At 38.0% G+C, this 65794-nt stretch overlaps 5 protein-coding genes and 1 long non-coding RNA gene across 12 annotated transcripts in view; 4 read left to right on the top strand and 2 right to left on the bottom strand.

Moving 5' to 3' along the window:
• LOC119769712 overlaps window positions 1-3062 on the bottom strand; it is a 7292-nt gene extending 4230 nt beyond the window's left edge. Inside the window, exon 1 of the mRNA XM_038263169.1 lies at window positions 2909-3062. Within this exon, the coding sequence (XP_038119097.1) occupies window positions 2909-2928 (20 nt within the window). The 5' untranslated portion in view covers window positions 2929-3062. The remainder of the gene's footprint in view (window positions 1-2908) is intronic.
• On the top strand, window positions 1572-2884 carry LOC119769715. The gene is made up of 4 exons (XR_005278496.1): window positions 1572-1693; window positions 2214-2298; window positions 2591-2674; window positions 2748-2884. It is a non-coding gene; the product is annotated as an uncharacterized LOC119769715 (long non-coding RNA).
• Window positions 3063-6945: 3883 nt separating the features above from the next.
• LOC6033458 (antifungal protein) lies at window positions 6946-11187 on the top strand. Of its 2 annotated transcripts, none has more exons than XM_001843853.2 (5): window positions 6946-7084; window positions 9110-9218; window positions 9445-9546; window positions 10808-11007; window positions 11068-11187. In XM_001843853.2, exons 1-5 carry the CDS (start codon window positions 7070-7072, stop codon window positions 11116-11118), a joined length of 477 nt encoding a protein of 158 aa, XP_001843905.2. In that variant the 5' UTR covers window positions 6946-7069; the 3' UTR covers window positions 11119-11187. The 2 variants fall into 2 exon arrangements, with proteins under 2 accessions (XP_001843905.2, XP_038119098.1); XM_038263170.1 differs by having other exon boundaries at window positions 9110-9176.
• Window positions 11188-21396: 10209 nt separating this feature from the next.
• LOC6033460 (antifungal protein) lies at window positions 21397-22938 on the top strand. The gene is made up of 2 exons (XM_001843854.2): window positions 21397-21511; window positions 22586-22938. The coding sequence occupies exons 1-2, from the start codon at window positions 21497-21499 to the stop codon at window positions 22865-22867; spliced, it is 297 nt and encodes a 98-aa protein (XP_001843906.1). The 5' UTR covers window positions 21397-21496; the 3' UTR covers window positions 22868-22938.
• A 2615-nt stretch (window positions 22939-25553) lies between these two features.
• Window positions 25554-26219, bottom strand: LOC6033461. 2 transcript variants are annotated; one of them, XM_038263175.1, is made up of 2 exons: window positions 26051-26219; window positions 25554-25989 (listed from the first exon to the last, which is right to left on the bottom strand). In XM_038263175.1, the coding sequence occupies exons 1-2, from the start codon at window positions 26123-26125 to the stop codon at window positions 25696-25698; spliced, it is 369 nt and encodes a 122-aa protein (XP_038119103.1). In that variant the 5' UTR covers window positions 26126-26219; the 3' UTR covers window positions 25554-25695. The 2 variants fall into 2 exon arrangements, with proteins under 2 accessions (XP_038119103.1, XP_001843907.2); XM_001843855.2 differs by having other exon boundaries at window positions 25555-25977.
• Window positions 26220-32838: 6619 nt separating this feature from the next.
• LOC6033463 (coronin-6) lies at window positions 32839-60104 on the top strand. Of its 5 annotated transcripts, none has more exons than XM_038263159.1 (6): window positions 32839-32971; window positions 39685-40094; window positions 49728-49850; window positions 55679-56530; window positions 58960-59220; window positions 59283-60104. In XM_038263159.1, exons 2-6 carry the CDS (start codon window positions 39897-39899, stop codon window positions 59565-59567), a joined length of 1719 nt encoding a protein of 572 aa, XP_038119087.1. In that variant the 5' UTR covers window positions 32839-32971; window positions 39685-39896; the 3' UTR covers window positions 59568-60104. The 5 variants fall into 5 exon arrangements, with proteins under 5 accessions (XP_038119087.1, XP_038119088.1, XP_038119086.1 ...); XM_038263160.1 differs by lacking the exon at window positions 32839-32971 and adding an exon at window positions 34919-35294; XM_038263158.1 differs by lacking the exon at window positions 32839-32971 and adding an exon at window positions 34919-35280.
• The last annotated feature ends 5690 nt before the right edge of the window (window positions 60105-65794 follow it).

Here is a 65794-nt window from a genome sequence, read left to right on the forward strand (position 1 = left end):
TTGAAATGATCTTACAAGTTTTGCACAAAATTGATTAAAGCATATAAAAGCAATATGAAGTATGCTTTTCACACCCATATGTGAGGAATTAAACCTTTTGAAGAAAAAAAAATCTTCAACGGAATGACACATACGTCTGTTCAATGAGTTACTCAAGAATAGTAATCTTAATTAAGGCTCTGCACAGTAGAAGAGATGATACAGAGAGAGCATTTTGAGCAATAAAAGGCATTTAGTTTGAAATTTTTGGAAAACCCAATTTTTTATTTTGAATAAATTGTTGTAATTTTTAATTAGTGTATGCAAAATTTACATTTTTGTGATCATTGCTTCCCTGAGCTCCAGAAAGCACAAAATATCAATGGTTTATATCCAAATTTAACGGAAGCATCTACCCTAAACGCTACCGATATTTTTAATTATTGCCATAATGGTCAATATGCTTCTGAACAGTTTTCCATACAAAAAAATAAATAAAAAATTTAAAAAAGTGCTCAAACGCAACCCACTTCAACGGATCATCTCTCTGCGGTACAACTTTACGCAGTAGGCCTGGCCGCTTTAACGTCTGTGATGTTTCAATGCATTACAATGGAATGGTGCACTAAAATCTGGAGCACCTTTCATTACACGTGTTTAAATGGGACAAAAGGCCGTAAGAGCGATTTCTTAGCGCCCCTTTCAAATATTGCTCCAGAAATGGTAATAAATGACAAGAAGAGCGATATGCGTAATCTAATCTAAGGCACTCTCCAGGATCCCTTCGAAAGATTGGCTGCGCTAGGGTTTGATTAGATTAAATTAGATTTACACTTAACGCTCGGGTAGTCATTTTCACCCTATTGTATCTCGAAAATTTCCTAACTTTTGGTAGAATTGACCAAATTAGACACTTTCGGTTTGAAAGATGTCAATATTTTGAACTGTTAACTGTGGGGTGAAATATAGACAAATGTTCGACGATTCTTCTTAGGACTCCTAAGGAAAGCTTAACTTGTGCCAAAACTTCCTATTAAATCCAAACGTTTCAAGTAGGTTCTCAAGTTCAATTATGGATTATTGGCTCAAAAAAAAAGAAGACAAATGCTACCGAAGAGCACTTTCAAGAACGAAAATCGAGTGACAACATAATATTTGTCCAGTCAAAATGATCGTTGTAGAGGAACGGCAAACAATCCCCCCAAAACGTGTTGTTGATGTCTCTCTTCGGTAAGGTACAGCGCAGTATTGTGGATCGCCATTCATTCGTTGGGGGTTATCAACGATGCCTGCGGCTGTTTGTAAACAAGAGAGAGAGAGCCCCCGGTTCAAATTTCCGCGGAAGTATTTAATGTGGCAAAAATCCCCTGCACCATGGACTAGCCAAAACATACCTCGCACGGTTTATGATAACATTTGACCACGAAAAATAGACTTGGACCGGGGAGGATTGTTTTTTTTTCATTTCTTGCTGCTTATTTATTGAGATGTTCGTTTTTGGCTGATCTTCAACGGTCGGTCGAAAAATTCGAGTTCAGTGGGCCGGCAAACAACAACAAACCGAAATTTTTGGTCGATCGGTATAAAAGCTGGTGGGGCACATAACCGGAGCATCAGTATACGTCTAAATCTCAGCATAAAATCGTAAAGCTTGGAAGTTTAAAAGTTTAAAAAAAATAAGTGAAAATCAACTAGAATGGCCAAATTTACTCTGGTAGGTGTGAGTTGTGATGTTGATTGAAACCAGTATTGTAAATGAATGTTTTTTGTTCAAATTGTAATTGTTTACTAAACAGTTATTTGATATTTTTGTGTGACTATTACAAGAAGAGAGTGTATCATGAAAGTATACCATAATAAGCTGTAAATTCGATATAACTTTTTTTCTCATGTAACATTTTTTTAAGTGGGATTGAAATGTCTATGTATCACAAAAGCATGAAGTATTGGAAGATATAGTAAATTTGTGCGTTCCATTGAAATTATGTGAGTGAAACAACATTTTAATTTCCGGCGTTAAAGGAAAAAAGTTCATAAGTAATAATGTCATAAGTAATAATTAGTTTGAATATATATTTTTTTGTCTGGATTTTATACACTAAAATTTGGCGGTTTAATGTTATTTGAACATTTCTCAATTAATCAATAGAGGATATATTGTTCAATTTAGATGTTATGATCTGTGTTGAATAAACTAAAAAACTTATTTAAAATATTTTGTTTTACATTTTCAGATCTTCACCCTGTTGGTGGCTCTTGTTGCCATTGTTAGTGCCCAGCACGGACATGGCCACGGACAGCAAGGATTCGGAGGACACGGTATGTTCAAATAAATTCACATTAACCCCTTCCCGCCCAGAGCAAAATCGAGATTTTTTACGTTTTTCTACATTACTCGTAACTGGATCAACCAAATCGGATGAAATTTTAATGGTTATACGTTAACATTCTATACAAACTAATGCAGGTTGAACCAGGTTGAAAAATTGCATGGTTGCAGAGAAATTTCATTTTGAAGACAAAAATTAGTGGTGCTCTGGAGTAACCATGGGCGTTAGAGGGTTAAAAAAAAAATAAAATCACTTCAAATTTCATTTTCCCATTTCAACAGGACACGGGCAGCAAGGATTCGGTGGACATGGTGGACAAAAACAAGGACAGGGCTTCGGAGGTCATGGTGCTCAAGCTTACGGAGGTGAAATCCCTTACCGTTTAAATATATAAAATTAACACAAATTAACAAAACCACTTTCATATCTTATCAATAGGCGGTCACGGAGGTCATGGCCAAGGCTTCGGAGCCGGCCACGGACACGGGCACGGACAACAGCATGGACATGGACATGGTCGCGGAGGACATTAATCGAAGTAAAACAAAATAAATGTGATTAAACCAAAAACAACACAACTTTGAATAATTTCTGTTTACCATACAAAAAGAACGGCCATCTGGTTGACACGTCACAGAAAATTCCAAGATTCCCGGTTTAAGGGAACCACCATCTGATCGACAATCTGGTTGCTCGTGCCACATGCATATACTTGCAGGACAACGTAAATAATATTCTTGTTTTATTTCATTGCCACGGTGTTCTGATTATTTACAAGCTACAACGCGCACTGTCGGCTGCAGATGTTTGCAATGTTTTTAATTTTCGATGATAACCAGGGGGTAGCGAAGAAGCCGCCATCTTGGAAGTTCAGATAACAAACACTCAGAATCAGTATTATTCACATTACTTTGGTAACACGAAGTGTGTTATCCTGTTTAAACTCAAAAGTCCCATGCAAATGTGTAAAACCAAACCGAAAAATGTGTAATGCCGATTCACAGTGTACCGGCGCACTGTTTGATCGACCAAATGAAAAAAAGCAAAAAAGGGTAAACAGAAAAATCACTTTTTTCGATATGAATTTTCAGCCAATATTGGGATGAAATCTCCAAGGATATGATACAATTAGCCATCAGCAACACAATTCACGTGTTTTTTCAGGTATTTATCGTCTGAATTGCGGGAAATTTGAAGATCAAAAACCCAAACAATGATTTGTTATGGGCTACCATTTGACAGCTAGTGCTTTTGTTGTGGGCTCTTATTTGACAACCGTGCTAATGTCGACTGTTGTCAGATTGCTTTGGTGGGAATAGGGTTGCCATCCCCCCGATGATAACGCTCAGAACCCAATCCACTATCTAAGAATGACTGTACTCTATATATTTTGTTATTGAAGTGATTAGAATACTGAAGGCTGACTTTATAATTTACCATGCCAGTTAAGGTGCCCAGAAAAATAAATTATTTTATCTCCTGTTTTGATTTTTTGTTGATTTGGAATCTATTATTACCACCCATGTTTATTGGCTCCATCCAAAAGTTTTGCATATCACCACTTGTTCGAAAACCCCTATTTTCAAAACCACCATAACTTCTGAACAAAAAAAAAGATAGAAGTGTAATAGACCACTGATTTTTTAAAAAACCGAAATTTAAATCTTTAACTGAAACGTTCGTCAAGAATAGCAATTTTAATTCGAAATTTAATCCCACTATCGCCTTACCACATGATTTCACATATCAATCACGTACTTTAGTCACTACACGTTTACTGAGGAATGCGTAGTTTAATTGTTAAATTGAATGTAAATAAACAATTGAGGAATATGTACTTTAATTACTTTGAATAAAACTAGCCTACAAAAATTTTCAAAAATGATTGAACATTAGGGTGACAAGAAAATTTCGCAAAAATAAGCATCAGTAACAATTTTGGACAAAATCCGGTTTAGAATTCGCGGTTGAGCGTTTTAGTTTGTATGGAAAAAAATTGCAAAAAAACATCGCAGATCAGGATTTGTTCGGCGCGTGGCGCAAGTCTTACCCAAATTGTCCAAGTGTACGATCCTTGTAGCAAAATCAATTTTAGTTGATTACCAAACCTCACATGCCCATTTTGTATGAACAGCACGAATAATTCTATGGAGCCTTGTTAGTCATTCTCGAGAATTTCTCAAACTTTTTTACAATTTTGATTTTGCATCTTTTATTTGGAAGAAACTTTGTCCATGGCCATTTTGCAGAGTAATATTTTTTCATACAAGGCTCCATACAATTTTGCGAGCTGGTCACAAAAAATGAGCTTGTGAAATTCGAAAATCAGTTTCTAGAGAATAGATTTTCCGATCGATTTGGTATCTTCAACAAAGATATAGGTTATGATTAGGAGTTTCCAGAAAGAAATGGTATACGCAAGAATTTTTTTTTTTAGTTTTTGAAATTCTCAAAACGCAAAAAAAAAGATTTTTAGAGAACTAAAAAAATGGTGCAAAATCTAGTTAAAAAGCTTTTAGTTATTTTATGGTAAAAATTGTCTAACAAAATTTTGAAAATAATTTTAGATGCAAAGGCAAATTTGCAACTACAATTCTTTTATTTACAGAGGGCACCGTTTTCTACTTTTTTAAAGATTCGAAATTCAGTATTCAATAGTTCCGAGATAACGCGAGTTGTATACTCAGGGTGGCAATGAGAAAATCTTTATTCACAAAATTTAGAGTTTAATTTAGAGTCTGGGAAGAATTCTTTTTTTTTAAATCTGTTCGATTTTTTCTAAAAAACACCTCTTTTGAACAAAAAAGTTGTGCCTGGGCGTGTGATTGGGTCAATGTGATTTTTTACGGATTTTGTCGTTTTTTACCTATAGTCACTCCCACTGACGGTGTTTGATTTCGCACCATCCTAAAATCTAGCACAAAAATGTTTTTTCTAGCTACCTTAAACATGTAAAAAAATCGGGAGCGGCCGTGGCTGACTGGTTACGGTGTTCGCTTTGTAAGCGAATGGTCCTGGGTTCAGTGCTCATCTGCTCCCAACGAGGAAGTTTAAAACTTAGAAATACTTGAATATAAACGAAAAATCAAAGTCACTCGAAGTTGGGTTCGATCCCCCTTCCTTTGGATTCGTAAGTAAAAATGCTAACCACTACGCCATCATGGCTTGGGGAGCTATGACTGCAATTAGGAATACTGTTGCTACTATATACGCGCTGGATCTTTGTCCATTTGACAAGGGTCCAGAAGTTCTAAATAACGTTTAAATCCGATTGATGTAAACGTTCTTCAGGACGGGGCTTGTCGATTTAAGCTGAGGTACCTTGCGCTCGGCTAGCCAGCGTAGAAATGAGTCACCGAAGCTCGGCAGAGTTTATATCTTCCAAATGCCAAATGTGAGTTATTTGCATGAATAGAATGTAAAAATCTAAAAATACATGTCAACAACTCAATTTGTAAGAAGCGGCCGCGTGGTCCCGTTTGAATGGTACACCCAAAGTTAAAGAATGAGGGGATAGTCCTCACGAAAAGAAACGTGAGGAAAGTGCTATTTGGCGAGAGTATAGTCCTCTCACGTGTTCATTCCTTCATTGGAACAGTTCACTCTATGAGTGGCTTACATGGACAAATGACCGCCACTTAGTCACCGAACCATGGTGGCCCATACGGCAAAGGCACGGTTCAATATGCGAAGGTCTTGGGTTCGAGTCTCGGTACCGGTACTTTTTTTTTTTTGATAGATGAACTTTTTTTGAAGATGAACCCATGAGTAAAGTACTCTCGGTAGTTTCGGGATTTATCCTCTCCGTCCGCACACAGTACCATTTTACTACCGAATCGTGCTCTTTATCCTCTCGTTTGCCGATGCCCAGTTCTCGGTGTAGCACACATACACACCTTAAACGTGTAAAAAATCGAAAACTAATGGCTTTTTGTTATTTTGGGAATTTAAACTCAATCGATAAAAAAAAATATAAAAAATCTAAAATATTGTTGTAGACACCAAATCGATCAGAAAATTTCTTCTAAAGATTCAGTTTTCGGGTTTCGTGTTATTGCCTTTCCACTGTAAAGTAGGTCTACAATCTTGTTTGTTAATATTGTTAATATTTGTTTTTCAGTGCAGGGTTTTAAAGCCTCGCCTTCATAAGAAAGGAAAATTGGTGACGAAAACAAGTTTAACACAAAAACATTATCAAATTGGGTTAATCTCTATTTTGGAAGGTCTGAGAAGCTTCATTGACGTCATAATCAATTCCTTAACTGTTGTCGTTTGCCTCATATGGTTGATATCACTTCAAAATACATAATACAAAATGCGTTAACCGACCAAATAGGATTCATCATAGATATTTCTTGCACCTAACACCAATGAACCTCCCTCGTATATATTAGTCTTCTCATCCTTACAACCTGTTGATTGGTCGCCAATATAAATGACGAACGCCCAAATGTACTGCAATGTTTTATATACAATCTTACACACGGGACGTGTGTATTTGGTATTCGCCGGCGGTATTGCCCACACACCACCGGCATACATAATTAAATCTCGCCCGGCTGTTCCACCAGTACTTGCACAAAGCTCCTCCAGATGCAAATTCTGGTTTCTGATTGCATCTCCTATAAAAACCATTATCAACCCGTTGTTGCCAGTTCAGTTGCTGAAGGAAACCCAATCCTAGCAGTTCCTACCCGCGACCAGTTGAAAGCTTTAGTGTTCTATTTCAAGCGAAGATTCACAACCAGATTGACGACAGGATGGCCAAATTGATGGTGAGTTCATGAGTGCCTCATAGGTTTAGTAAGATTTCTGAGTGCCAGTGGATTTAAATTAAAGTTCAATAATTTAGATTCCAATTCATTCAGTGACAAACAGCTTCCTACAATAGAGAATTTTCCAGCTGAATATTAAATTAAAACACTTTAAAAAAAATATTACTAAAATAGAAACAAGTTCTCAAGAGCAAAAACCGGTAGTGAGATTCTGTACAGCTCTCAATAATTTTGATCTGCTGTGTTGATTGTGATGTAACTTTAAAATCTTGTTTGTGCTGATTCAGTTTGGGTGCCTTTGTGCTTCGGATATTTTATTCCGGAGTTCGTCTCTTACAGATCATCATGTCTCCGACTTTATCTGAATGATATCAGGTAATTAGCAGATGCCAAGGCAGGTTCCAGATATAATTAGGTTGAAATCAGCGAAAAAGTTTTTTTTTCTTGAGCTATGACGATAATGAATTCACAAATATTTTTTGTTAGAATTTTGCATTCTCTTTCCATTTTTTTTATTGTTGTTTCCATTTTTATTGTTGGATGATTTTTGGCCAAGCATTTACATTGCTTCATTGGTTCTTTCAAACAAGTATTAATTCAAATTTAATGGCTGGTCATGCAAAGATGCAACATTTTTTAATTACCCTTTTTTGCAATTCAAAATACCTCATGCAGGAAAAGTATGCAAAAAATAAGGCTGAGCGAATTTTCTACAATTTGTTTTGGCATTGTTGATCAGACTGCTCCTAAGATATAGCCTGGAATTTTTAGATTAACCTTTTGAAACAGAACACTTGTTTAAGACATTATGAAATGTTGCCAAAAAAATAATTTTTGCAATTCCGTCGTGAAATTACTTACTTTTCCTGTCATACTTGAACGACGAAATAGCCTTCTTTTCTGTACCAAAAATAACAGAATCGAATAGCAACAATTTTCAAAATAAATGCTGAAAAGTTCTACGTTTCAGCACTCAAATGGGTGCTGAAAAGTTGAACTTTTCAGCACTTGTTTCGAAAAGTAACACTTTTCAAGATTTTTTTGATTTAAACGATTTAGGCCGATGCAAATATTTTTAAAAGTTTTTGTCCCTCGGCTCTGGCTGGTGTCGAGGGGGAGCAAAAAAATAAAAAAAAAATATTAAAATAACATGCCATAGTTTCAACATTTGCATGGAAAAAGTGTTTTAAAGTGTATTTTACACTAGTTCAATTGTTTTGCAATAAAAATTTTCAAAACATGTAAAATGTGACGAAAACAAAAATTTTAGCAAAAAAAAAACTTTAGCGATAGTAGACATCGAAAATTTTCAAAAATTCAAAAGATTTTTAAATCAACCCAAACATGCTAAAAATGATTCTAAACGCAGGGGAATTCATTTTAAATTGATTTTAACTAATTGCACTTAAATTTTCATAAAAATATTGAAGTTTTTTGAAAAAAAAAAATTTTTTTTCGCCCCCTGATTTTTCGGGCCAACATTGGAGGAGGGGGGGGGGGGGGGTATTTGTACCAGCCTTATTGACAAAAAAAAAAATGAAAATTTGACATAAAATTTCACTCAGTGTGTGTTGTTTGGAATTGCAAAAAAATATTGTATGAACTCGTTGCAAAACATGATTTTTTCAGCACTCTTCGTATTTATCCAACTCGGTGAACCTCGTTGGATAAATGTACGACTCGTGCTGAAAAAATCCTCTTTTTGCAACTTGTTGCATAAACTACTATTTTGTTACACCCTAATATTGCATGTATCTTAACCTATACTGGCCAAATAATGTTTGTCCTACGAAAACTTCACGTCTCTTGCAGATTCGGGTTATTAACAATATCAAAATTTGTTGTAAACCTTGTCGCTTAGGGGATGAACAAAAACAAATATCGATTGTATCGTGGTGCTCCAGGCTCTGGTTAACGTGCGGCGTTCAAAAAACATATTGTTACGGGTTTCATAAAACTTATTTCAAAATCACTAACAAAAAAATATTTCAAAACCACGACCGAATTTTTTTTCCATACTTTCAGATAATGACGATCTTCGCCGTGCTGGTGCTGGCCTCTGCTGATCATGGTGGTTCAAGCGGTGGATATGGTAAAAGCAGTTATCAAAAAAATAGTGGTGGTGGAGGTGGAGGTTTGTAGCTTGAAACACGCGATTAACTTGTTTGTACTTGTACTGTGACTAACGAACGGAAGGGAAGCATCGATCGGATTGGCAAGAGTACTAACTTTTTAAGGTCTAGATAACGGACAAATAAAAAGGGGAAAAACATGTAGTAAATAAGTAACTTTGTAGTTTATCCCTGTAAATTCTCACAGACATATAAAATAATTTGGTTTATGACTTTCATCTCTCACAGGCCAGGGCGGACACGGACAGCAAGGCTTTGGTCAGGGAGGACACGGTCAACAAGGATACGGACAGGGTGGTGGCCATGGGCAGCAAGGATTCGGTCAGGGCGGTAAGTTCTATTAGGATAAAATTTCCAAAACCAAATAATGCACACTTATATCATCAAGAAGCTGAAGAACAACAACAAATAATGCACACACACACAGAAAAAAAAACCATGGTAATATTACATCTGGGAAGGGGTACATCTTTTATGTCAGAAAAAAGGTGTAATTTTACTTCTGGAAATGTGTAATTTTATCACTTTACTGGTGTAATGTCACTTTTTCATTCTAAATTGGGGAAAAATTACATCATAAGAGAGGTAATATTCGACTTTTCAATCCGTGGACCGTGGTGTAGGGGTAAGCGTCAGTCGGCTTGGGTTTGATCCCAGACGGTTCCGGTGGCATTTTTCGAGACGAGATTTATCTGACCACGCCTTCCGTCGGACGGGGAAGTTAATGTTGGCCCCGGTCTAACCTAGAGGGTTAGGTCGTTAGCTCAGTCCAGGTGTAGGAGTCGTCTCCCTGGGTCTTGTCTCGGTGGAGTCGCTGGTAGGCAGTTGGACTAACAATCCAAAGGTTGTCAGTTCGAATCCCGGGGTGGATGGAAGCTTAGGTGTAAAAAGAGGTTTGCAATTGCCTCAACAATCAACTCTTCGGACACCTAGTTTCGAGTAGGAATCTCGGAATCGAGAACGCCAAGGCAATGCTGTAGAGCGAATAATTTGATTTTTTTTTTGAAAATTACACAGCACACTTCACAGAAAATGTTGCGATTTGACAGCTCGATATTTTTTCTTGGTTCACAATTTCATGAAGTTACAAATGTTGACTTTTTTCATAAGATCCTATCATCAAAAGTAAATATTGAGCGTATTCCGCTTACTCCGATGGTCATTGACTGACATGAGGTGTAAAAGGGATACACTCAATAGATGTCACATATGCAAAAACAGCAAGCTGAGAAAAACGCATTTCTGGAGTATTTTATTTTGAAAAGGTCCAAATTAACCACATTTCCAGTATTTGCTTTTTGGGTGTTTTTGAAACCGCCTTGAGTCAGGGGTATCAAAAAACTCCAGATTTGAAGTTTGTCCCACACAAAAGGCTACGTGTTAAGTTTTCGTGAAAAAACTGGATTTCTTCCTGATTTCTAGAACAAAGTACTGGATGTTGTAGGCTTTTCTGAAAGATCACACGATTTTGAACCAAACTGCATCAATAACTCAAAAGCGATGAAACTGCATATGGGACATATGGGATCAGGGGCAGTGTATAGGACCTAATAAAAATAAGTCCAGAAATGATTGATTTTATTTACCACAGGCCATGGACAGCAAGGATACGGCCAGGGTGGTAGCCACGGACAAGGAGGTGGCCACGGACAGCAAGGATTTGGCCAGGGCGGTGGCCACGGACAGCAAGGATTCGGACAGGGAGGTCATGGTCAGCAAGGATTCGGACAAGGAGGACATGGCCAGCAAGGTTTCGGTCAAGGAGGACAGGGTGGACATGGCGGAGGGCACGTGGGTTCAATCAAAATCAAGAAATTGTTGAACCATGATTAATTTTTCACGTATTTACAGGGACACGAACACGGCCATGGACAGGGAGGATACAAAAAGCACGGATACTAAAAAGCGGCGAGTTTTTAAACACATGTTTCAATAAAATCATTCGATCGATATTGAACGTGATTCCGAGAATCAAATTTTGTTCGTAGTTTTAACTCTTCGAAATAAATCCATTCTATCATTCCTTTGTTGACTAAAATACAATCAGAATGTAGGATATTCAAGTCTTAAACGATGCTAGATAGCTTTGATTGCATTTCATCTTGGAGTACATGATTACGGTTTAATGCCCTGAAATTGTACAAAGAATTCTAAGAAAACACGACCAAATTTATCCAGTGAGACACGCAGTTTAAATTATTTTAAAATTAAACAAATCATGCCAAGAAAAAATACAGCAAACATGTTATTAAAAGAAGAAGTCAAACCGTACGATTAGCACGCAGGCCAAAACGAAATGAAAATTCCACTAAAACGATTTACCTTGAGGGATTGTACTTTTTTTTTGCGAGATTATTTAAACTAGGGGTGTTCTTTTTTCTTTGATGTTGAAAACCGTGCCCTTAATCCAAAAACGTGCAAGTGCAATCGAGAATTACTCGAAATTGATTCTGCAAAAAAAAGAAAAATATCAAAACTATATTCAATAATAAAACATAAATATCCCGTGATTTGATCTCGACTATCCGGTTTTGAATATTATAAAGTATTTTAAATTATTTCATTTCAAACATGAATTTCAGCATCGGCACCATGTTTTGAACCATTCTATACTAGCAAAACTCTAACGATCACGACAGAGGTGAATTGACGAATTTGAATTTAAACAGTAGGGGAGTTTGGGGTAATATGGACAGTGGGGGTAATTTGGACACCCCTTTAAAAATCACGTTTTCTTCGGATATAAAGTGAAAACGGCAATTTAAGTGATAAGGCTAGTACTAGTAATGGCCTAGGAGTATGGACAAACCAAAAATGTTGGAATAGGTTAAGTAGTTTTGGTATAATATGTAAAAGTTTCCAAAGGCCGGTTGGTACTGCCTTAAGTTCTTATATTTGAGGGTTGGGAAATATGATTTGGCAGGGTTTATAAGGCAATAAAGTGGACGTTTTTTGTTTAAGGAGGTTGCTTGGACGATTCCTGAGATATGCACGTATACAAATTGTGCATTTTATTCATTTTTATCATCGAAAATTGCAATTTATGATTACATATGCTACGGGGGTAATTTGGACATGGCTTGTGGGGTAATTTGGATATACCTGAAAGTCTACCCGTCAGGTAAAAAAGTAACTTTTATGGTTGGTTGAGTTTTTAAAGGGATTTAGATAAATTTAGAGGGATTTAAAATGTCAAACCCTTATTTCTTAATTGTAGCTAAATTTATTCCAATATTCGAATTAATGAAAATCTGATTACTGTACATTTGGCGTTCAACGACTCTCTGTTGATTGCTTTTAATTAATTTCTTTGACTTTTCTAATTTCTATGCTGGTTTACAATAATATTTTAATTTTTAGGGCTACAGAATGTAAAATTGAAAAATTGATATTTTCAGGTTAATAAGTTCTATATAAAGATTGATTTGTATAAATCTAAACGATACCTTAATCACTAAAAACTATACTTGTGCCTAATCCAGAATTAATGTTTAAATCATTCAAGAATTAATTATTAAATTATGTATACTACACTGAACTAGTTGTTATCTTTCTATTGAATTATAGTTCTATCACAAAATTATTATATAAACCTTTGATGAAATATTGTGAGCAAAACAACACTTCCAAAATATAAAGAAATTTCAAAATCAGGTTAAAGGATAAAAACCAAATTACCCCATAGGGGTGTTCATATTACCCCCACACAAAAATTTGGACACCTTTTAATTTTTACGATAAAAATGGGTTTTTCGTCAAAATTTATCGAAATAAATGACATTTTTCCATCAAATATGGTCTCTATTATCCTCTGGTGTCATCCACATTCCATTAAATAATCAATACAGCCCGTGGCAGAGCATTTCCTTGGGGTGTCCAAATTACCCCACACTCCCCTACAGTGTCCAGATTTGTTCAAACTCGTCTCAAAAATTTAATGAATGATTTTTTATGCTTTTTTTAGGGTATATACATTCAGAAATATATTTTTGCAATTCCGTCGTGAAACTACTCACTTTTCCTGTCATTCTCGAACGACGAAACAGCCAGCTTTTCTGTACCAAAAATAACAGAATCGAATAGCAACACTTTTCACAATAAATGCTGAAAATTTCTATTTTTCAGCACTGAAATGGGTGCTGAAAAGTTGAACTTTTCAGCACTTGTTTCGAAAAGTAACACTTTTCAACATTATTTTGTTTTTTTTTTTTTTTTTTGAATTAAATATACTTTATTGAATCTTTCTTATAATAGTTACATTTGGTTTACATAATAAGTGGTCAGCTGTGGCTCTTCAGCTTTAGTTTGCTTTTCGTGATTTAAACACTATTCATTTTCTTAACTTTAAAAGTATATGATTTATCATTTTTGTAACACTAGGTACAATGAGGAAAAAAATCAAGAAAACATAACCTAACCTAAAACTAACTTAATCTTACCATAAACTAAACCAATCCTTGAATCAAGGGGTATTCAGAAATAGCACATTTTTCCCTGAATTTCAAACATTTTTCTTGAATCTTCTGATCCAACATTTTTACTTCTGCTAATTCATGAACCTCACTTGATCTTGTCCAGCCAGGAACATTCAAAACCATTTTGAGTACCTTGTTTTGGACACGCTGGAGCTTCAATTTATGAGTTCTAGCGCAACACTCCCAAACAGGTACTGCATACTCAATAACGGGGTAAATTATTTGTTTGTAAACTGCTAACTTATTTTTCAAAGATAGCTTTGATTTTCTGTTAATTAAAGGATACAAACACCTGATGAGAATGCTGCACTTGTTCAATATTTTGTCTACATGCTGCCGAAACAATAGTTTCGAGTCAAGTATGAGACCTAAATAGACAACTTCCTTTGACCAGGGTATTGAAACATCATTCATTTTAATCAAAACATCATCCTTTGGGACAAATCGGGCCGATTTGGAAAGTGGAAAAATGATGGTTTGAGTTTTGGCTGCATTTATGCGAATTTTCCAGTCGCCAAAGTATTCGGAAAGAACGTCAAGACCCTTCTGAAGACGGCCAACTAAATATCTGGTTATTTTACCCTTATAAATAACGGCAGTGTCATCAGCAAAAGTGACAACACACCATTACCAGGAAGAGTAGGCAAATCAGATGTAAAAATATTGTACAGAAGTGGGCCAAGAATACTTCCTTGGGGAACCCCAGCATCAATGTTGAATAATCCAGAAGCAATCCCATTCAGAAAAACCTTGAACGATCTCTCCGAAAGATAGTGCTGGATAATTTTGATAAGATACATTGGAAAACCGTATAAATACAGTTTATGTATCAAACCATCATGCCAAACATTGTCAAAAGCCTTCTCAACATCCAACAAAGCCATAGCAGTTGATTTAGACTCAAGCTTGTTCTGCTTGATGATTTTAGTTACTCTCGTAAGCTGATGAGCAGTATTATGTCCCTTTCGGAAGCCAAACTGCTCATTCAAAATTATATTATTATCGTTGGTAAAATCCAAAAGCCTTGAATAGATGACCTTCTCAAAGAGTTTGGACAGACTACTCAAAAGACTAATGGGACGATAACTTGTTGGCGATGTTGGATCTTTTGAGGCTTCAAAATTGGTATGACTTTGCCCAGTTTCCAATTGGTAGGGAAGTAACCAAGTTGCAAACATTTATTGAAAATATTGGCTAGATGTTGAAAGAACTGATCACTCTGTTTTTTCAACACCAGATTAAAATGTTATCAAAGCCTGGAGCTTTCATATTTTTCATTTGTTTAACTGCAACTTTGACTTCCTCACCAGAAACATGGGAATCTGCAGGAAATTCAAAGGTAGAGTCATTGATTGTTGAAATACTATTGGCAACTGATGTTTCTTTACGGCTGGTCATGGAAGCGCCAAGATTATGTGAACTAACAAAATGAAGCCCAAGTGCATTTGCCTTTTCCTCGGATGTAATCAAAGGAGAATCCTCAACAATAAGAGGAGGAATAGGCTTTGGTTTGTTTTTAAGAACTTTTGAAAGTTTCCAAAATGGTTTTGAATAATTCCCAAGCTGGCTTACATGTTTTGAAAATTCTTGATTTCTGATATTGTCAAGTCGGTCTTGTATGATTTTGTTCAAATTGTTAACTGAAATCTTTTGTCATAGTCCCCAGTCCGTTGATATTGTCTCCTATAAACATTCCTAAGTCTAATCAAGTGTTTAGTATCTACGTCAATATCAGTTACCTTAAAATTAACAGGAACCTCCCGAACGTTGGCAGCCTCTGCTTGGTTGATAGCCTGCTGGATCACCTCCAGCGAACGATCAATATCGGCAGAAGTTTCCGGGTGTTGATCATAGTCGATGTTGCTGTCGACCACTTGCTGAAACTGCTGCCAGTCAACGTTGTGGTAATCTTTCCGGGTTGGTTGCCGCTGCGGAGTAACGGAAGCTCCAACCTCCACAACCACCGGATAGTGATCAGAACTCAACTCTTCAAACACCTCAGGATGAGCCACGTTCTCAGCCATATTGGTAATGAAGAAGTCGATGATTGAGTGATTCCCAGACCGAGCCACCCTCGTTGGACGATCCGGACTCACAACGTTGTAGTATCCGTTTTGCAGATCGTTGTGCAGAATCACTCCGTTCCGATTCCTCCTGCTGTTGCCCCAAACTTCATGCTTCGCGTTGAGGTCACCAGCGATGATGTACTTTGCGCTCCGCCGTGTCAGCTTCTGGATATCGCTCTTCAGTTTTGCTGCTGAACCATCTCTGGCATTCACCTGACGTGGGCAGTATGCAGCAATGAAGAGTACTGGGCCAACCGAAGTGGGAATTTCCACCCCAACGGCCTCGATGATGTCCAGCTTGAAGTGTGGCAGCCGGCGTGGCTTGAGATCACGATGAACAGCGACAAGCACACCTCCTCCTCCAGAGGTGGTCCTATCGAGCTGCGTCGCGATCTTGTAGTTTTGCAGATAAACTTTTTCACCGGGCTTCAGATGAGTTTCCGTGATGGCAGCTACGTCGATCTCCTTCTCGCGAAGAAAATCCACCAGCTCTAAGTTCTTCCTCCTAATGGAGCAAGCGTTCCAATTCAGCAGCTTGAGGGACCTACGATCCATACTGGATGACGAACGAGGTCAGCACTTCAATCTGCTGGGTCTTGGTTTTGCATCCACGCAGTGCAGCGGACATCTGTTTGAAAATATTGAGGAGTTCGGTTGAGGTGTAAAGATCATTACCATTTTCCTCAACTGCTGGTTCTTGGGTTGGTCTTGGCTCCTGGCTGAAGCCCGGTGGTGGCGGTCTCGGCTCCTGGCTGGAACCCGGCCGTGGATGATTCATCTCAGCTCTCTTCCTGGGATCCAACGGCAACGGTGCCAAGTTCGGGACCTGGCGTCGCGGTTGAAGAGGTGGAAAATTTTGCTCCACCAGGGCTGGAGGAGTTCTACGACGCTGAGGCTGATTCTTCGTCGATGCTTGCTGCCGAATTTTCACGAACTCAGCTCTCTTGGGGCACTTTCGGTCGGTTGACGAGTGCTCACCGTTGCAGTTGAGGCACTTCACCAGCGAATCTTGGATGCACTGGGATGTGATGTGCGCATCGGTACCACATTTGGCGCAACGACGCTTCAGGTGGCAGTTCTTACCTCCGTGCCCGAAACCCAGGCAGTTGAAGCATTGTGTGACGTCACGATGCACTGGTCGGTATCGCTCCCACGACACGATAATGTTGAAAACCGCTCGGATTGCCTTCAGCTCAGGAAGCGTCGTCGATCCCTTAGCCAAATGCAGCAGGTAGAGCTGGTCACGGTACTTGATGTCTTTGTTGCGTCGGCTCATTTTGTGCACGGCCAACACATCCAGTTTCAAAACTTTTAGCTCGGCAGCTAATTCCTCCACTGGCATGTCGTACAGACCTCTGACGACGATTTTGTACGGCTTATCCATGACGACATCATGGGTAAAGTACTCCGCCTCGTTTTCGGTCAAGTAATCCTTGACCAGTTGATAGTGCTGCCTGGATTGCACCAGCACCTTAAATCCGTCCTGACACAGACGAATGTTGCCTAGGACTTTCCCAGACTTGATGAGTTCAACCAGCCCCGCTCGAAAGTCGATCGTTGCTGCTGATTGCCGCACATAAAAAGGAGGCAGTTTCTCCTTTCGCTGTTTCACTTCATTCTCCTTTGCTTCCGCTACCTGGTCCTCGTCAGGCAGTCCAGCGAACTTGTTGTTCTTCAAAAGCTGCTCCTCGTGCGATGAAGAGTTCTCCTCCTCCTCATCCATCGGTACAGTACCGTCGCTCTTTTTCGTCTTTTTGCTGTTCGATGTCACTTCCAAAAGCACCTTCCTTTTGGAAATTCCCGGTTTTTGGCCATCAGTTGAGGCCTCAACCTTCCTTTTGGAAATTCCCACTTTTTTGCCTGCTTGAGCCGCAGGTAGGGCAATATTGCCGGCGTTTTGCGCCGGGACGCGACGAGTCATGTTGATTCAGACAACCTTCACCAACGAATGCTCGGATAACAATGATGACATTATTTTGTTTTAAACGGCTTATTGTCAAAGTCATGAACATTTGACTTATAATTCCACTCAAAGGGTGTTTTTCGGAAATGCAAAAAATGTTGTATGGAACTCGTTGCAAAAATTGATCATTTCAGCACTTGTCATATTTATCCAACTCGGTGAACCTCGTTGGATAAACGTATGACTCGTGCTGAAAAAACTTGTTTTTGCAACTTGTGGCATAAACTACTATTTTTGAATTACGGATTAGCGCACCCCGTAGAAGCATCACATTTGTCCATGTCAATCTCTCTAATGTCATGAAAACCGTAGTTAATTTGTCAAAGTCTAGGAAATCTATTATAATTCTTCATATTGTATCAATTGCTAAGGATTTTACAGAACATAAAATGTCATGAAAAAATTTTTTAAAACATCAAAATTCACAATTAAACTCTTATGATCAATTTATTTTTTTCATGATAGATTATCATGAAAAATCTTCCCAAGCGCAAAAAGAGGATTTTTTCAGCACGAGTCGTACATTTATCCAACGAGGTTCACCGAGTGTTGAAAAAATCGTTTTTTGCAACGAGATCCATACAACATTTTTTGCAATTCCGAAAACACTGTTAAAAGATTGAAATTTTCAAATAAAGATTTTTTCGTTATCTAACATTGCAGGGTTTTGTTTTTGAATGTGGGAGTAGAGCGCTAATTTCACGGTATTCTCGGAAAACAAGAACTTTTCAGCAAATTTCCCGAAAAATCCCAAGAATTCCCGGGAAATTTGAAATTGATTGGAAATTGTTTTGGAGTCTGCGATCAGCAGAGAAGCGAGTAAGACGTGCGTCTCTTACAAACCAAAAGAGTGCTAAAAAGTGCAAAAAATGCCTCAGGGCAAGAAAAAGAGGCGGTCCTCACCAGCAGGATCGGCAGATTTGAAGAAGCTAAAGAATGCCGAAGCGCTACCTGCAAAGCCAGGCAGTTTGAGCAAGGACGCTCAAAAATTGTCTGGAAACAAGTTCGCTACCCTCCCTGTGGACGTGAGCGAGAAGGAAGAACTTGAACGACGGGAAAAGTTGCCACCCATTTTTGTGAAAACATCGTCATCGGATTCGGTGCGAAAGTGGCTGACCGGGTTTATCAAATCTGGTGCTTTACGAGCTTCCATTCGCTTGTGTGCTGATGGACTCAAAATTCTGCTACCTACCAGAAAGGATTACAACTACGTTCGGGATTTCCTGAACAACACAAAGATCGAATACTACAGCCATGACGATCCAGGTAAACGCCCCATGAAATAGGTCCTCCGTGGCTTGTACGACATGGATGTGAGTGTGCTGAAAGAAGAGCTCAAAACTCTTAAGTTGAACGTGATCGAAGTCTTCAAGATGACGAGACACAACAAGAACATCAAGTATCGTGATCAACTGTACCTGGTTCATCTCGAGAAAGGATCGACAACGCCGTCTGAGCTGAAAGCAGTTCGGGCAATTTTCAACATCATCGTGACTTGGGAACGTTATCGTCCAGTGCACCGTGACGTGACACAATGTTCGAACTGTTTGCAGTTTGGACATGGTGGAAGGAATTGTTTCATCAAGAGTCGTTGTGCAACCTGCGGAGGTGAGCACAAAACTCAAGCTTGCGAAGCAATCAACGAGAACATCGAAGCGAAATGCTTCAATTGCGGCGGCGACCATTCGACCAAGAATCGAAGCTGCCCAAAACGTGCTGAGTTTGTGAAAATTCGGCAGCATGCGACGACGAGGCACCAACCAAATCGTCGCAAAACACCACCAACTTTTACGGACGTGGATTTTCCTGCTTTGGCGTCACCTGGAGCGGGATCTGTTCGAGTGGTTCCAAATCTGCAGCCATTGCCGTTGAATCAGCGGCAAAAAGTTGCAGACAATACAACACCTCCTGGCTTCAGTCAGCAACCGAGGGAAAACCAACCAGCATCAACGGATGAAGGCAGTAGTGACCTGTTTTCACCACAAGAACTTTTGAACATTTTCATCGAGATGACAACAACTCTGCGTGGGTGCAAAACTCGCCAGGAACAAGTAAGAACTCTTGGAGCATTCATCTTAAAATACAGTTCGTAGTTTACTCGTTCTAATGATTTTGAATATTTCAATTATGCTTTTTTAGTTTTAAGTTAGGATTAGTTCTTTTAGTGTTTTTTTTTCTTTTTTTCCCAAATGTATTCGATTTAATGCAAAAATGTAAAACAATTTGAAGTAAATAAATGAATGTGAACAGTTAATAAGAAAACGAAAAATATAACAAAGATGAAGAGCATGTAGCCATACCACTTAGAATGTAAATGAAATGTAATTATTATAAGAAAGTTCAATAAAGACATATTTCATTTTTCAAAAAAAAATTGGAAATTGTTTTAATCCTGGTTCTGATTGAAATTTTGCAACAAAATTTTAAAGGACAGCAACTTTAATGGTTGAAAAATGTGTGAGTTCTTTGGCCAAATAATTGGACCCATATTTTATTGTTTGGCTATTAGGCGGACCTACGCCTTGCTAGGGTGGTGAGAAAATGACAATTTAACCCTTTCGAGCCTGATGGGTCATATATGACCCAAATATCAAAATTTCCAAAACTAGCCTATAATTTTCGTATGGTCATAAGAATCATTTTCCCATCATTGACTAAAAAAATATTTTTTTTTTGAAAATTCGGACTCGAAAGGGTTAAAGTGATTTTCACAAAAACGACTTAAAAACAATCATAACTTCGGTACATTTTAACCGATTAGAGCAAATGCAAATGCAAGGTGATAAGTTGGACTGTTGAAGAAAAATAGTTTGGAGTTTCAAAAATCTAGCCGGACATTCAAAAAACGTCCATGTCGAAAAATATGTTTGTCGGGTACCTCGGGAAATTTTACGTTGCATTCTCGAAAATGAGAGAAGTTCATGAACATGATTCGGAGATATGACAAAAAATCACAAAACGGAAAATTTTCTAAAAAAAACGGGAAAAACTTTTTTATGCGAAATTCTCGGGATTTTTTTTCCCTGGACGGTAAATTGGACTCTCTTTACGGGAGATTTCAATACCAATGTTTTATCATTTTTGTTCAAAAATTTATTACTAAAAAAACCGCAACCTTTTAAAGCAAGCAATTTGAACATCTCTAGGCTTGCTCATCTTTGTTGCGCACAAACTAAAGCCAAAGATTTGCTGTTTTTTCTGCTTGAATCTTTCCTCCAAACTTACATCAGACCTCAAATGATGAGGTTGCTTTAAGACGCAACCACCAACCAAAACCTGTCCGGGCTATCGTTTGTTCTCAAGCAAGAATTGCCTTTAAATTGCCTGCTCTACAAGCAGTCAATGGTCCGGACAACATAAATAAACACAATACGCAGGATAGGACGCAAAAATGCTCCACACTGATACAAGAACAAGCGACCCCCCGTCCGCCAGCTCGTCCGTAACACCATCATCAGAGAAGAATTTTCTTCCAAAAAGCCCAAAACAGATTGCGGCAATAAAGTTGTTGTTTTGCTGGATATACATTCAGTTCTGCCTTCTTGACCAAACCACAGCACACACACACACACAAACACAAACACACCTACCTGTGTCTGGCCGATAGTCTTTAATTAAAATAACGCTTTTAACGGCGTCTCCGATTTTGGCTTTTGTGGGTTGTTTTGTATAAAAGAGCTTCCCGAGACCAGGGCTCGGTTCAGTTTGAAACAGGTTCTTGTGCGGTCAAGTGTCAGTATTGAAAGGAGTTAAAAAAGTTCTATAAAGAAGTCAACATGGTTAAGTTAATGGTGCGTTGATTGTGTTAAATAGAGACGTTTCTGGATTAAAATACTCAACCTTTTTGGTCGAAAATAGTGCTTATAATTGATTTTTGAGAATATAAAAAAAACTCAATGTGAATTAATTAAACGGACTCAGAACGAATTGCTAGAAATCAGAGGACTTTGTTTCTAAATCAGATATTGTCGTTTTTCAAGTGATCCCATCCCAGCACATGAACAGTTTTTTTAAATACTTAAAATTTCAACAATCGAAAACTCAAACATCCCGAGATTTAATCTCCACTATCCGGTTTTGAACACTTCAAAATTATTTTAAATTATTTCGTTATCCGCTTGGGCTATTCAGCGATTCTACGTCAAACCAACAAAATCCGGTTCAAAAGTGCTCCGATTCGGCTCAAATTTGGCATGGGGTTCCTTGGATAAAATAATTAAAACCATCTTTTTTTTCTCTTTGGTGATTGGAGTTATCCTATCCGATAGGGTGGTCCATAAAATTGCGTTTTTGACGATTTTCGTGAAAAACACATTAAAAAATTATATCCTGAATTAATTTTAACTCGCCACATTTCAAAAGAAATGTGACTAATTTGCCTTTTAATGAAAAATACTCAGACATTTTAAAAACACAACTGAATATTCTTACATCAGATTAAATGAAAGCTTTGTTTGCTGATTTGTAGGACTCGGGACTAATGCTATGATTTTTCTGGATGTTTTACTCACTAGCGTGCCCAGCTCTTTGCGGAAGGTGGGGCAATAATATGGACGTTTTGACAAATACGTCAATTGTGGACACCCCCTGACCAAATTTAGAACAAATTTCTGTGGATGGTGGGGCAGTTGCCCCATCTTGCCCCACCCTGTGCACGCTAGTGGTTTTACTAACCTATCCAAAAATGGTAAATATGTACTAACAGAATTCTAAGATATTTAATCAGGGTGAAAATTACCCCTTCGAATTATGGATTTGGCTTAGCCAGACTCTCCGTGTAAAGAGATTTTTAGATATTGCTTAAATCTAAAAATCCCCCACACTCAAATTCATCCTCACTAACGAAACTTTCTCTTCCGTTCCAGGTTGTCCTGATGTTCACCGCCCTGGTTGTCGCCGCCGTTGCCAGCAAGCAAGATCACGGAAAGCAGCAACAGCACCACCAGCCACAGCCCCACCATCAGCAGCCCCAGCCACATGGAAAGCAATTTGGCCACGGACCGGCTACCGGAGGCCACGGCGGTCATGCTCAGCCCGTTGCGCACGGTGCTGGCCACGGAAACCAGCAGAAGATCCACAACACTGGCCTTCACGGGCAGCAGCACGGAGTTCCCCAGCACGGGCAGAAGAAGCACGGTCATCATTAGAAATGTAGTTTCGGGGTTAAATTTCGGGGGGACGACAATAAAGTGAGAACATAGTTTTCGATTAAAAAAAATCGCTTTTGGATGTAGTTTCATTTGGGTTGAACTCAGTCAACTTATTTTTAGAAATTATTATTTTTAAAAATTGTAACGCTTGTCTAAGATTTGTTCTTCTATCAATTCAAAAAGTTTTATTAAAATGCGGATTTTAGGCTAAGTATTTCCTAAGAATGATATTTTTGTCTCAGTAGTTGAAAATCGATGGATTAGGAGCGGCCGTGGCTGACTGGTTACGGTGTTCGTTTTCTAAGCGAATGGTCCTGGGTTCGATTCCCATCTGCTCCCAACGAGAAAGTATAGGAAATATTAATCTTGAAACACTGAACATGAACGAAAAATCAAAGTCGCCCGAGTCGGGGTTCGAACCCCCGTCCTTTGGATTGGTAAGCAAAAATGCTAACCACAAGGCCATCACGGCTTGGTGAACGATGCCTGGAATTAGGAATACTGATACTATCAAACTATATACGCGCTGGGTCCTTGTCCATTTGACAAGGGTTTGGAAGTTCTAAATAACGTTTGAACCCGATTGGTGCAAACGTTCTTCAGGGCGGGGCTTGTCGATAAAAGCTGAGGGACTTCGCGCTCGGCTAGCCAGCGTAGAAATGGGTCACCAAAGCTCGGCAGAGCTAACACCTTCCAAATGCCTATGCGAGTTATTTGTATGTATAGAATGAAGATCTAAAAATACATGGAAACAACTCAATTTGTAAGAAGCGACCGCGTGGTCCCGTTTGGTTGGTTGCACACACACACACACAGTAGTTGAAAATCGATGGATTCCTTCCCGAATGGCCACTTACTCTAATTTGTCACATCCCCGAAAAATACTGAGCATGAGCATGAGCATGAGAGACCACCCATGGTTGTCCCTCCGTTGCTGAACAGAACCGTCATATCCTTTCAGCACTACTGATCATATGCTTCGATGATCTAGTGGTGTTTCCCTTATCAACAGCATGTATAAATGCGCCGAAAATATAAAACACCATGATTGCCAAAACTAGATCAGCTGCGAATAGGTAACAGTCATTGGCCACCAACGGCGCCCGCCATGTAAGTTTGTAGATCTCGATTTTAAGGGACGGGAATGTTAGTTAGCGCAGGTTGCTACTAGGGCAGCTGGTTTGCCCTGTGCTTTCACCCCACGAGCGCCAGGAACCTGAAAATGTGTTAGTACCCGGTCACGAGGAATTCTAGCAGAGTTAGTTCTGCTAGAATCCTGCTAGAATGATTCTAACAGACCTGTTAGAATTCTGTGAGAATTTTGCTAGAAAAATCTGACAGAGCGAAATCTATCAAAAAATGCTTCATTTCCGCTAAACCGCTTTGTAGCGAACTTGACTTCCGCCAAAATAGTTCTGTCATCGGACTTGTTCACACAAGTTCACATTTTTCATTTTTATTTTTAAGAAGATGCCACATCACCTAACGTTGTCGGCTATTTGCTTGACTTTTTGGTAACTTATTGAAACAAGTTAATTGTATGCCCAAATAACATTATTATTTTAACAGGCACCGACCGGTTTGAGACGGCTTATCCGAGAAAAAACACGATGCCAGCTCGGTGGTGCAGCACCAGAGTTAAACGGCCAGCGGCCGAATGCTCCGCGGAAACATTCCAGAAAGGTAAGCACTGGAGCCAAATCTAAAAACATCAAGTTTACATGTTTTTTTTGCAGGTTGTCCCGAGATTTGTCCACACATCGCCTGTCCCAGGGCCATCCGCTCGTCAACGATTGGAGTGATCATGGAGTGACAGTCTAAGAAGTGCCACAAAGTGAAAGTATAGAATTTAGAAAGTTAGTGCTTGTGTTCCAACTTCCATTTATTGTGATTGCAAAAATATTTGTGAGAATAAATTCGATTTTGAAATTCGTTTTATTTTAAAAATTGCAAATAAAAATGTTTAACTAACGGAATCGGAAGGCACCCCGTCGAATATGTTTTAAGGCTTATGATATAAAACCATTTTAATGAATGAAGCCCTTCCTACATCACCGTTGATCGGAAGGCACGTCGGCGAAGAATTTCTGGAGAATCTCGGTCGAATTAATACTAAATATATTTAAATCCCTAGATAGCTATCATTCCGCAGCCGGATGCCTAAGATTTTAAATTTTCAGCCGATGAATAAATTGCTTATGATTGCATCACCTATAACTGTGAATCCTTACCTCATACCCATCTTACTAACCCCTCAAAACTAATATGATACTTTGTCGGAGACGCAGCCGATTAAGCGGTCTCCATCACTCAAGTATCGGCTAACATTCCCATCCACTTCCCCGTGTCTTACCACTGGTCGTGGCCAGCGTCGGTATTGATCAGCATGATAGGGACCTTTGAAAGTTGCTAAGGGGTGATTATTGGTTCCAACTTTTCATCTGTGGTCCACGGAGCAATTTTTGGGGGGTCCTGGTCAATAACGAAGTAGCATCTACGGGTAGACACCAATGATATGCTATGGGATTCGTGTATAAGGAAAAAAACCGGAACTCTTATAGAAATGCAAAATGAATACACAACTTTTTTCCAGAGTTTCATACTAGGTTTCCCAGATTAGAAAAAGTGTAGTATTAAAAGGTAAAAAGTCGAATAGAACACGTTTTTAAAAATAAAATCTTCAATTAAATGTATACACAAAATTTATTACAAAATCAAAAAAACTGTACAAAATCATAGCGTTCGTCTTACAAATCACTGGTGTGCAGCATTCGTTGATCGGGGTGGGTTGGTTTCTTCATACGCAATCACAGTTCCTCCAAAGTTTACCACGGGTTCCAGCCACGGGCGGCGGCGGGAGCTCCGGCAGCAGGCCAAGCACCGGCGGCACGGTTCCATGGCTGCTGGTTCCAGGCAGCAGGGTTATTGTTTCCCCACCGGTTCCACGGTTCAGCACCAGCACCAGCCCAGCGAGCACGAGGATCGGCCGGGTTGTTTCCCCACCGGTTCCAGCTGTTGGCACCCCAGGCTGCTGCGTTCGGATTTTGCCAGGCCGCGTTCGGATTGGCCGCCGGGTTGGCCCACGCAGCATTCCACTGCGTTTCCGACTGCTCAAGACCCTACCCGGGGTGACACAATTAGTAATTACGTTTGATAACGTTTCGTTGGGGTTTGACCTACCTGTTGATTGGGCTTATCAGCCGGAGCGCAATAGGCAGCTACGACCAGGGCAGAAATGAGTACCAGCTTGAACATTTTGAACTGTATTGAACTTCTGGATATACTTCCGTTGAAGATGCTTGTTGACTTGGCAGATTGCAGATTGATACTGGATGAAAATTAAGCTAATTGGTAAGCTTTATATAGCGATTGTCGTGCAAATCGCCCCCGACTGCTGGTACTGAACGAAGTGGTTAGTATTTGCTAGTGACTTTCCAAGCTGCGGCGACGCATGGGCCTAGTCGGTGGCAGTAGTGATATTTTAAGCAAATGGTATAATGCAAACCGATAGGTTAAAGCTGCCAGCCCAGGAGGAGTTACTAAACTAATAACAGTGTACATTAGGGAGGGATGACACCTTACGTACGTTTGCATCCGGACGAGGGTGGTGTTTTCAGAATATATTCTAACTCACAGCCATGATTTGAGATCCTCGCCGCACACATTCCTCTCATTGACACCTCCCGTGAGAGACGAACTTCACGAGGCATCTCATGGAGTCATCGGCATTATTAATGGAGCGTAATTTGCGATAATATTTTATTTATTTTATTGGTGCAGAAATAAATCGATTCCAAATGCCTCTTCCTCTTCGACGGGGGTGAGAGCAATTAATCATCCACAGGCTAGTTAAAGTGCCGGAATCGCATGCGCATGCTGCAGCGTGGAATTGTGGGATCTAATGCAACGGAGTGTCGAAGATGTTCGTTCTACACCTCAAAGTGTTTTGACGAAGACTCAACGGTAGGTCACACCATAGGTTTGATTGATGGGCTCGCCAAGTTACTGCTGAATCTTATTTTGAGTACATTTTTATGTACAGCATAGAACAATCAATTGAACAGCGAAAATATTTTTAACTAAACATCTTAAGAGTTTTAAAACCTACAAAAAACCATCAGTCGAGGTGAATCGAAACTACAATCTGAATTGTAATCAGCTTTTTGTGTTGTTGAAAATTTAAGGGTTTCTGTATCTTTTCATACCAAAACCAATCAAAAATATGTATCACAATATTATCCAAAAACATGGTCATTTGGGTGTTATAACACAACCGTTTTTCAGTATAGCATTTTTTCAGTTCTTTTTGGGTTCCTATAAAACTTTCCTAAATTAGGGAACAATTGATTAATTCCTTATTTTGCGCAAAGCGATTCAATTTTGCATGGAAATTTGTATGGGGAAATACATTTTTTTTAATTTTGATATTAAAAAATTCCTCACCAAATTCGGACATTTTTTTCAGTAAAATCATATTACACCAATTCAATAGATTTAAGAAAAACCTAACTTAACGCTGAACAAGTCACGTTATTTTCACAATTGATGATTAAAGTTCAAACATGCAGCAAGGCTGTACGTATGTTAATCCCAAATAAATGGCAAATTCAAGTCCACTCAATAGATTTAAATTGCGTCCATGTGTCGTATATTATATTATGCAAATGAGATGATGTCTGTTTTCGTGGATAAAGCGCTCCACACACGGGGCTTATAATAGCGATATCGCGAGTTCGAACCCCGTAGCGCACACAGAAAACATTATCGAAACAAAATTTGGAGTGCTGGTGCCTCTATCCAGATCAAAACTCAAAACACTAAGACTGGCGTGAAGTCTTGTGATGAAATTGACGATACCAGCACCCAAAAAAAATAAAACGGTCATTGATGCATCACGATCACCAATTGGTCCGAGTTTAAGATATTGAACTTCCGAACTTTCGCATACGAGGCGGAAGGGTTGCGTACAAGGCTACATTGTTCGGACTAGGCAATGCAATTTAAAAAAAATCATGAATGTTTGAAAGACTGCATGTCATTTTTTTTCAGTTTTGAACAACCACAAGAATAGCTGGAAATATGTTACCAATTCTTTATCTAATACTCATAACACTGCTAGTACTTTTCGCATGGATGTTCCGTTACCGATGTCCCATCACTTTTGAGTTTTTGATGCAGTTTGGGTCAAAATCGTGTGCGCTTTCAGAAAAACCAAAAATATTTACACTGAAACCCCGATGGTTTGACATCAAACGATCGGGTTACTTTTTAGTTTGACACCCGCTATAGGAAGTATAGTAGGAAGTATATTTCTAAACGTTTTGTTTGATGGTATATCTGAGTCCCGTGCACAGAAAAAAAAATCATGGTAATATTACATCTGGGAAGGGGTACATCTTTTATGTCAGAAAAAAGGTGTAATTTTACTTCTGGAAATGTGTAATTTTACCACTTTTCTGGTGTAATGCCACTTTTTCAGTCTAAATTGAGGTAAAATTACATCATTAAAGAGGTAATATTCAACCTTCCAAAATTAAAGCTTCCAAATTTACATTATTTTTTTCTGTGTGTATAAAGTGACAGTTCATCACTTTTTAGCTTGACTTTTTTCAAAGCAACGGGGTACAACTAAAAAAGTTTCAAACGAAAAATTGACCAACCACTCAACTACAGTGGTTGAGTGTCGTACAGTCATCCCACATATTCGGAACACCCACAAAATCGGAACACGTTTGTAATAATTTGTCAATAGCAAACAAAATGCATCTTTTCTGGTGACCCTACTATGTTTAGGACCTTTTTTTCGGAAATTCTCTTGCAGTTTCATTAGTAGAAGTATTACTTTTTGAACAAAAAACTTCATTTCAAGACTATTTTATCCAGAGCAGCAAAACACTGCCTCCAAATTGCCTGTTCCATGATTGTGGGATGTTATTGTGCCTCCCATAATTGTGGAACACCTTAATTTAACTGATATTTTCACAAAAAAAAGTTATCAGACCATTCATAAAACATTACTAAGCATGAGTTTTACTGGTTTCAGAGTGTGAAGTCATTATTTTGTAAAAAAAATATGTACTCCTGGAGAGCAAAAAAAGTTTGTTTACATCGCAGGAAAAAAGTGTTCCGAATTTGTGGATTTCAAGTGTCAAGGTTTTTCTTTGAAAACTTGATATAAAACGTAAAAATGTACAGCCGGTCTATACATCAATCGAAAGATCGCAAGAAAAGCTTTCATATGAAGGTAAAAGCAAATCATTATGTTCAATTATCGCTTTACTATGATTTGTTGAACATTGGCCGATCTGTGTAAACTGTTCCGAATATGTGGGATGACTGTACTTTGTTCTAGAAATCTTGAGAGAATCCAATTTTTACGAAAACTAAGGACTGTCAGGACTATTTTAACGGAGATTTCGTCCCTTTTTTGACAACGTCCATTTATTACCTTAAAAAAAACGATTTCCCAAAGTTTTTTTTTCAAAAAATCAAAAATCAAATTATCTGCTCTACACCATTGCCTTGGCGTTCTCAATTGCGAGATTCCTACTCGAAACTAGGTGTTCGAAGGCTTGAGATTGTTGAGGCAATTGCAAACCTCTTTTTACACCTTAGCTTCCATCCACCCTGGGATTCGAACTGACGACCATTGGATTGTGAGTCCAACTGCCTACCAGCGACTCCACCAGGACAGGACCCAGGGAGACGAATCCTACACCTGGACTGAGCTAACGACCTAACTTTTTTAGGTTAGTCCGGGGCCAACATTTACTTCCCGTCCGACGGAAGGCGTGATCAGACAAATCTCGTCTCAAAATTTGCCACCGGGACCTTCTGGGATCGAACCCAGGCCGACTGGGTGAAAGGTTATCACGCTTACCCTCACACCACGGTCCCGGCAAAGTTTTTTTTTTATTCATAACTTATTTTTATAAGGTCCTTTTAGGTGCTAAGGTGAAAAGGTCCAATAAACCAATTTTTTCCGCCTTGAGTCAGGGTTATTAAAAAACACCCAAAAAGCAAAAACTGGCTGCTTCCTGCGGATCGAGGGCGATCCTTCGATTTTCCGTCCGGAACTGTGAACGCCGGAACTGCTGGACTCTGCTTCTCCGCCTTTCTTGCCGGCGGTTTTGGTTTCGACGCCTGTTGGAGCCTCCGGATGAAGTCCGCACGCTTGGGGCAGCTGTGGTCCGTAGACTCGTGGGCTCCAGAGTAGTTGGCACACCGCTTCGGCTCTGCTTCTAGGACTTTGCACTCGTCCGTCTTGTGGGGTCCCCCACAGTTGTTGCACCTTCCCTTGAGGTGGCAGTTCCTGGACCCATGTCCCAGCTGCAAGCAGTTCCTGCACTGGGTCACATTCGGTCGCTTGTTCCGGTAGGCCACCCACCGGATGATAGTGCTTGCCACAACCTTCATTGCAGAGAGCTTCTTCAGATAAGCGTATCCCTTGGGGAAGACAACAATATACGGAGTTTCGTTTACGATAGACTTTTCCTTCCGCTTGATGACATGCACCTCCAACGCGTCCAGATTGAGATCCCTCTTCAGCAGGTACTTGACCTCGTCCGGTTTCAGTTCATCAGGTAAACCACGAAGAACTACCTTAAAAAATATATCAAAACAAATTTGAGGAAAATAAGGAAAAACTAATAAAATTGTTATAAATATTGGTATTGATAGTTAAACGTTGTATTTAGAGGGTGACGAGCGGGAATTCCCGGGAAAAATTTCCCGGGAAATCGTCAATTTTTGGACCTCTCGATTCCCGGGAAATTTGGTCGAGAGTCCCGGGAAATTTTGTACTTATAAATATCGAAGCAAAATGTTATAAACTAATCAGAAAAACAATTAAAAATTCGAAATGGCTTAGAACATTGGATGTTCAATGTTCAAGTTCGAATAAACCTATGCTTCACTTATCTTGTTATTTAGAAAGTGTAAATTGGAATTTGTCGAAAATTCCAATAACTATAATTGAGAGAACCCCAAAAAAATGTGGAGCCCAAAATTTACCTTAAAGTAGCAGTTACATCCCAGAAATGAAATACAGTCCAGACTCGATTATCCGAAGTTTCGATTATCCGAAGTTTCGATTATCCGAAGTTTCGATTATTCGAAGGTTTGTATGGGACTTCGGATAATCGAATCACGAACAAAAAAATCGTATTTCAACATTAATTTCGAGTTCTGCAACAACACTTTAGTCAAATTTGAATCTTGGATTTTAAAATTTCCTAATAATCTAAGAGTAGTTTGGAGTAGTTTAAAGAATCAAAAATAAGACAGCGAAGTTTTTTTTTGTCGAGATTCGATTATCTGAAGTTTCATTTATTCGATGTGAAATTTTGTTGTATAAAGTTTTTTTGTTAAATTATTTTTATTTGTTATTTCTTAGAGAGAACAATCTTTTCAATAAGTTCAATTTCCATATCCTCATTAAGTCATTTTGTGTTTCTCATCAACCTCAATATTTGATTACAGTCGACTTTCTGGTTCTCAATATCCAAGGGACCGTCGAGGAAGAATCATCAGTTTACAGAACGATGCAAAATGAAGACTCGATTGAAAATATTGTTTTCTTGATACCCAGCTATGGGAGAGAATCATGGCAACGTCCAACAAACAAAAACAAACTAATGTCAAACACCCTTCGAAGTTTTGTTTCGCAAAGAAAAATGTCTAGGCAAGCCATGAAAAAGTTAAATTATTGACAACTGGAAGAGATTTTTAAAGCAAAAAGAATCCAAGGGACCGTCGAGGAAAAAATCCTTCAAGCAAGAGAAAATATCGAGGAATGAAGAGAATTGAAGTATGCAGATTGAAGGGTCTGAAGAATTTATTGAAATATGGAGCAATATTGATATCGAGAAGATCGACAGCCAGAGAGTCGACCGTATATATAAGAAGAAAAAACTCTAACATTCTGCAAAGATTGTCTTAATCTTTGTTAAGGTCCGATATTTGTGAACATTCGCATTTCCTGATAAATGTAAATATTACTTCAATGAATATTTCCAGTTTACCTTAAAAAGAAAAAAACACAAGTTGAAATAGTTGTTTTGAGTCGTATTGCAAAAATATCGATACTGGGAAATTATATATTTGCAATTTTTTAACTTCACGAAAATCTAATAACAAGTTCATGCAACAAGCTAATGCAACTTTTGAAAAATCACTCTGTACGAATTATGATTCGTAAAATTTTAAACTACAATTTTGAGTCCCCAAAAGCTCAAAAAACGATCTTGTATTTACAGATTCTAAGAAAAATTCTAAAGGTTGAACTAGTTTCTTAAAATAATGAGGCTTCTTAAATTAACATTTCTTTGATTAAGTATGAATTATTTTTAACTGAATTTATTGAAAAGAAACAAATTTATGACCTTTCCTTTTAAAATTATTGGCACTATTGGCATAGTCAAAAAAATCCCGAGTCCCGGGAATTCCCGGGAAATGGCCAAATCCAACTCTCGATTTCCGGGAAATTGAAAATCTCGAGAATCGTCACCCTCTAGTTGTATTGCGATATCCAAACGGAAGCGATTGCTAGAATTTGTTCCAAACATCTTGTAGGATTTGTTGTGTCTGTATTTTAGAGACCTGTTATAACAATTTTGTTTGTTATTTTATGTCTTGTTTGTTTGGGTTAGTTCTCAGCAATGTTATAGGCTTATTTGAAATTAGTTAATAACACAATAAATAACTTTGAAAATTCAGATCAAACAATGCAGTATTTTCCTTAGTCAATCTCTTACAACATAATAACGATCATTTCAAACGCCAAACCAATCATTGCAAACGCTTCCCTTCAGCTTCTGCCTGCCACAGACAAGTTGACTTGGGCGTTTGCGTGTGGTTTGCATCCCCGATGGAGATGTACAGCCAACGCCTGCGCTCTCTACACACCAAATGAGAGAACTAACTTTAACGTTTCATCCTTCAAACCATCGTTTACGTCTGCCACATCGGGCAAGCCCAACTTGATCATTGCCTTTTTTGGATTGATCGTGATACATTAAAAATTTAATATACATCCAGTTTTTGAGTTCTTGTTACACGTTTTAGGCGTAGAAATTGTTATTTTTTGTGAATATTTTTCGTGTAGGTATCGGTTCTGTGCAAACGGTGTGTGTTCGATTACCTGCCGACTGTTAGTTTCATTGAGAAAACGGGCAAAAATTTAGTGCCGAAACCAGACGAACGGGGGCGGCTGGCTGTATGTGATGGAATTTTCTGCTGTTTCTCCTTTCTCCCTCATTGAACGCGTTTATTTTTTTTTTTCTTCTACTACACTTATATTTGAGAAAACCGACGAACGCAAGAACGATTCGTCGACTAGACACCCGCTCGGTGTGTCATAGAGTGGATTTTTGGTGGAATTTATGTAATGGTGCTTTCAAATTAAAAAAAAAACTTCACTTTGGGCATTGTATTTTTTCCAGGATAAAATATAAAAAATGCAGATATCGCATTCAATTTTATACCAACAATGAATGGTTTAAATGTGGACCTACTTATCCAAAGGTGCTCAAAACTTAGGCAAGTTACTAGATTGCAAAACTCTTTTGCTAAGTAAACACATATATCACTGACCGTATACATACCTTTTGGCAGTGTTACGGAAAAGACGGCAGAGAAATTTGGGCGTTTGCAACCTGAAATTCCCGGAATTTCCGAATTTTAGGAAACTATACTCATTCTCTTCAATTTTCAGAGATCAATGCAATGAAAACATTTTGAATAGATTTTTATAATAATCCCCACAATCTTAAAATTACCAAACTATACTCATTCGCTAAATTTTTAGGGATCAGTGCAATGAAAACAACCTGAATTGATTTTTATAATCATCCACACAATTTTATAATTATAAATGTACAGCCTAATATATTTTTTTCTTTGCCTGACAAGAGGCTACACATTGTAAACCAAATAACGGCTTTTGAAATCTGGTCAAGCAATTTAAAAATATCAATGAGACTTTCCGAATAAGATCAACATAATTAATTTTGTTGTTTTTAAAGGCACTGAGCAGTTTTGGAATCATCACAAAAAAAATTACAAGCGAATTTGTCTCGCCAACAAAAGTGAGGCGTGATGAAGCAGGAGTACGAAAATCGCTCCAAAACTATCAGAAAACAATCAGTAAAGGATTTGATGAAATTATCTGTTTGCCTTTGCATCACTACATTTGACAAAGATGACGTTTCACCTGCTGATGAATAAGTGAGATCGATATTGCACAGAGACAGAGAGAAGAGCGTTTCTCTCTTTTGAGAATTTCTCTCGCAGTGATTGATGTAAGGAACCCTCGATAAAGATTATTCCATCCCTGATCATGAGATAACTAATTTGCGTGTTCGTAAGAAAATCCAAAGACTGCAAAGCGCAAAATAAAGATACATGTAACACGATTGAAAATGTTGTAATTCTATCGTTTTAAAAACATGTATTTCTGTTTTGAGATGAGGCATTGTTTGAAGCATCAAAAGATCTTTTTACTCCCTTTTTCAATTAATTAGAAACGGAGGGAGACATATTCTAGGAAGAAAGGAAAAATGATGTTGTTAAATGTTTAAAATTAGTTGCAAACATATCAAATTAAAACATAAATCTCTCCTAGATGGATGATACCATTTAGCTCTTTCGCCACTGATATTGCGTCCGTGACTCTGTTGGTTTAGTCAGGGGCTTATTTGTCGCCAGCACGAGTTCGATTCCCACTCGTCCCAAGATTTTTGTTTCCATCGCCCGTTCGGGACGCCGTCTGCCAACGATACACTCAGTTGGCTGTTGGCTGTGTAGATTAGAGATACTAAATAGGGAGACTGGTCGAAGTGAATTTGACGTACCCAAACAGACACGAGTTTGACGTATCCAAACGAGCATTTGCCTTTACGCCCAGCAAAACTTATCAGTGTTGCCAAGCTCAAAACATACGTTGCCAGATCGATTTAGCCAGCTTAGACCAGTCTCCCTATTTAGGGTCTCTAGTGTAGATGTGTAGTAGTCGGTCGGTCGTCGTCGTCGAGGAAAGAGGCAAGTTGTGGATGCGTGTGTATTAACAAAAGTGTGTGTGTTTTTTTTTTCTTGCTTTTCGTGGCAGTATAATTCGTGCGGTGGATAGCCAGAGAAGAGGCCCGACGACGAAGGTCCTACTTTGAGTAGCAAAATCTCGGCCGTTCGAAAATGACGTGTTTATTTGTGGTATGAATTTGTGAATTTTCGTGCCTCGTCGTCGCTAGTAAGGACCCACCTAGTCGGGTAGTACAAGGAAGGAATTGTGTAGAGTATTATGCGCCAAAGTGTGTGTTGAGTTGTGGAGTTATCAGAGAACAGCAGCAGCAGATACGTGTGCCAAATCATCGCCGAGTCGAGTACCGGGTTTTGTGTGTTAATCTAACAGTACGGTACGATATCGCAGGTGCTAATTTTTTTCTTCTTCATCGATAATACCCCGTAAAGAGAGCCGATAAGTCGGCTTGAGTGAGGTTATGTGGGAGTGGTGTAGATGAGCCGTACGCCGAGGTTGGATTTTGTTCAGGAAAGTCACGTACTTAGAACTCTGCGTTTGCTATTGGCGACTTGTCCAATGATCTAACCATATCGAGTGTGCGGTGTCGAAAAATTTCACCAACTCTCCAACCAAAAAAAAAAGACCGTCCAACACTCACTGCTGACCGCCGTCGACGTCGTCGAGTTGAGTCGGTGTACGCAAACTAGGTCAAATGATGGTGTTTGCATAAAGTGGAGAGTTGACGTGAGAAGAAAATAAAATCACCAAGAGTTCACCGGTTCTGTGTTCAGTGGCCAAAGGCAGTCCTGCAGCCGCACCTGCTCGAGTCTTCCAAGAAGCGACTGCGACAACACTCTTCCAGGCTTAGTTCGGCTTCAGCTCTTTTTTATTTTTTGCTGTACCTCCTCTCCTCTATTTGGTTGACGTCGACAAGACTTGCCTCAAAAGTACTGCACAGAAACTCCGTGGGTGTGTTTATTTATTTTTTGCCACACAAACCTCGGATTTTAGTATAAACCACTTTTTTTCGGAGTACCTTGAAAAAAAATGCTGAAAACTGAAAGTCTAAGGTAGTTTTCTGCTTCAACACTCACGCATCCTGTAACCAGTTTGATCCTCGTGTCTCCTCTCTAGTATGCACGACAATTGACCACAGTCAGAGAAATTATTCACATTACTAATCGGCGAGCTCCGTTTGTTTTCTTATCGAAAACACTCACACACAATCAAGCGCGACGACGAGTGAAACACAACGGATGGCATTGAGCGCAAAAAAAGGGAGAAGAGAACTTATGCTTCTCCTCGTGTGATGAATGATATCATCGTACATCCGGTGTGGCTGAGCTATTTTCACGAGAGCTCACTGAGCGTTTTGTTTTTTTTTTTTCTTCCTTTTTTGGGAGTGATGAAGCGTTTTATTATGTATCTTTTTTCCATTGCATTCCAGCGCATTACTGAGCGGTAATTAATTTAAAGTTTTAATAATACAACACTCGGACTGCCCGTTTTCGAGCATAGGAATAAAGAGTTCAGAGAGAGTCCGAAATCGAACAAAACAACACTTTCGGTTCGACTTTTCGGCGTTAGAGTCAGGCTTGAATTTCACTTATCCTGAAACCATACATATAAGGGGTAATTAGGGAGAGGGGTGAATTGTTCTGGCATAGTGCAGTCGTTAATATTTATCGACATCGATTGGATGGTCTATCAATCATTCAATCATCAGCTGAGTAGTTCCTGTCTTAATTCTAAATGAGCAAGTATATTTTGTGGTGTGGATGTGTGCACTAAAAAATCTCACTCAATTATCTCGGCACTGGCTGAATGGTTTTCAACTGTTTTGGTCTAATTCGATCCGTCTTGGGGTCCCATAAGATCCTATTGAAAATTTTGATGTTTAGTTATGTACTTCAAAAGTTTTGCTTAAAAAACTTTTTTGATGAAAATCCGATAGATTGTAACAAGGGTCAATAAAAATTTTGCAACTACGGGTAGACATCAATATTTGAATCCGGAAGAGTGTTAAAAGGGTGGTTTTTGTAAGAAAACCCATCAACTACACAGAAAAAAATGATGGTAATATTCATCAGGAAATGGTGACAGATTTTGTGTCAAAAAAAAATATTAATTTTACCTCTGAAAATGTTGAATTTTCTTCAGTTTTTGATGGATATTCATCAGGTTCACATTTTTACACATTTTTTATGTAATATTACTCAAAAAAAAAGAGGTAATATGCAACCTACTAAATTTTCAACATTCCAAAATTCATTTTTTTTTCTTTACTATGTACCATTTCTCAGCCTAATTCCATTATCGGTCTATCAGCACTTTGATCATGAATTACAGCTGTTTTTGACTGTTCCAAAGTAATAAATAAAAAATAAAAATTGAAGTTACGTGACACAGCAACATTTGAATGAATAAGGTGTTTAAAAATGCATTATACACCTGTCCAGTTGTTTTGCAATCATTAATTTCCAAATACCTAAGTATTGACGAAAATTTACTTTCTTGCCAAAAATAAAGTTTTTGCGGTGCTGTACATTGGAATTTGAAAAAAAAAATCAAGATATTTTAAATCCGGTCCAAACATGCTAAATATGATTTCAATTGCAGAAAAATACGTTTTAGATTGTTTTCAGTTAATATGACTCATGAACATTTTGAAGTTTTTTGAAAACATCAACTTTGAAAAATATTTGCAACTGCCTTAAATTAGATATAAAAAAAGTTTTCCTATAGTAGACCCGGGTCCACAATCGGATTATGAACCCATGTTCATCATAGGAAAAGGGAGTCCATAACACACAAAAAAAAACTTTATTTTCAAATGGCTTTTTTCCGCATAAAAGACATCAATTGATGAAACAATAGTCAAAATTTGTTCAGATGACTACATATTTCATGGGTCTGTGGTTCTGGATTATAAAAAAAATAAAACTTATGAAAACTGCTCGTCGAATATTACAGTTTAAATACTTTAATTCAATTTATTTTAATTTTGGTTCACAGATTCGCGAACTTATCATTTCACAAATTTTGTCATTTTGACTCCCATAGTCTGTGTGGTCTGTACCACCAATATGACACAGTCATCCCACAAATTTGGAACACCCACAAATTTGGAACACCTTTGTGGCAATTTATTATTATGAAGCTTAAGAACAATTGTTGATTCATCATCTCGACATTTTTGCAGTCTGAAATAAAAAAAAGTATCTGTAAACGAAACCAAATCGTTTTATGTTCTACAAAATCCACACCGATTATGCTAATATTACTGAAATGGCTTACATGCTGAAAATAGCAATAATGGAAAAAGTTAAATTCCCCATACAAAATCATAAGAAAAATATATTTGGCTTGGATTGCTCGTCCAATCGATCTCGTATTTAGGATTTTGCCAATTCCTAGTAAAGTTTCTGGTATGCCAAATTTGAATTTGTCAAACCAACATGTTCTAACCCACAGGGTTCTAGACTGCCCATGTTCGCATAAATGTCAGAAAATCAAATTATTCGCTCTACAGCATTGCCTTGGCGTTCTCGATTACGAGATTCCTACTCGAAACTAGGTGTCCGAAGGCTTGATTGTTGAGGCAATTGCAAACCTCTTTTTACACCTTAGTTTCCATCCACCCTGGGATTCGAACTGACGACCTTTGGATTGTGAGTCCAACTGCCTACCAGCGACTCCACCAGGACAGGACCCAGGGAGACGACTCCTGCACCTGGACTGAGCTAACAACCTAACCTTTTTAGGTTAGTCCGGGGCCACTGCATCAATAGCTCAAAAACGATGAAAATGCATATGGGAAATTTATGCGATCAGGGGCAGTAGAGTAGTCGGAAATTCTTGGCGCTAAACGAAGCAGCATTTTTTGAGTAGTTGAGTAACTGAACAATGATGGGACATAAAATGAAGTTTTACTGATCAAAACATTTATCTGCATAGCCTCGATTTACAAAATCGATAAGGCGTAAGCCCCCCGAGGTAAAACATTGATGATAAACTGATAACAGCCGGGCTGATAATGTGTTCAAAAAGATTATGCGAGTTGCTCCGTTTTATAGAGTGTACATGTGTAGTTAAGATTCCACTAAAACAACTCCATCAAATTAAAATTAAAATTTAAAAGGAATACTTTCCATCGACACACCCATCGACGACTATCGCCGTCAACTCTTTCCCAAAAAAAAAACTTCCCGATAGGCGAAGATCGCCTTTTCTTGTTTGACAGCAAATTAGATAATTTTGCTTCGCACAACTCACTCGCACACCGGCGGACATCGACAACCGCCGCTGTAAGGCCGCGCACCACAGGTCGTAATATATTCTAAATCCACGGCGCTGACATCATCCACTTCAAAATTCGATTTAGCAGCCTTCCTGCGCAAACGGCTGTCTGTCCGTTTGGTGAACGCGCGCGTGAGTCTCCTCGTTCGTCAATCGGCCAAATCCACCTTCGACGACGTATCGCGCGTGGTGTCCATGAATGGTGTCTCTTTTTTTGTTTTTGGCTGTTCGATACTTTTCTCCTTCCCAAATTACCCCTTGTTTCCTGACAATTGGGCTTATCGAGCTACGAAATTCGGCGGAAACAGAGATAAACCAACCTACTTTGGCTTGTAATACGAACAAATAACACCTACTAATTGACTGAAATGATCAATTTTGGGGTTACCGCACCTTCGGGAAGGTTGTTTGCAGTGAAAACATTCGCAATCGCAATACTTAATCGCTAACAAATGGTTTTTTCTTGTTTCTTTCCTGTTTGTAACATTTACTGTCGAAGGAATCGTGCTCTTTACGTAGGAAACGTAGGAATTAAAGTGTAACTCAAATCAAATTAGCAGTGTAGCCAAAATTTAAGCAAAATCAATCAGTGATCAGTTGTGATTAAGGTAATCGGTCCGACGACAAAAAAAATATCAAAAAAAATAATCAAAAGTGCCCCTAAGAAAGAAAAAAAAAGAGAAAAGAAAGTGAAACCATAGGGGGAAGAAAATGTCCTTTCGCGTCGTGAGAAGCTCAAAATTTCGGCACGTGTACGGCCAGGCACTCAAGCGGGAGCAATGCTATGACAACATCAGAGTATCCAAGAGCAGCTGGGACTCGACGTTCTGCGCCGTGAACCCAAAGTTCCTGGCCATCATCGTCGAGTCGGCGGGCGGAGGTGCCTTCATCGTGCTGCCTCACAATAAGGTGCGTAGTTTTGTGTTCCATCTTTGGGTAATTTTTTCAATTTCACACAGATTTTAATAAAATCTAAGAATCTTTTGATATTCTGGAAAATTATGAAACTTTTTATGCACTTCAAAGTTATTTTGTGATTTATTTCAATTCAAATTAAAAAATATCCTGTATTTTAAACAGCCCATGTTCGCATAAATGTCCCTGATGCATTTTCAACACATTTAAGTTATTGATGCAGTTTAGTTCAACATCGTGTGCTCTCTTAGATGAAAAAAAAACAAAACAAAACAAAAATGTTCTGTACTTTATTCTAGATATCTGGAGGAAATCCAATTTTTCGCAAAAACAGATTTTTAATAAAGTGTCCACGTAGTTTATGAAAAAGTGTTGAAAAGTTCATTTTTAAGCGAAAAAATCTTTTTGCGGTACAGTCCAAACTCGATTACCCGATGTTTCGATTATCCAAAGTTCGATAATCCGGTTCTTCAAATCGTTAAAAAAATGTTTTTGTATTTTTTTTTTCTTTCTTTTAACATCAGCAACTTTTGGAAAAAGCGAATAAGCTTTTTGACAGCTGGAACTATTTTGCAAATTCAAAATCTGCGGTGTAGTTTAAGCGTCAACACAACACACTCGACAATTAAAAAAAATCGCGATTATTTCCGAACGCCTTCGGATAATCGAGTCTGGACTATAAAGTTCATCCGGATTTCATAAAAATCCAAAATATGTCTAAACAGATTTACTGATGCTAGCATTATTATCAAGGCAGGAAAATGCATTTTAAACTGTTTTCAGTTGAATGAATGCACGACTTATCCCATTTAAAATTCAAAGTTTTTGAAAACAGTTTTTCATTTCGATTTTTGAGCCAATATCAACCCTCTACAGCCCATTTCTTTCGAAAATTTTTATTTTTCCCGTGTTCAGGAGGTCATTTTGAGCAACTTTTGTTCTACGAAAAACTTTACTTCTCTTGTTTTCTGTTTTTCTTGTTTTATTTTTAGTATTTTAATTTGCATTTATCTTGCTAAGTTTATGTTTGTTTTTGGTAGCATTTGGCCTATTCTACCACCTCCTATCATTACATTTTGCCTATCTATTTTTTTCTTTTTTTACAGTCACTTTGTAATATATTTTTTCTTGTTTTTCACATTTTCTGCTATAAAGTGGCACCATATCATTTTAATTATACAGCAATTCCACACGAAAACAGCATGGAAAAAACAAAAGTGCTCGGATCGGCCTCAAATTTTTTCTGGGGGTTTCCTGGCCGAAATAATTAGACTCGTATTTTTTTGTTTGGCCATTAGGGTGACCTACGCCTTGTTAGGGTGGTCTGAAACATTGCCATTTTCGTCGATTTTCGCAAAAACCACTTTTTTTCGAAAAATCATAACTCCTCGCCATTTTAACCGATCTCAATTGTCTTATATGCAAATAAAAGGTGATAAGTTGGCCTTTTAAAGAAAAATAGTAAGAAGTTTCGTCTTTTAATTACGAAAATTTTGGTACCCAAACATCTATAGGTCATCGCTGAAATTTTAAAGTTATAACAGTTTTAGTGAAAAACACGGATTTTATTTTCAAAAAATCATATTTCGGAATCCTGTTAATGAACTCCTCCCATATTTTAGTATGTTATGTAAAAATGTCCGGGGAATCCGATAAAAATATTTCCAGACATAGGCTCTTTGGTCCAGACACCGTCAAAACGACATTTTAAAGTTTCATACGCCCTTTTCATATGTTAGGCTAGATTTTTGAAACTTTTTACTATTTTTCTTTAAAAGGCCAACTTATCACCTTTCATTTGCGTATAAGACAATTGAAATCGGTTAAAATGGCTAGGAGTTATGATTTTTCGAAAAAAAGTGGTTTTTGCGAAAATCGACGAAAATGGCAATTTTTCAGACCACCCTAACACGGCGTAGGTCACCCTAATGGCCAAACAAAAAAAATACGGGTCTAATTATTTCGGCCAGGGAACCCCCAGAAAAATTTTGAGCCCGATCCGAGCATTTTTGTTTTTTTCCTTGCTGTTTTCGTGGGGAATTGCTGTATAAACAAATGCGTAGAGGCAAAGTCTGGGACACTATAATAATTACTGCATACTTCTTTTTACTTAAAATATAGTAAATGTTAGTAAAAAAACACAGCCAAAGTTGACCACTAAAAAATAACATTTATAAAAACATTGGCAAAGTCACATAAAGAAGTAAAACATCCAACCCATGAATTTTCTAAAATTTAAGAGTTCTTCTTTCTAATGCTTTTCAAAGATCAAAAATTTGTTGAAAAATGGATTTTTGGCAATTTTTTTGTCTAAACCCGTCTGAAGGCGGGGTTGGGTTGTAGAGGGTTAAAGGGAGAAGGCAGGGGGATCTTAACGAACCTTTTTTTTCGACACAGGACTAAACCAAAAACAAATTTGAGCTAAAAATGACCCATTTTGATTTTGAACAAGCTTTTGTTCTACAAAATTGCTGCGAAATATCATTCGCCAAACTGCTGAATTTCAATGTCTAGCTCCATTTTCTAATACAAGCTTCTAAAAATACAGAGTTGACTATGTCACAAACAAATTCCCTTGTCTTATGGTTTCCATAAGCTACAACATAAAACAAATCAGCAACTCGACAAGTGCAGCATGTGACGATGCAAATTCAACTCAGTAACATTCGGATTAACAATTCTTCGCCTCGCTCGGGCTGAACCCAACAACAACAGCAATAGCAACACCGGCAACAACATCTGTATGCACTTTGTTGCGGGCCACAGAGCCAGACGCGTGAGTTTATACATTCTCCGCGAGCAAGACCGATGAGTCAAAGCCGGCCGCACGAAAATTCAGAGGGCGCAGAATGAGAGTATGCTACATTTGCTTCTTCTCCTCGCCGGCGACCAAATCTAGCAAAAGCAGCACGAGCGAGAAGCGTACAAGAACTGCGAACTCGAAAATAGAACCGTATGTTTAAAAGTCTATTTATACGCTGTCCAAATTTAAGAAATAAAGTGTTGGTTTAGGTTATAGCACTTTTTCGCTACACTTTTGCTTATTCACACTTTTTTTTCACCCCGCCACGAGTGTTGACCGCCTTCAATCGGATCATCTGTTGGAAAAGTCGGGAGGCGTGAGTGAGGAGGCGAAATTGAGAAAAAAATAAAACGAGATCTTAGAGAAGAAGAACATCATCAGCCGTTTTCCGCGTATCGCGCTTCCGCTGAGATTCTCGTTGATCCGTCATCGCGGTTTGGCGTCTATTCCTACTCAAATAGCTAGGCGTATGCTAAGCAAAATAAAAGTATGCTAGGTCAGAACCATGCTGGCGTTTTTCTCACGTGGACCATGCGAGCAGGTTGAGAAATATCCGAAACTCTCAATCTATGGAAACTTTCAATTTTAATTTGCAATTGTTTCTCTGCAAAAAAATAGAACTTAACTTTAAATGAAAAACAAACGCTACCATTCAGAAAGGAGTAGTTATTACAATTCAGGATCGATTTTCCGAAGTCCTCGCACAATTTTCACTTAGAATAATCGAATAACGTAAATAGTTTGAGTAATTGAGCAAGAAATTGACAAATGTTTTTATTTTTCTTAATAAAAAAACACAGTCGACTGTAGACCGTTTTGCTGGGCGTAAAGGGCGATTGGTGTCCAGCGCGTTTGGATCTGTCAAAAATTTGGTAATCTGTTTCCTTGACAATCTGTACTACAACTTAAAAAAACCTAAAGGTCTAATGGCCGATCTACAATCACTTAGCATAGAAAAGTTAAGTAAAGGAAAATAGAAAAGTTACGTAGAAAAGTACAGTCATCTCTCATATTCGGAACAGTTTACAGATCGGCCAATGCTCGAAAAATCATAGAAAATGACTTACATATACCTGCATGTGAAAGATTTTCTTGCGATCTTTCGATTGATGTATTGACCGGCTGTAAATGTTTACGTTTTATATCAAGTTTTCAAAGAAAAACATAGACCCTTGAAATCCATAAATGAGCAGTTCTCCCAGATTTCGGTCATTCGATTTTGTTTTGTATTTTTTAATCCGACTGAAACTTTTTTGGTGCCTTCGGTATGCCCAAAGAAGCCATTTTGCATCATTAGTTTGTCCATATAATTTTCCATACAAATTTGGCAGCTGTCCATACAAAAATGATGTATGAAAATTCAAAAATCTGTATCTTTTGAAGGAATTTTTTGATCAATTTGGTGTCTTCGGCAAAGTTGTAGGTATGGATACGGACTACACTGGAAAAAAATAATACACGGTAAAAAAAATTGGTAATTTTTTTATTTAACTTTTTATCACTAACACTTGATTTGCAAAAAGACACTATTTTTATTTTTTTTTATTTTTTGATATGTTTTAGAAGACATAAAATGCCAACTAAAATGTCAAAGGTTGTGCAAAAAATCATTGACCGAGTTATGAATTTTTTAATCAATACTGATTTTTTTTTTAAATCGAAATTTTCAATGTTAAAATATCAAATATTTGAGAAATTTTCCGATCTTTTTGAAAACAATATTTTTAAAATTTTCAAATCAAGAATAACATTTTAAAAGGGAGTAATATTGAATGTTTGACCCTTTTGAAATGTTAGTCTTGATTTGAAAATTTTGAAAATATTGTGTTCGAAAAGATCGGAAAATTTCACAAATATTTCATATTTTAACATTGAAAATCGGACCATTAGTTGCTGAGATATCGACATTGACTGTTTCAAAAAAGTGACCTTCTCCAAATATTTTTTGATATTTTTTTCTCGAAACTAAGAAAAATCCAAATTTTCAAAGCTCTAAGTTTGTTCATTTTTTGCTAACCGATGCTAAACATGAAACTAAGATCACTTGAAAAATTGGATCATAATCTAACATTGCTGAAATTTCCAGCCTGCGATTTTTTGCGTTTTCGGAGATATGCCATTTTGAACATTTACGTTTTATCAAAATTTGCTGCAATCTACATATGTGCCCGTTTATTTCATTTGCTTTGCTACCTACTTCGTGGGCATCGTCGCTTCAAAATTCAATATCTTTTTTCAAGAAGTTCGAAATGACTTTATTGGAATTTTCTGTTGCCTACATTTAAAATTGAGTACCTTAGTCAAAATAAGGTATTCGCACCGAACTTTCTCAAGCGAAACTGGAGAATCTCAGTTTGATACCGAAAAAAGTATTCAGCAAAATATTGACTTAGCATGATGAATTTCTGCGATCAATCCATGAAACTGATCCACATTTAAGTTCTATGTTGGTTAGTACAAAACATCATAAAAGTACCTTTAACATATCCTGAAGCCCTCAGAAACTCTATAATCAAATGAATTTTCATGAACAAGAACATTAGGATTAGTAAGAATATGTTTTGTATTTTATAGTTTTAATTCATAATTAATATTTTGAATAAAATTAATTTTTCTGTTATTTGATTTAACAATTAAAATTTTCACAATTTATGCCCGTAAGGGTGGGGGCGGTGGGTCTCAAGTTATATGGCATGGACTCACAAAAAGAAACACACAGCAGTAAATATTATATAATATTTTATTTGACTTAAAATGGATTTATTACGCTTAACAAAATTTTGTTGGAGGGGAGGAGGGAGGGGGGGTGAAAGAAAATGGAGGGAGGGGTTGTGTCCTTAAAGTGGGGATGTATTAGCTTATCCATAATTTAATAATATAAACATGCAATAAAATATATACGCAATTCTTTTGCACTTGCAAAAATTTGAAAAGACTATTTATTATAAACAATCCACTATTGAAAAACATGAAAAGTCATAAAAATCGACGTATATCATTTCAATACCATACAATGACCCAAATTTGTATGAAAAAAAATTTAAAAAGCAAAAGAAAATAATTTGGCCGCCTGTTTGTATGGAGTTGGCCCATAGTGGACTGTACGCAAATTATGGCCTATCTACAATCACTTTACTTAGAATAGTTAAGTTGCGTAGAACAGATAAATTGCTTAGAAATAGTACGTTACTTACTGTCGTCATCTACAATCAACTTAGCAAACTTGCTGGGCTGTTATACGTTGCTATGCAGTTGTTTGTTTACCTTTGATATAGAAACGTCAACTTGCCGTAGGTTTTGAAATTTTCCAAACCATACGTCAAGTCACCAATTTGCTTACTTTATCATTTTGGAAGATCAGATTCCTTTGCATGGATTCAAATTCCTACGCTAAGTACAATTTTCTAAGTAAAATGATTGTAGATAGGCCATTACGGCCGTCGTATACAATCAACTTAGAAAACTTGCTGGGCTGATATATGTTGCTATGCAGTTGTTTGTTTACCTTTGATATAGAAACGTCACCTTACCGTAGATTTTGAAATTTTCCAAACCAATTCCAAACCATACGTTAAGTTTCTAAATTGATTACTTTTCCATTGTACAATTTCTTAAGCTAAGTGCAATTTTCTAAGTAAAGTGATTGTAGATAAGCCATAAAAATCACAGGGTCTGCCGCTGTGTTCTAATGAGATATAACATGATTGCTTTTAGCAGGGGATTCGATTGATCTCGATAGGAATAATATTTTAACTAAAAAATCACGAAACAATGTTTACACAGAAAAAAAATGATGCTTATATTCATCAGGAAATGGTGACAGATTTTGTGTAAAAAAAATGATTAATTTTACCCCAGAAAATTATGAATTTTCATCAGTTATTGATGAATATTCATCAGATTCACATTTGTTTTATTCTAGCAACAAAAAAAAAAATGTAAAAATAATCAAATTTGGGTTTCAATAGTTCGAATCAGATCAGATTCATATTATTCATATCACAACAACATGATTTTTGTACACCGTGGACCGTGGATAATAGCAAAAAAAAAAATACTTAAAAATTTATTCAATATTTTTCAATAATAGTTCTTTAAGAAACTGTTTGTTTTACGAAAAGCTTTACTTCTCTTGTTTTATGTTATTGTTGTTCCATTTTTAGTATTTTTATTTGCAATTATTTGGTTTGTTTTATGTTTGTAGTTGATAGTATTTGGCTAATTCTACCATCTCCTATCATGAAATTATTAAGTGTTTTTAAGTGACTTTTTCAAATTGTGCTTGTTTTTCCCATTCTCTTCTATAAAATGATACCATTATAATTTAAATTGTTCAAAAAATGCATAGAGGCATAGTCTGAGATATTACTAAAAATACTGGATACATTGGTTTACATTCAATATAGGAAATGTTAGTGAAAAACACAGCCAAAGCTGAAAAAGAAAAAAATATTTTTTAAAAAAACATTGTCAAAGTTACACGAAACAAGTCAAACTTTCAACCCTCAAATTTTCTAAAATGTTAAGAGTTCTACTATCCAATGCGCCTCGAGGCGGCCTTTGATCTAAAAAATCGCAAAAAGTTCATTTCTAATTTCTAACTAATTTTTAATTTTTAAAAAGCATTTAAAAGAAGACTTCATTAAATTTGAGAAAATTTTAGGGTTGGAAGTTTTACTTGTTTTGTGTGACATTGGCAATGTTTAAAAAAATGTTATTTATTCTCGGGTCAACTTTGGCTGTGTTTTCACTAACATTTCCTATATGTTATATAAAAATACGTATGCTGTAAATTTTGTTATGTCTCAGAATATGCCTCTACGCATTTTTTTACAATTTAAATGACAATGGTATCGTTCTATAGCAGAAAATGTGGAAAACAAGCAAAAAATAAAAAAGTGGCTGTAGAAACATAAAAAAATCTAAAAAGACAAAAGCTAATGATAAGAGGTGGTATCACGGATAGAAATCCTGTAAGCAAAACCGGTAACATTGTGTTATTGAATTCGACAACATGAAAATGTTTTCAAAATCGTCAACATTTTTCTCGATTTCGTTGCAAATGTTTTCAAAATCGATAACATTGTTGTTCAAACAATTTTGCTTACAGGATTTCTATCCATGTATAGAATGAGCCAAAGGCAAATAAAAATATTAAAAATTAAACAAAAAAATAAAAAAACAAGAGAAGTCAAGTTTTTTTTGTAGAACAAAAGTTGCTCAAAATGTAGGTGGTCACGGGAAAAATAATAATTTATAAAAAATTGAACAGTAGAGGGTCAACCGAGCAAATCGACGTGATCGTGTCATCTTACATAATATTAAAAATGCGATTTAATGTTTTACCATAAATGCATAAGGCCGTTGCAAATATTATTCAAAGTTTATATTTTCCAAAGTTTATTTATGTTGAAATCCCATATTCTGGGCACCCTACTGACCATTTTGTGGAATGTCACGAAATGAGGTTAAATTTGGTTATCAGAGTCTAGAGTTATAATTATAATATTCCTATAAACGTCCTTAACCCAATTATGTCCAACATAAACCTTAGATGATCACAATCTGCTAAACAAACAATCTACACATATTGCAAGTTTAAAAATAAAAGATCAAACCTTAAAAAGATGTACGTTGCATACCAAGCGACCCCATGAAATTGATACAATGAAGTCATTTTGGAGGAGCCACAAGATGTTTAGATGTGAAAAGTTGATTTAGTTTTGTTAGCTTTTAGTTTTTATGAAACAAAATTAAACATTTCTTTATATGGTTTGAGCGTTAAAAATAGATCGAAATGTAAAAAATGATCATTTAGAAGTTTATTTAAGGTCTTATGACAGCGTGTCACTTCATGTTCCGTAAATAAAACGTGATTGGCTTTTTGAGTTTTTTTTCTCTCGACAGTAAATTATATTCTCACCTCTAAATGCCAGCCCGATTATTTACGGCTCGGCAATGGTCCAAATATTTGCCATATTTCGAGGTGCAGGAAATGGGTTCTTCCTATTTTTCACGCAAAACAAAACGACGATCATTTCCATCAACGCTTGCGGTCCGGTTTTGTTCATTGTTGTAAGCAAAAATGAAAATCCTTTCTGAGCCCCTTTCTTTCGACACACAAGAAACCAACAACTGTGAAAATGATCATCATTTTGCTTGCATTTTCCGCGGCTGGCGCGCAAATGGCTTTAATTCGGAGAAAATAAACATTCGCCACGTGAAAGGATGCGCGCGCGTGTGCGATGGTGAGATCTATTTCGGGGCAAACATTTATAAATCCATAAAGAGAATCCGCCCCGTTTTGGGGGCCGCCCATCATCAAGGCAGGTTCAAAGTCAGTCGCGCACGGCAATAAAATCCCCGCCCGCAAAACGTGGTCAAAATTTAAGGTCAAACGTGGAAAATTGTCAAGAACGCCACCGCACGATCGTACGGTTTTCCCCGTGGTCTTGATGGTGGAAAAACGTCATTTGAGGTGGGGCGAAGAGGTGACGCATGAAAGAGATGTAGGTTAGTGGACGTGACCCTCGGGCGTCGATCGTTCCGTTCCGTTCACGAGATGACGACGGCGTTTTTCGTGCGCAAAACTATTTTTAGCAGTTATTCGGCTAGAAACCATTTTTCCCGCTGCTGCTTCTCACACATTCACGTAAATATCCCTTGAAAGGTTGAACAGCCAAATAACGCGTAGGTGGAAAATTATTGATCGAGCGAGTGCTGAAACCTAAACAACATCTTCCCGTGCTCTGATCGACCCCACGTGGTTCGATTCGTTTCGATCAGCAAATTAATTCTGTCTGTTCTCCCATCATGTCTTCCAGGTTGGCCGAATCGCTGCCGATCACGCGCTAGTCGGTGGACATAAAGGACCCGTCCTGGACATTGCATGGTGTCCACACAACGACAATGTCATCGCGTCCGGATCGGAAGATTGTGTTGTCAAGGTAAGTTGAGATTAGCACGATTTACTTTTCAAAACAGAGTTAAAACTTATATTTCGAAACACTTGGAGAGCACTATGAAACAAAGACCTTTAAATATCAAATGATTGGACAAGACATTCCAAGTAACCAATCATCACTAAAAGTTGCAATTGTCTAGCACTAACAGCGCAATGAATAAGAGCTGAATTGTTTCGGAAATTGCTGGAAATGTGCTTTTACAGCTGATTTGCAGCTGAGTTTGGACTTAAGTATGTTCTATCTATTCAATTTTATTTTATGTCAAAATGTATTAAACAATAACATTATAAGCTGTCTCAAGAAATTATAAAGTTTAAATAAAATCAATGTAACACACAGAGAAAAAAAAATGATGGTAATATTCATGAGGAAATGGTGACAGATTTTGTGGCAAAATAAATGATAAATTTTACCCCAGAAAATGATTTTCATATTTGGCATGAGTTTATCTTATGTACACGGAGAAAAAACCGTTCTGGAATTCGTGAACAAATGTGCATGTAATCGCGTACTTTCGCTGTTCATGAAATCGTGAACTTGTTCATGATATCATGGAGAAAAAAACACGATACCGTGCTTATTGTTCGTGAAATAGCGAACTCAATCTTATGTCTGAAAAAGCTTTCCTGCTTCATGGTTTTGTGACGCCACCTACATGTGAACTGTTTTTCGCCTAGGGAGCTTTCTAACACTTACACAAGTTCAACACAGTCTTTTGTTCGTGTGTGGAGTGGAACGAGATTTGACGTGCTCAAACAAGTTTCCGAAAATCAATCCACATAAAAGCCAAAACTGAAAACTTTCTGATTTTTTTTGTTTAATTAGAATTATTTTATTTTTGTTTTTTAATGCTATATCCAAATTGCTTGAAGTTAATTCATCGCAAAATGACGACTTTTAATTTTTCACCTGAAAATCATAAAAAAAAACAAAAAACGATTCACTGGCAAACAGTATCATTTTTAAAAAACAGAGCGTTCTGTTATTACGTAACGTATTTGGGGGGGAAGAGGGGCTGGGTTGGAGGCCGTGTTAAGCTCCACTCAAAGTTTTCAAAAATTATATGGAAAATTTGTATGGAAATAATAAAGTAATAATAAAGTAAGCAGGATACAAACACTACATTTCAAAATTTCTGTACAAACAAACATTACAAATTTCATTCCCTCCTTCAAAAAAAAAATTAAACTGACATTTTCAATGAAATTTTTTTGTAAATTTACTGTAAACTATTCAAAATTCATTGTACACTCAAACCCCGATGGTTTGACACCAACTGTTGTCAAACGAACGGGGTCACTTTTCAGTTTGGCATTCTTTTACACGAAGTTTACACACACCAAACGTTTGTTTTCAGTGACAGTTCGTCACTATTTAATTTGACTTTGACCAACCAACGGGGTACAAACAAAAAAGTATAAAAAAGTTTAGAAAAAAACTTATTTTCATAAATTCATTGATATTTGGTAGCATAACTGTAATTACGTATATAACATTATGTGATATGTTCAGCTCTTTTCAAGGGGACCATTGTTGATCCATCTTAGAATGTTGTCTTGTTATTTTTAACTTCCTTTCCATTAGACATGGTTTTAATCTGTTTTTTTTTTTACAGTGGTACAAGATAAATTTACATAGGGCTTTAGGCTTTAGGAGCCTATAAAAAACGGAATCGACGTAACACCTTATAATAATAAAATCCACCATTCTAGCAGAATTCTGTCAGAATCAGTTCTGCTAAAATACTTCGTGATTTGGTGCGACGGGTGTCTTAAAGCCCTATGTTAATTTGTATATACAAACACAATTAAAACCATTTCTGATTACTTTTTTCATTTTAATGAAAAACATAAATTGACAAGACAACATTTTTTCAATTGATCAACTATGGTCCCCTTAGAACGAGCTGTCAAGTAGAACCTTTTCTGTCAAGAAGGGTCGCGAAGTTAATTTTTGAAAATCGATTTAAAAATCCATTTAAAACCATTTGCGGTCTTACAAAGGGTAATTTTACGCAAAAAATAAGCTTTTTCATTGTGAACAATAATATCAAAAATTTAAGGTTAATTTTATGACCCAATTGGGTACTAAAGCTCTATGTCAGTTTTTATGTACAACGGTAAAAACACGATTAAAAACCATTTCTGATCACTTTTTTTTCATTTTAATGCAAAAAAAATTATGACAAGACAACATTTTTTCGATGGATCAACTATGGTCCCCTTGGAACGAGCTGTCAAGTAGGAGCTTTTCTGTCAAGAAGGACCGCGAGGTTAATTTTTCAAAATTGATTTAAAAATCCATTTTAAACTCTTTGTGCTCGTACAAAGGGTCATTGTACTCAGAAAAATAAGCTTTATCGCTGTAAACAATAATATCAGCAATCTAAGCTTCATTTTAGGACCCAATTAGGACATATTCTCCGTATAAACATGGGCCCTTTTACATTGTTTAGCTTGAATATTATTTTGTTATATCAGCAATCTAATCTCAACTGTAAGGACCCCATTCTTTACTTTTAAAAAGGTTTAATCATATATAAAAACAAGCCTTACCCGACAAACTTCGTTCTGCCTTTTTTTCGTTTGATGACGTTTTTAACTTTTTTGCTTATTCAGCCTCCTGTGATCAAAATTTTATTTTACGTAACATTTTCCATACAATCTGCAGATTTTCTGGAATCGGTTCCAGAGTGGCCAAAGTTGTAACTTTTTGGCGTAAAAACCTTCCTTGGACTTATACGAATCCAACGCAACAAAAAGCACCTCGATCCGACGTTCCGTGTTGAATTGATTCGCGTTCGAACAAAACCGTCGAAATTTTTTATATATATCTGGATTTTTTTTTTTGAAAAGGTCCTATTAACCAAATTTTTATTTTTTGCTTTTTGGGTGTTTTTGAATACCCCAATAAAACAACAAATTACAAATTACAAACTCAAGGCGGTTCTAGAAACACCCAAAAAGCAAAAATTGAAAATTTGGTTTATTGGACCTTTTCAAAAAAAACTCCAGATGTAGATAACTTTAAAATATTTCGAAATGTCAATTTTAAAAATAATTTACTTTTAAATAAAAAGTACGTTGCGTAATTTTTGAATGATCTTCTGTTTTTGCGTTACGTTTTCACTGCGCGTCCCCTGAAAAGCTCAGTGGCCGTCGCCATCTTAAACCAGCCAAACAAGTCTAGACAAGCAGCCACTCGCGATTTTTCTGTCTGATTTTCCGGCTAAAATGAACCGTTTAAGAAGAATAATTCACTGCCGGTCTCCGGAACTCCGGTTTAAATTACGGATTCCGATGTTTGGTAAGTATTTTTTATCAATATTTTGGCATATTTATACTAATAAGTTTTTTGTTTGTTGCAGTTGAAAATCGATCTCAAATTTTTGCTTGTGCTAGCTGCAGTTCACTCGTTTCATCCGTGACACCTGTTCTCGAGAGTTTGGATGGACGACCTGAAATCGAACGAATTGAAGCATCTGGCAGTGAGCGGATCCCTGTCCTGTTTTCGGTAATGCATACGGGAGAGGAACGGGAGCGTTCCGGAACATTCAAGAACCAACCTGATGGGATTGGACGAGAGCTTGTGACCTATTGATAATTGAAGAAGAAACTGGTTATGCTGTTGTAGTAGTGAAAATGACTTGTTAATTAGCTATTGAAAATAAATGAACAGTTATTTTTGGTTTTTCTTTTCAAATCAAAACCAAACATTAAATCCTTGTTTTCAATACCCAACACCAGATGTCAGGACAAAAGCTTTCATTTGCGCCCGAGCGCGACGTTCAGATGGCGCTGTAACCATATCGTAAAGCTTGAAAGCTCAAAGCTCGTCGATACAGAGTATTTCGAAAGCTTAGGATCGTGAACAAACGTTCACGATTTGCAATTAGTTCATGGAAAGTGTTCATGGTACGTTTTCGTACCATGGAGTATCACACTGTTCCCGATTTCGTGGTGCATTGTTCACGAATTTCGGAACGGTTTTTTCTCCGTGTATAGACAAACAAACGCTGAAAGTTTCATCCAAATCGGAGCACCTCGATACGACCTCTAGAACAAACCGAGCATTATTTACAAATACTGCCTCTTAAACTATTATACTAAGTTGATTTTAAACTCATTCATACTATTTTCTAAATTGGTTTTGGACTCGTCGTAATTCTGCTTTGTTGTCGCACGTAGGTTGTTGATGTTATGAGAAAAACGCATTTTAGTTTTTACCTGACATGAATAAAAATACACTAACGCGCGGAACTTTTGAAAAGAAAAAGTTAGCGACTTTCTTCTTTGGTCAAACGACGGGTTTTTTAATGCTCTAAATATGCTCTGAAGATACCAATATTGCAAACAATTATGAAAGAAAATTATGGAATAAAAACACTTTCTTGAAGTGGAATTCTAGCGTTTTCCATAAAAATGCTGTAAATGGTCAACAAAGAATTTTCAGGACCACCTAGGCAATATTGAGTAAAGACGTAGAATTTTATACTGAACAAAGCTCCAAATACTTTTTTATTTCAGATATATTTTTCCCTGCTAAATTTGCTATAAAATATGTAACACTTAATCTCACGGCTGCAGACAAATTTGCGAAAAAAAGAACAAAATCATGACATATTTTCTTTTTTTTTAAGCCTTTTGTCATTTTGTATTTTTCCAAAAGCTTTTAAACAAGCAACACAGAGATCTTAGCTTGTTTTATCTTACACATTTGCTAAATTCCTAAAAAATATTAAAATCGGGTATTTTTGCGATTCCGATGTGAAATGCAAAGCATACAATTATACCAAAGATATAATTAAATCAAATCAAAAATCAAATTATTCGCTCTACAGCATTGCTTTGGCGTTCCCGATTACGGGATTCCTACTCGAAACTTGATGTCCGAAGGCTTGATTGTTGAGGCAATTGCAAACCTCTTTTTACTCCTAAGCTTCCATCCACCCCGGGATTCGAACTGACGACCTTTGGATTGTGAGTCCAACTGCCTACCAGCGACTCCACCGAGGCAGGACCTAGGGAGACGACTCCTACACCTGGACTGAGCTATCGACCTAACCTCTAGGTTAGACCGGGGCCAACATAGGGGGATGGCGTCGCTATTTTTAGACCACGTTTTCCACTTTTTCTCATCGAAACCGACTACTTTATCGACTTCATTTTGCTGGGCGAGATAGGACGCCGTCTATTTTTAGACGATGACTCAGCACTTTTCCACTCTTGCGCTTGAAAGAACCAGGTGGCAGCACGATGCAACGCCACGTCCCTATTTACTTCCCCATCCGGCGGAAGGCGTGATCAGACAAATCTCGTCTCAGAATAGGGACGTGGCGTTACATCGTGCTGCCATCTGGTGTTTTTAAGTGCAAGAGTGGAAAAGTGCTGAGTCATCGTCTAAAAATAGACGGCGTCCTATCTCGCCCAGCAAAATGAAGTCGATAAAGTAGTCGGTTTCGATGAGAAAAAGTGGAAAACGTGGTCTAAAAATAGCGACGCCATCCCCCTATTTGACACCGGGACCTTCTGGGATCGAACCCAGGCCGACTGGGTGAGAGGCAATCACGCTTACCCCTACACCACGGTCCCGGCTTTGTAATTAAATAGGTGTTTATTTTATTCAGACTGTAATACCATTTCCCAGTTATCGGGTAAACTTTGTGAGTCTGAAAAATAGCTACCGTCAATCGCCATTATTCAACAATTCAAAGATTCGCATTGTGTGCAAATAAACAATTTCACAGCATCCTAGTTCATAAGTTTAACCCAAAACCGTTCGATAATACAACTTCAATCTATCTTCCACAGGTATGGCAAATTCCCGACGGCGGACTCTCGCGGACGCTCACCGATCCGGTGGTGGACCTCGTATACCACCAGCGCAGAGTAGGCCTGGTCCTGTGGCATCCCTCGGCGCTGAATGTGCTCCTCACGGCCGGATCGGACAACCTGATCGTGATCTGGAACGTCGGAACTGGCGAGGTGTTGGTACGCATGGAATGCCATCCAGATACGATCTACAGCGCGTGCTGGAACTGGGACGGATCCCAGCTGGTGACCACGTGCAAGGACAAGAAAATCCGCATACTCAACCCCCGGTCGGGTGAAATACTCAACGAAGCCATTGCACACGAAGGATCGAAGGCGACGCGTGCAATCTTTTTGCGACATGGACTGATTTTCACCACCGGTTTCAACCGATCCTCGGAACGACAGTATTCTCTGCGGGCACCGGATGCCCTTGGCGATCCGATAGTCATGGTAGACTTGGACACATCGAACGGTGTCATGTTCCCGTTGTACGATCCGGACACCAACCTGATCTACCTGTGCGGCAAGGGGGACTCGGTCATTCGCTACTTTGAAGTTACGCCGGAGCAGCCGTTCGTCCATTACATAAATCAGTTCCAGACTCCCGATTCCCAGCGAGCCGTCGGAATGATGCCAAAGCGTGGATGTGACGTCAGTACGTGCGAAGTGGCCCGATTCTACCGGCTCAACAACAGCGGCTTGTGCCAGGTGATCTCAATGACGGTGCCCAGGAAAAGCGAGCTCTTTCAGGAAGATCTCTACCCTGATACCTTGTCAGATGAAGCGTCCATATCGGCAGAAGATTGGATCTCTGGTTCGGACGCAGATCCACAGCTGGTTTCACTCAAAGTAAGTTGCTAAACAACACTAATCAATTGCTTACCACAGTACAGACTTTCCAAGAGAAGGACTGGGCCGTACAAAAGTGATCTTTGAAAACGAGAAGTTCAGTTGTACCACTAACTGAAATCTTTACGTTCACTTTGAAAGCCTGGTCATCTTTTGTTGGATACAACAATACGAATAAGGGTAACTAACAGCATTCAATAATACTACCACATAATGCTTATGAACATCAGATATTTTGTTTCTCTACTTCATTTGCATTGGATGGCTTGCTTTTAAAACTAAATATGTGATTATTTGACTTAACAGTGTGTTTCCAAAATCAAGCTGCATGTGTTTCCACCAAGTGTTTGCTTTATCGCATAACTGAAATGATTACACCGACCAACGATTGTTTTTGCAACTACTTATTTCATGGTGAAGCATAAACTAGAAGGTCTCCATTATAACCTGCATTTTTTTTTTTTTTTTTTTTTTTTTTTTTTGAGAATATTGCTCGTGATTTTGGAGACCTTCTATTTAATGCTTCCACATTATTTGCAGTTCTTTGGGTGACAAGAAAAAATAATTTTGGAAGACATTAATTTTGTATTCAAACTTTTCCTTAAGCAAAATTTATAGCATCGGCTAAATCAAATAAGGTTTAGGGGTTTCTTATGAACGTTAAAATTTGTATGTGAAAATCGTAAATAAGTATGGGGAAAAGAAACGCTTCATTTTTGTACGAGACCTGCGCCACCTGCCGGCAAAATCCTGAAGCGATGTTTTCCCCATCCATTTTCTTGGTTCGAAATTGAAACAGATTAAAATTGGAACAGATACATTGTTTTGCCTTCAGAATAATTTTCAAAATTTTCCCTTTGTTCATGTCACCCTAATGTGCAGTAGGGTGACAATAAAAAAAATCGACATCAGAGATACCCTCTGACTCGATTCCTAATGCAAAAATAAGTATCTGTGCCAATTTTGAGCCAAATCGGTTAAGGCTAAGGGGTCGCTTCTCATCGTTGGGGAAAATCACGAAAATGTACGGGGAAAACATCGTTTCAGTAATTTTCTGCTGGGTGGCGCAGGTCTCGCCCAAAATTGTCCAAGTGTAAGATTCTTGTAGGAAATTTAATTACCTACAACTTTGTCCAAGGGTGCAAAACGATCCGAGTTGATCCTGATTTTTGGTGATTTTTCTAGAAAAAAATATTTTCTTATATACTTCCTATATACCCCTTGTATACTTTCAAGTATATAAGCCGATTTCTTTTCATCGCATTGCTAATAACTCATCAGGATCAATTCGGATCGTCTTGCACTCTTCTACAAAGTTGTAGGTAATTAAATTTCCTACAAGAATCTCACACTTGGACAATTTTGGGCGAGACCTGCGCCACCTGCTGCAAAAATCCTGAAGCGATGTTTTTCCCCATACATTTTTGCAATTTTCCCCATATAAACTTCAACGATGAAAAGCGACCTCTTAGCCTTAACCGATTTGGCTTAAAATTGGCACAGTTACTTGTTTTTGCCTAAACAATCGATCCAGGGGGTATCTCTTGCGATTTTCCGAAATTTTCAATTTTTCTAGTCACCCTAATGTGCAGTCAACTTCGTTTGATTTTTGTCGGCTTGTGTTAGCGTGGACTTTTTCACCCTTTAACATCGAAAAATGTTTTTTGCTTTCGTGTTTGTTGATAGGTTGTTTTTTTTGTGCTTAATATTTCCGCAGAAAAAAAAAAATATACAAATAAGTATGTTGATTAATCTACGCGAACGTGCAAAGTATTACCAGTTTGCTCTCATTTTTCACGATCTTGCCTGCTGTGAACTACATAACTACCTACTAGAATGTTTTCAATATTTGTTTGTTCATTTTTACTTTTTTCTCGAAAACATTCTCAATTCATGGGGAAGCATAAAAGGGTCTTTACAATCACGAGCACTTTATCTTTGTTTAAAAGTTAGTAAGGAGATCTAGCGAAGCATGGGGGGAGGGCATAACGGCCCGCTATCAAAAAATATCATTCAGAGAGAGAGAGAAGACAGCATGAGCCTTTTTGTCAGGTTACCCGGTACTAGCTGTTTGAGTGCAAAAATCGTTTTTTTCGTTTCTTTCACTGACGATCGCTCGGAATGAATGACGATCGTGACTTTGTGTTAGCATCCATACAAACTTTGGAGAAATTATATGTTGCCCTTTCAAATATATATGGAAGAAGTCGAAAAGCACCTGATTCTGAGTTGAGAATGTTCTAAAAAAAATCAGTCGGAGTAACTTAAGTTTTTGTTTAAATTTGCACAGCAAACACATCCAAGCATTTTATATTCACGCAAATCAACAACTTCACATGCAACACACAAGCTCAAAATAACACATATTAGTTTGTAAGGCACCTTGTAGTATTATTAGTGTAAGAACACGGTATGAAAAGCGCTAATAGGATCGTGTCTTTGTCGAAAAGGGCGGATACGTGTCGCAAGCGCAGAGCACCACGCTGACGGTCACGAAGAAGTCGAACGTGCTAGACAAGATGCCCCCACGTGGACCAAAGAGCGGCGGACCGCCAACATCATCGTCACCCCCGGCAGGTGCCACCACGACCACATCGAACGGATCACCGGCAGCCAACGGAACGTCGTCACCGGCCTCGCAAGCCACCAGTCAACAGCAGGCCGCCCCCATCGTCGTCAACGGAGCTTCGGTGAGTACCCTATGAACCCTTGAACTCAGGAATCTATTATAACTGTTACAATCTAATTTCAGGAGAAAGAACTGACGGAACTGAGAACCAAGTTCGAGGACGAGTTCCGGAAGCTGAAGGCAATCATCGTGAAGCACGAAAACCGCATCCGCTCGCTGGAAGCGACCGTCAAGGCCATGGCAGATCGGGGAACAACCGAAACGGACGGCACTCTGCTCAACACCTCCACGCCGTCGCCGACGATCACCGCGGCGGGGAACCAATCGGCAACACCTCAGGATGACCACCACGGAGGCGATGGCAGCAGTCACTACACCAACTCGAACCTAGCACCGGACGAGGTGTAATCCCGGAACCGGAAACCCGAACCAGCCTCCAACGCCTGCACACACACACACAAACAAAAAACAAAAATTGAACAAAATACGGAACACACACACACACGGCAACCAATTTGCTAGCATACTCAGCAGCAGTGTACTAGAGAGAGAAAGCAAAACATGAAAGAGAAACAAAAAAAAACCTATTTTCTATGAATGCAAAAGCAATTTACAAGAAACAAAAAATGCATGCGGCGCTGCAAGTGAGATAGATGTTGGGTGCACTTTAAGCAAAACAAGCAAAACGCAAGCGCTCAAACAAAAACTTTTTTTTTAATATTATTTTTAAAATAATATGTGAAAAAAAACACGTGAACAGAAGAATATTTATTTGTAATCATTTTATATTGCAAACGAAGCGAGAGAATCTATCTTCCAAAACTTATCAATTGCGAAGGAAATTGAAGAAAAAATGCCTTGTTGCTTGAAGCTGAACAACATACTTAAGATAGAAAGAAAAAAGCCTATATTTAATTAAGGAAACCTAAAAATCAAAAATAAAAACTTTGTAAATTTAAAATCTAAAGCAGAAGTGAATGAACCTTATTATAAATTCATTTTTATTAGAAAGTTTATGTTCTTACTTAAACAATATCACTGCTAATTTTGATTGATGACCCTCCTAATCAACATATAGGTAAATGGGAGAATGCTGGGACAATTATTCGTATTCGTATTCGCATTCGCGTGGAGGTGGACTGGATTTGTCATGTATGTGTGATGATTATCCAGCCCAGGTTGCTAAGAAATTGATTTAAGGGAATTAAAACCAATTCTACAAGGACAGGACAGGCAGCACCATGAAAGCCACCATGATAAGTTGACCTTTCAATGAAAAATAATAAAAAGTTTCAAAAATCTAGCCTAACATTAGAAAAAGTCGTATAAAACTTTGAAACGCCATTTTGACGGTGTCTTGGCCAAAAAAGCCTATGTCTGGAATTTTTTATCGGATTTTTCGGACAATTTTACTTAATTCGCAATTCACAAACAAACAAACAAACAATTCGCACTTTTTAGTGTAAGAACGGGCCTTGACCGATCTTATGCACCAGGTTCCCGACGAACACGCACTGCCCTTACACCTACATCTCACCCTTGCTCTGAGTCAGTACGAGCTGTCGTGACTTTCGCCCGATTTCCTTCGAATTTCTTTTATTTCGGACACAAATAATAACGCACGTCTTTTCATGCCCAAACAAAACACACGACTGATTTATTTCTCGTTTTCTCACGCACACATTCTCAACTTCTCTCTCGGCTGACCTGCTCTCTCATTACGCTACATGAACGCTCTCTCTTCTCTCTCTCTTCTCTGCCACACTCATTCACTACATCCTCGTTCTTTCCTACTCTAAAAATTCAATCATTTATTCAGATTAACATCAGCTTGGTGATCCTTTTATGCGGAAAATTCAGCTCATCTCAGAATTCGGCTTCAGCAGATGCTTCTCCGGTATCCTTGATCGTGACACATATCAGCCAGAACCCCAACGTCAACGTGGTTACCTGCAATTAAAGAAATAAAAAACGACAACTTGGAAAGCTATCGTGTAATTAATTGATTGAATAATACACCTGGAAATAAACCCTTCAATTTTCCCAGAAATTCTATTAGAGCTCTGATTCAAGTCGTGTAGGTTACAAGCCTATCGTTTCTTAAATCATCACTTCAAAAAGATTGAAAATCTAAACAATTCCTATAAAATTCCTAAAATTGTTTTGCTTCATCTTCCTGAATCCAATCATAACCTTAAATTTAAGTTTTGCAAGTGATGCCTATCGATTCTTAAACCATCACTTTAACAATATTGAAATTTGAAAACAATTTTCCAACTTCCTAAACATCGATAAAATTTACCTCTTATTAAATCATCCCTGAATTCCAATCATGAGCATGAATTTAAACCTGTCTATTCATAAATCATTTCTCAAAGATATCTAAAAAAACTCTTCTCAAACTTTTCTAACAATCGATAATATTTATCTATTAATAGATCTTCCCTGAATCCAATTATAAACTCAAATTTTAGTCGTGTAGGTTACAAGCCTATTGTCTGTTAAATCATCACTTCAGCTTGTTCAGCAATCGATAATATAGCAATATACGAATTCCAATCATTGTCGAGCCCAATTTTCCATGAATTTTGAATATTTCGGACATAAAAATAAGCTCTAAATTAGGTCGTGTAGGTTATAAGCCTATCGATTCTTAAACCATAACTTTAACAATATTAAAATCTGAAAATTTCATTCCTAACTTCCCCAACAATCGATATTTATCTTTTAAAATCCAAACATGAGCTCAAATTTAAGCCGTGTAGGTTATAAGCCTATCGATTCTTAAATCATCACTTAAAAGATTGAAACTTCGTTAAAAATGACATACTTTTCCAACAATCGATTATATTTATCTTTCAATATAACTCCCCGAATCAAATCATTAACTCAAGTTTAAGTTTTAGCCTATCGCAATCACCACTTCAATAGATTGGAAATCTTAGCAATTTCTTACCCAGCTTGTTCAACAACCGATAATATACAAATATATGAATTCCAATCATTGTCGTGACTTTCGCCCGATTTTATATTTATTTTGAATATTTTGGACAAAAAATAAGCTCAAATTTAGGTAGTAAAGGTTATGAGTCAATCGATTTCAATTTATTTCTCCAACAATATTGAAAATCTGATTTTTTAATTCCAACTTCTCCAACAATCGATAAAATTTATCTTTTACTAAATCTTCTGAAATCCAATCATAAAGTCAATTTAAATCCTACAGGTTATGAGCCTATCTATTCTTTAACCATCACTTCAACAGTATTGAAATTTGAAGAAAGAAAAAACTTTTCCAACAATCGAAAATATTTATTTCTACTATACCTTCCTTGAATCCAATCATGAGCTCAAATTTAAGTAATGCAGGTTATGAGCCTATCATTTCTAAACTATCACGTTAAAAGATTGAAGATGTGAAAAATCTTTTACCAACTTTAATAAATCGATATAATTTATGTTATACTATCTTCCCGGAAATCCAATCATGAGCTCTAATTTAAGTCATGTAGGTGATTTAAAATTCTACCCTCTCATGGAATTCACGCTAAAAGACTCCCACATCGAAGCTTTATAATCACAAAAACTCAAGCCAAAAGCTCAAACATCCACGCGCTACCCTTTAGGGTACTCAAGCCCAGAGATTTGTCCTTCACTCTCTAACCTCACATGGGACTCAAGGTAAAAAATATATCATCTTCCATGCTCTACCCTCGCAGGGGATTCAAGCCCACAAACTCAAAAAATTACGCTCTACCCTCACAGGGGACTCAAGCTAAAAAAAAACTACAGCAATCACGCTTTACCCTCTCAGGGGACTTAAGCTCACAAACTCCAATAGTCATGCTCTACCCTCACAGGGAACTCAAGCTCAAAACTCCAGCAATCACGCTCTACCCTCTCAGGGGACTCAAGCTCAAAAACTCCAAAAATCACGCTCTACCCTCACAGGGGACTCAAGTTCAAAAACTCAACAATCACGCTCTACCCTCACAGGGGATTCAAGCTCAAAACTCTAACAATCATAATCATCTTCCATGCTCTACCCTCACAGAGGACTCAAGCTCAAAACTCAAAATATCACGCTCTACCCTCACAGGGGACTCAAGCTCAAAACTCAAAAAATCACGCTCTAACATCACAGGGGACTCAAGCTCAAAGTTTTTATAATCACGCTCTACCCTCTCAGGGGACTCAAGCTCAAAACTCCAGCAATCACGCTCTACCCTCTCAGGGGACTCAAGCTCAAAACTCCAAAAATCACGCTCTAACATCACAGGGGACTCAAGCTCAATAACTTCAACAATCACGCTCTACCCTCACAGGGGACTTAAGCTCGAAACTCCTACAATCACGCTTTACACTCAAAATCAGAAGTATCCCTCAAAAGGATACTTCCTATCCTTTTTTCAAGTTCAAAACTCCAAAAATCACGCTCTACCCTCTCAGGGGACTCAAGCTCGAAACTTCAAAAATCACGCTCTACCCTCAAAGCAGTCTAAACATTATGCGAAAACACCACATAAAGCACTTTAAATTACCAAGATCAAATCTTAACTACGTTAATCTTGTTGTGAAACAGCAACAACATTCAACAAAAGTATTATTCGAACTTAACTCTTCAATTCCAGCACCGGTACTACAAAAATCGAAAATTCCGTCCAACATCAGCCCGACATCGGTCCGACAGTAAAGTGATTTCTATATAAAAACTTCGTGAAAAACTGGCCCACATTTATCTGTACTTTGTTCGTCTTACCTTAGCGGGGAAACGCTTCCACACAGATGACGTTTTTTTCTCCTTTTCACTCTTTTCTTCCGGGGGCTACTGTAATTTTTTAGCAAACAGAACCACCAAAACACAGCTCAAGAAAAAACAAAAATCGCCACTCTGTCATTTCCCACAACACAGTTCTGTTGCAACCTCTCTGCCACCATGGTCACAAGAGTCAGATTTTCAACACTGTTGCCAAGATAACACCGTCGCCATCATGTCGTACGGCAAACAAATTTCTTCAAAACAACCCAAACACAGCTGAAGGAAGTGAAAATTGCCACTCCGTAATTCCACACAACAAAGCTCGGCTGCAAATTTTCTGCTACCACCAAGGTCAAACAAAACCGACGCCATCATGGCTGCTGCCGCTGCTGCCACTGCAAAAACATTTCGCCTAGCAAAACGCCAAAATTCACTCTTTTTCGTTGTTTTCACAAAATTACGCTACACACTCGCGATGGGAGCAATTGCTGCGCCAATGTCGTGACTTTCGCCCGATTTCCTTCGAATTTCTTTTATTTCGGACACAAATAATAACGCACGTCTTTTCATGCCCAAACAAAACACACGACTGATTTATTTCTCGTTTTCTCACGCACACATTCTCAACTTCTCTCTCGGCTGACCTGCTCTCTCATTACGCTACATGAACGCTCTCTCTTCTCACTCTCTTTCTTCTCTGCCACACTCATTCACTACACGAGCAACACGCTAGAACACGCTTTGAGTGTTGGTGCCAGGCATGCACACCTTCTTTTCCGGTTACGCATTTTAACTCGGCCGGGGGTGGTACATTAAGTAGGGTTTGATGTAAGTATGAGCGCCTAACCATTTATAGTGTGCCTATCTGTGTGGGCCCGAATAGTCCCCTCGATCCAGCCCGGGAGCATGTTGACAGCTCCCATACAAACTGAGCGTACCTCTTTTTGTGGGCCCAGTGGGCCTAAGATGGCGGCATTCGATGTTATCTAGCCAAACTTTTGAAAATGGCGAACAGTTTAAATAAATATAGTTTTTGCCTTGTTTCGGTTTAGAATGACAAAATAAGCATTCTGGAATCATTTTCTAAAAAAACATGTTCAGAGATACGCCACGTTCAAATATTAGTTTCGAACAGTTCGAGGGAGCGTGCCGCGAAAGCCGTCACGAAAAAAAAGTTTCCCTTGCAAATTATGAGTTGCGTATTCAATGGGCGGACTCCGACGAGGCCCACTGGCCATCTGTCGGAGAATACGCGCAACCCACGAAAACTGTCATCCTAGGGTCCGGCTGCCTCGATCTGGTTGCGCACCAGACGCAGCCTTCGAGTGACAGTGCATGGACGCAGCCAAATGGATCTGACAGTTCGTGGGTCAGAGTCAGCGGTCGGCCTCTTTCATCAGTCAACCGTCGAGTAGGTTGGTCGGCACGCTGCGGAAATCAACACCTCCACAATGGCGAATCCTGCCTGGAGAGCGATTATTTTGTTTTTTTTTCTCGTTTTGGATCTAGTGTTTTTGGTTTTCGGTGTACCCCCAGCGTGACAGGTGAGTGAAATTAAAATGGAGATCAGTGAGTTGTTTTTTTCGGCTGTGGAGGGGGATCGACCGATTGCTGCTCAAAAGCTGAATGTGTGTTTAGCAGTCACACTGAGAGCGTGAACTTTCGGCTGAAATTTTTGATTTCTGCGACATTTGCATGGTTTGTATTGCTGTGGTTGAGGAATGTGAAGACGGAAACGAAAGAGTGGGAGACTGGAAAAAGCTGAACTACAAGAAAGAGAAAGAAAATTTATTTTGACACTTTTGGAAGTGATGTCAGATTTTCAATGTCTGTACAATATCCGTGATTTTGTCTGCAAATACCGATTTAGGAATTT

This window comes from Culex quinquefasciatus, chromosome 3, assembly GCF_015732765.1.
Source record: "Culex quinquefasciatus strain JHB chromosome 3, VPISU_Cqui_1.0_pri_paternal, whole genome shotgun sequence".
Lineage (NCBI taxonomy): Eukaryota > Metazoa > Arthropoda > Insecta > Diptera > Culicidae > Culex > Culex quinquefasciatus.

Bases quoted from the DNA above. Each gene is read 5' to 3' on its own strand.
- LOC6033458 (XM_001843853.2), top strand. The intron at 9,219-9,444 runs GTTTGTAGCTTG...CATCTCTCACAG, and splicing joins TAGTGGTGGTGGAGGTGGAG to GCCAGGGCGGACACGGACAG. The intron at 11,008-11,067 runs GTGGGTTCAATC...ACGTATTTACAG, and splicing joins GTGGACATGGCGGAGGGCAC to GGACACGAACACGGCCATGG.
- LOC6033461 (XM_038263175.1), bottom strand. From the start codon at position 26,125: ATGTTCAAGCTGGTACTCATTTCTGCCCTGGTCGTAGCTGCCTATTGC. The intron at 25,990-26,050 runs GTAGGTCAAACC...CACCCCGGGTAG, and splicing joins CTGATAAGCCCAATCAACAG to GGTCTTGAGCAGTCGGAAAC.
- LOC6033463 (XM_038263159.1), top strand. From the start codon at position 39,897: ATGTCCTTTCGCGTCGTGAGAAGCTCAAAATTTCGGCACGTGTACGGC. The intron at 40,095-49,727 runs GTGCGTAGTTTT...CATGTCTTCCAG, and splicing joins TCGTGCTGCCTCACAATAAG to GTTGGCCGAATCGCTGCCGA. The intron at 56,531-58,959 runs GTAAGTTGCTAA...AAGCGCTAATAG, and splicing joins CACAGCTGGTTTCACTCAAA to GATCGTGTCTTTGTCGAAAA.